The 72,089-nt window shown below is 40.4% G+C and overlaps 3 protein-coding genes across 9 annotated transcripts; 2 read left to right on the top strand and 1 right to left on the bottom strand.

The window, feature by feature from the left end:
- The first annotated feature begins 32,427 nt into the window (after positions 1–32,427).
- Positions 32,428–40,029, top strand: LOC110778492 (uncharacterized). 7 transcript variants are annotated; one of them, XR_002530858.2, is made up of 11 exons: positions 32,429–32,587; positions 32,688–32,948; positions 34,145–34,308; positions 34,895–34,993; positions 35,104–35,172; positions 35,257–35,397; positions 35,507–35,596; positions 38,376–38,543; positions 39,158–39,230; positions 39,389–39,515; positions 39,604–40,029. XR_002530858.2 is itself a non-coding variant. In XM_021983045.2 (10 exons), the coding sequence occupies exons 1-10, from the start codon at positions 32,518–32,520 to the stop codon at positions 39,460–39,462; spliced, it is 1,209 nt and encodes a 402-aa protein (XP_021838737.2). In that variant the 5' UTR covers positions 32,428–32,517; the 3' UTR covers positions 39,463–40,029. The 7 variants fall into 7 exon arrangements, 3 of the variants coding, with proteins under 3 accessions (XP_021838737.2, XP_021838738.2, XP_021838736.2); XR_002530857.2 differs by having other exon boundaries at positions 39,601–40,029; XR_002530856.2 differs by having other exon boundaries at positions 32,432–32,587; positions 39,315–39,515.
- Positions 40,030–40,717: 688 nt separating this feature from the next.
- Positions 40,718–42,229, bottom strand: LOC130464852 (uncharacterized). The gene is made up of 2 exons (XM_056834063.1): positions 41,684–42,229; positions 40,718–41,590 (listed from the first exon to the last, which is right to left on the bottom strand). The coding sequence occupies exons 1-2, from the start codon at positions 42,227–42,229 to the stop codon at positions 40,718–40,720; spliced, it is 1,419 nt and encodes a 472-aa protein (XP_056690041.1).
- A 4,210-nt stretch (positions 42,230–46,439) lies between these two features.
- LOC110778491 (uncharacterized) lies at positions 46,440–50,464 on the top strand. The gene is made up of 5 exons (XM_021983043.2): positions 46,440–46,799; positions 47,285–47,334; positions 48,431–48,554; positions 48,641–48,748; positions 49,648–50,464. The coding sequence occupies exons 1-5, from the start codon at positions 46,574–46,576 to the stop codon at positions 50,271–50,273; spliced, it is 1,134 nt and encodes a 377-aa protein (XP_021838735.1). The 5' UTR covers positions 46,440–46,573; the 3' UTR covers positions 50,274–50,464.
- The last annotated feature ends 21,625 nt before the right edge of the window (positions 50,465–72,089 follow it).

Raw genomic sequence — 72,089 nt, 5'->3', positions numbered from 1 at the left:
AAAGTAAAGAGTAAGTGTGAGGGGGTCGAAAAAGAACGAGGCTAATGCGTGACCTCGTCCCTCGTGGGTGTGACGATTCTTTTTATTCAATCAAGTGTAATTGGATTTCCTGTGAGTTTACACCCAATTGACTAGTAATATAGGAGTCGCCATTCAGTTTTTAACGACAATGAGAAAAACTGACAAAACCCGGTTATCCTGACATAAAGGGAGTGCAATTATGTTTGACCACGACGGCCGTAGGTTCCCTTGTGATCCCTGGTGTGGGGATCTCTCAACATACACCCGCAAGGTAGAGATTGAGGGTTCGGGGGACTGTAACTACCGAGAGGAGTACTTCGCTCGTCGATAACTCCAGAGGCAGGATATCCTTACTAGCTCAGCATAAAAAATTGAAGGGGCATGCGTTGACTATTAAACTAATCTGAGTTGATTTTAGCAATATGCAACATATAATACTAATTCGATCGTGTTTATCTGATTTAAATAGCATTAAGGGACCTAGAATGATAATCCGATTTCCCAAAAATATTATATTTTTTAGGCGTGATAGAACAATCAGATTAGGTTAGTTTAACAGTTCATAAAAAGGGCGAGGAAAGCAGTTAAATCATCGAAAAGGGACACATTACGACGCACCCTTGAGAGGTGCGTCACGGTTCTCAGAAAACTAACCACTTTGACTTTGCTATTTCTCCTTTTTATTTAACGAATCTCAATTATGGGACAGGATACGTTCTGTTCGATTTATGGATCGATTGCGACAGAACGCGTGAACAATTTCGCAGCGAGAGGCTTAGGCTAAGGGGTTTAGAGTCAATACTCAGAATATAATTATGTGTTGTTGTTGTTTTCACGTCGAATTTAGGGGCCTATTTATAGGGAAGAGTTCGTGGAAAGATAGAATTGCAGAGTTCTAATCCATAAAGAATTAGGAAAAAACACGTACCCAGGTATTTTCAGCGCCCAGGCCTGGGCGGCGAAGATTTCGGCGCCCAGAGCCAGGCGTTGAAAATAGGGTCTAGGCTGTAACATTTGATTTTCGGATTTCCTAACACGTTTCCGAATGGGATCAGGATGTCATCGGGTGCGTTCAGCTATATATAGGGGCTAGGTACGTCCCTATTTTCTACTACTCTCAAATTCTTTCTTTTCTTTTTGTTGTGCTTTAATTATTCATTGCTTTTGTCATGTCGATCCCTACTTTCTCACTCCAACGGACTGTTAGGCGTTGGTTACGGGCCCTTACTCCCACAGAAAAAGCTTTGTTAAAAGAATACCACTTAGAGGCACTTTTAGGCTTACAACAAATTAATATTGATTATAACTTTCTGCATGCTGCCCTAAGCTTTTGCAACGAAATATGTCCTTTGCCCGATGAATTTGCTGCGGTCCTTGGTTATCCTACTAATGCTACTCCTGTTACCCCTGGCACTATTAAAGAGGGTAAAACAACCATAAGGGCTTTCCTAGGGCTAGATGATAACATGTTTGCTGAAATTGTTGTAGATGATAAGGTTAACTTGGCAAAACTTGTAAAACATCACTTTAGGCCTAGCAAGAATATGACCGAACAGAAATTGAATATCCGAGCCCTTGTATTTTGCTTGTTGAATCATTATTTGCTGTCGAATAACAATGGTGAGTTCGGTGACATAAGGTTGATCCCCTTGATTAGCCAGATGGAAAGTTGCTATTCTATTATGCCGTTGGTTGTTGCCGAGACTTTGCTGAGTGCGGATGAGCTGAAGAAGGATGCCAAATCTGAACATTTTAAGGGAAGCCCCGTATTACTGCAGGTAATCGATTTTTCTTTGCGCGCATACACGTCCCTTTTGCATATATTTCTTTTTGCCTGGGGCTGAGTTTCAGCGCCCAGGGCTGGGCGCTGGAATTTCCGGCGCCTGGTCCTGGGCGTTGAAACTGCGCCCCAGGAACCGTTTTTTCTTTCTTTTCATTCTTTTGATTCGATCGTACCTGTTTTTGCAGATTTGGCTTGCGGAACGGCTTAGACTTTTGGAAGCTCCAGCCGATCCTAAACATTATCGCCCTATAGCTTTGGGTAACCGAAAATACTTTCACCAAGGCCAGGACGAGGCCGAATGGACCTCCTTTTTTACTTATGGCATTTGTTCTATTAAGTGGGTGGTACCATGGTGGGGTTTGACTACTATGACAGGGGGTTCTGATGTATCGGTTTATGTTTCTTTGTTGGGGCTATCTCGTCCCATTTATATTTTCCCTTACCGAGTCATGCGTCAATATGGTTTAAGGCAGACTGTCCCCTTTTCTGATACGGTACCACCTAAGGTAGCGGCCTTTTCACAAACACGGGTCTTAGCGTGGGCTAAGTATTATGATGGTCTCCCGCGTTGGGCCGTAGCTACAAATGGCTTTGTGGGTCTTTCTGAAAACTACAAGTTGTGGATGAGCTCCGATGACAAAGATGTGAGGACCGAGGCTCGTAATGGGGAGCCGGCTGAGCTTTTGATACCTCGTATTCGTGTTAAGTATGAGGGTCCTGATTCTGCCAAACCTTGTACCTATAGTGTTAAGACTTTGAAAGCTCGTCCTGATCGAAAGCGAAAGGAAGTTCCTCCCCGTTCCAGTTTCAGGCCTAAAAAGATGCCTAACATGAAGGGGCCTGCTGTTGTTAAAAGAAATGCAAGCTCTCGCGGAGATCGTCGCCGGAACAATGTATGGGTTAGGAAGGCTCAGCCGCCTGTAGAAACAGTGGCTAGTCTAATTGATGATAATAATCCTTCTCCCACCATTGCCTGTGCCCTCGAGGCTGAGCGGGCTATAACTGAGAACGTTTCTGAAGCCTTGGCATCTTTGGAAGTTAGTGTCCAGGAGCCGGTTCTCATGGAGATTGACATTGGGGCAGCGCAGAGGACTGTGGGAGTGGATCCTGCGAATATTGCCCTCTACAAGACTTTATTTGATGATCCAGAAGAACTAGAGTAGTGTAGTTCTTGCTAGGGTGTAGGTGCCCTCTATTTATTTCAGTCGTGTTTGTTTTTATTTTTAGCACTCTGCTTTCCTTCTTATTATATTTTAATAAAGGCGTATTTTTAGTTTTCATTTATTTTTGTTTCTCCTCTTTTTTATGTATTTTATATGTCTAACACTTTTTTGCACAAAGAATATATATATTTTTTTTATTATTATTTGGACCGAATCCTTGGTAAGGATTGCCTACGTATCTTGTCAGAATCAGGTCGCGCGTAGTTCTAGCTTTTGAATTACTTCTAGTATGCCGGATTTTGGTAGATATGCCCTGAGGTGGAAACATATTACTTAGTCGGTCAAATGAGTGAAGTTTTATCATTATTTTCATCTGCCATTTTTTTTGCCATAAGTCGTGAAAAATATGAAATTCGAAATTCGACTAATTTGTATGGCTATATTCTTGGTTGGTAAGCCTATTTGGATACGTACTGTACCCCCCAAGTGTTCGTTATTTTTCCGTTGTGTGCGGATAAAATGACGAGCACTTCTGAAAAGAAAACTTTTGGCAGGCAGAGAGTTTCAACGCCCAGGATGGGGCGTCAGAAATTCCGGCGCCCAGCCCAGGGCGCTGAAAATGACTTGGGCGGTCAATTTTTGACGCTTTGCTTCACATGTTCTTGCGTTTATTTCTATTTCTTTTTTTGTGCCTTGATATTTTGCTTCGTATTTAAAGTTAATTTTGAGGCTATTTTGGAGGCTTTTTTGACTGTTAGCGTGAAACGCATTTTTGTCCAGATTAATTTTTTCTATTGGTGACTCAAAACAGTTTTGAAAATGGAGTTAGGGTGCGGAATTTATGAAGATCTTTGTGTAGGCTTTGGAGGTGGGTTGTTTAGTGAAGGGTATGATGGAATCTATGTTTTATGAATCTGTTTTTTTTTGGTAACATTTGCATTGTTTTGGATTTTTGATTTCCTTTGATTTTGGGTTGCATGGATTGGCTCTTATGATGACACTGGTTGGCTTTTTAGGTTTTGGGGATATGAATGGGATAGTGTTGTTTATTTTGTGGGTTTCGGGAATTGGTTCCCATGGCACTATTTCAAAACCGAGTGGGCTTTGTTTGTTGGGCCTATAGTGGGCCGCCTCTTTATTTTTGTATTTTGCAAGTACATTTGGTGTTTATTTAGTGTTAGAATAAAAATTTTAGGATAAATATTACGCCTTTATTGATTCGGAAAGTAAGGAAAACACACTGAAATAAAACTGACCTATATTCTAAGCGGCCTTAGGACCCTCTAAAGTCTCTATTATTTTTTTCTATCAATCTAAAGAACTACTAGGCGCTTTTTACTAATGGTGCTCTATGTGGCTCAAGCCTGGGGTTTAGTCTCATAAAACTTCGGTCCTTCACCGGTACTCATCTTGAATTCCATTCCTTTTGCATTGACCCACTGATATGTCTTCACCTGTGAGGGGGTCGAAAAAGCGCGAGGCTAATGCGTGACCTCGTCCCTCGTGGGTGTGATGATTCTTTTTATTCAATCAAGTGTAATTGGATTTCCTGTGAGTTTACACCCAATTGACTAATAATATAGGAGTCGCCATTCAGTTTTTAACGACAATGAGAAAAACTGACAAAACCCGGTTATCGTGACATAAAGAGAGTGCAATTATGTTTGACCACGACGGCCGTAGGTTCCCTTGTGATCCCTGGTGTGGGGATCTCTCAACATATACCCGCAAGGTAGAGATTGAGGGTTCGGGGGACTGTAACTACCGAGAGGAGTACTTCGCTCGTCGATAACTCCAGAGGCAGGATATCCTTACTAGCTCAGCATAAATAATTGAAGGGACATGTGTTAACTATTAAACTAATCTGAATTGAGTTTAGCAATATGCAACATATAATACTAATTCGATCGTGATTATCTGATTTAAATAGCATTAAGGGACCTAACATGATAATCCTATTTCCCAAAAATATTATATTTGTTAGGCGTGATAGAACAATCAGATTAGGTTAGTTTAACAGTTCGTAAAAAGGGCGAGGAAAGCAGTTAAATCATCGAAAAGGGACACATTACGACGCACCCTTGAGAGGTGCGTCACGGTTCTCAGAAAACTAACCACTTTGACTTTGCTATTTCTCCTTTTTATTTAACGAATCTCAATTATGGGACAGGATACGTTCTGTTCGATTTATGGATCGATTGCGACAGAACGCGTGAACAATTTCGCAGCGAGAGGCTTAGGCTAAGGGGTTTAGAGTCAATACTCAGAATATAATTATGTGTTGTTGTTGTTTTCACGTCGAATTTAGGGGCCTATTTATAGGGAAGAGTTCGTGGAAAGATAGAATTGCAGAGTTCTAATCCACAAATAATTAGGAAAAAACACATACCCAGGTATTTTCAGCGCCCAGGGCTGGGCGTCAAAGATTTCGGCGCCCAGCTCTGGGCGTTGAAAATAGGATCCAGGCAATTTCAGCGCCCAGGGCTGGGCGTTGAAATTGCTGTTTGGGTCGTTTCTTTGTCAGATTCGGATTCCTAGAATCCGGAGTGTTTGAGACTTTAATCGAGTCTTTTAGTGCGTATCAATTTCATGACGGAATGCGTCTGGGCCCGTTACGAACTCTAGGCTCGTTAGGATTTTAATTAATACATAACTCTTATTTCCGAATCTTATTAGGAATAGGATTCTTGCAGTTTTCTATCTCATTTAGGATTTATGTTGAAGTGCAACACCTAATTCTGACAGGTTTCTATCTTTCATGACTTGCCACTTTTAGAAGCTACCTCTTACGGCAGTTACTATTTTTAGCAAGTTTCCATAAATAGCAGGTTTCGGGTGAAATGAAAAGGGGAATTGAGATTCGTTATTTTATAAGAGATGCGTTGTCAAGTGGAGATTTACGTTCTCATCATCGAACCTTTCCCTTTCGGGAATGGGGACAAAAGTCTTACGCCTCAAGGTATGTTCCTCGGGCCATATAGACTCGCCCAACTGTTGCAATAACTGTACGCCTTAAAGAGCAACAGTTCCTTAAAATAATCGCCCCAAAGCGACAAGCGCCCAACTGTATGCCTTTCGGGAATGGGCTCAAACATCTTACCCGTTCGATTGTTCAAACATTTGCTTTTTCGATTTTTTATTTTGCTATAGTCGTTTCGTAGCTTGGAGCCCCCAAGTATGCATGTTGGGATGCTTCCTTTTGGCGTACGATTTTTTTAGGTTCTTTTGAGAAAGATGCCTTGGGGTTCCACTCGTGTAGGTGCGAGCTATCCCTTCCGTGGTAGGTAATGTTTTGCTACTTTTAATCCTTAATATGGAAGTAGTGTGGCTTGCATTTTGAATTTGGGCGATAAGTAGTCTTTGCCTCTTTTACACATGCTCTTGGTCGTGCCTACATTAGTGCAATATGCCTTACTCTCTTTTTTAGACTTGTACCGTGGGATGGTTAAACTTTATGGTGCGACGTAGGCTTGTGTGGACTAACGGTGTGTCTTAGAACATTCCTCCAGGTGTTGGGATATCATTATTATTTTTTGCATGGGAGTACTTCATCACGCCCTGTTCAGGTGCTCAAACAAGTGTAGCACCTTCTGCGTGGGTTTGCACGGCTCATTACTTCGTTCGACGCGAGGATTCATTGGTGTTTCTTTCTTATTTTTATATCTGGGCAAAACTTGGCTAGCAGAAAGAATCAGCGCCCGGGCTGGGGCGTTGAAGATATCGGCGCCCAGCTCTGGGCGTTGAAAATGATTTCTGGGCAGAACTTTGACAGTTTTTTTTTGTTTTTTTTTCTTTCGCTTTTGCTTTGGAACGAGGTAGACTGTGTAACGGGCGCTTGTAGGGCGAGCGTTATGTGCAGTAGTTTGATCGGAGTTTTGGTGACTCGCGATTTTCAGTTACCCTTGTTAGTGGGGTAACTTTATATATTCTAAGTAGCGCTTAGAATCTGGGAGGGGTTGTAGCCATTCTAAGGTTCGTTTTAAACGATTAAAGCTTAGGATTGTGCCCCTATGACATATGTATAGCATTAGCGTCGAGAATTTTGCGATGAAATCGTCATTTCGAGCATTTTTAGAGTGTTTTTCTCAAGCCTCCAACTGTAGCTACGGGATTGACTTGGGGCTATAATGCCTTGCATACGTCTTTATGCATTCATGGTGACATGGATCATGAATAGTTTGAACCAGGCTCGTTTAGTGCGAGGTACGTTCGAGTAGTGACCTGCTACTTTTCTTGTAAATGTCGTATTATGCGACATCGCCATGGTCAAGGTAGTAACATGTGGAAGTGTGCCTTGACCAAAAGTTAGGTGCCTTTCTTTACCCATAATCATATTTAGAAATCTTTTTGACTCACTTGCAATATCGAGATAAACACATACTTAGCTTAAACCAACGACACCTTATTATGTTCGAAAAAAGTCCTTGAAAATTATTTGAAACTTTATTAAAAATCCGAGTCCTACTGTGTACAATCCGAGGTGTCCTAGGCAAGTTGACTTATAGAAGGGTTCGTACAGGATCACATGAGTGAATCAAAATACTGTTACGATTTTTGGAATGTTGTCTAAGGATTTGCTGGAAGCCAGGGTGCAAGCGTCAAGATATACTTGTGCCCGTTCGGCATATGCTTTAGGCTTTTAGGGCCGTCTTTTCCAGAATTGCGGGAATATAAACCGTTTTCAAATTAACTTAGATTTACTTGGTGTATGTCTGCGCAAAAGGTCAAGGTATACTTAGTTCTTTCCCTAGCTCTTTCATTTCAATTTTTAGCCCCCAGTTGCTATTATGTCTTCCCATTAATGATGCTTTTAGATTTCGAATTTAGATGCCCGTGTCATATGTCTGAGTAGGGTGAGCCTTGGTTAAGTGTCAAGTCCTATTGACAATGTCTATTTTTTTTCAAAAGGGGATTAGCAAGCATTTGAATTACCATGAATGGGTGCCCTGAGTTCGAAGAAACGATGGGGCGATGCCGTAGAACAATTCTCTTTATCGCAAGCTTACTGCCTTTACTACTTGTTGGCGATTATGACTGTGTCTAGTGGTGAAAGAAGGTCTTCAAGCGAACGACTATGTCTGGTGGTGAAAGAAAGTCTTTAAGTGAGTTAGTTCGCTTTAGGGAGGGTCAAGTCGAGTATTTTAGAGGTCATGGACGCTTGCGCTAGCCCCCATTCAATTGAGGCAAAGCGGTCTTTTGAGTCTTGGCTAAGTGCCTAGGAGTGTGAGTGCTCCTTCTAGCAAGGGTACGTGCCCTTATTATTTTTCGATGTGTGCTTATTTTGGCATATTGATGGCTTGGATTCTTGCTTTGACTTAAATTTTTCTTTCGACTTGGATTGCAAGTAATTAAATTTCAATAAGGGACTTTTATTCTTGTTATTCTATAGGCTTTAACATCTTTGCAAATTGGTTGGACCGAATCATGGATTTCCTACGTATCCGCTTTAAATAGATTTAATTTGGAATCAGGTCTTGCGTAGTTCTTAGCCTAGAAAATGGTTTCATGGAATGCCGATTTTAAACAAGTATGTTCTGAGGTGGAAACATATTATTTGAAACGGTAGAATAAGTGAAGTTTATTATTATTTTAATCTGCTGCTTTGCCGTAAGCCAAAATTTTGTTTTATTTTTTAAGTACATGTATTTTCTTTTCATGTGTTTTTTGGTACGTATACCTGAATACGTGTTGTACCCCTCCAAGTGTTCGTTATTTTTCCATGCATGTGCGGATAAAATGACGAGCACTTCTGGACAAAATTTGGCAAGCAGAGAGATTCGGCGCCCAGGCAGGGGCGCTAAAGATTTCGGCGCCCAGCTATGGGCGCTAAAAATGACTTCTGGGACGGATTCTTTTTTGGTGCGCTAAATGCTTCATTTTCTTTTTAAACTAACTTTAGAGGCGCTTTGCAAAGTTTCCTTTTTTATTATTCATATTTTTTTTTACGTTGAGCGTAGAATGTACTTTTCATTTGTCTCTTTTTTACTTGTGACTCAAGACGGCTTGAAAGATGGGTTAAATGAGATAGGATAGGTTGTATAGGTATTAGTCGAGCATGAGGATTACATCAACCAAGGCCAATGAATAGCATGGGGATGGCTTAAGGGTATATCAACAGGATGTATCCAAATAAGTTATATGGTCCTTGTGCTAATGGTGGTGTAAGAGCAGGTTTGGGCTTTGGAAATAATGGGTATGACGCACGTGTCAATGGCCGTGCGTGGTTTGCGGTTGACAACAAGTTCGAGAACAAGAGTCGAGGTAATGGTTTCTTGGGTTATGGTGATGAGAACATGGACGGGTTAAATGAGCTGAACAGGGGCCCCAGAGCGAAAGCGTCTAAGAACATAAAGATTGGAAAGGGTAGACATCGTAGAATTTTATGATTTGGATTGGTTGACTCAATTCTTTTCCTTCGTTTGCTTGGGTAAATTCCGCACTTTGGGAGGTACGGGCTAAGTATTTCATGGCTTGCTCTTTTCGCTCTCCCTTTTCTCTCTCTTTTTTAAGCATTTCGTGGCTTGCTCTTTTCGCTCTCCCTTTTCTCTTTCTATTTTTTCCTTTTTGCTTGGGATTTCTCCCCAACATAAATCCTTCAATCAATTTTTTGTTTGGGCTAAAAGGTAGATGGTTGTGGTCTTTGAGTCACGAGGTGAGACTGAGTGAGCCTCGTTTGGTAGGCCTATAGTGGACCTTTAACTTTAGTAGGCCTAGGGTGGACCTTTAGCTTTAGTGGGCCTAGGGTGGACCTTTTAAATTGTCTTACTTTGCAAGCGTATTTAGTCGTTTCTTAAAATGTGCAAATAGCGTTGATTCAAAATGTTTTTTTTACCTTATTGAAAATTAACGAAAGAATTACATCGAAAATAATTGTTTGCTTCTTTTCAGATTCCAGTTTCTGGGATTTAATTGGAAGTTGTGATTTAGACTCAAACTTTCATTAATCTTTCTGATTATAACCCGTGTATGAATACAAGGAGGTGGCCTAGACTCAAAATAATGACATGGCGTAAGCCTATAATACTTGACCAAGCGACTCTCAGACTTAGGCTAATTGGACCATAACTTTCGTTGGTTGACACTTTAGATTTTAACCCTTGGGTGTTCATTTGTCATGCGCCATTTTGCTTAATGTTGGCAAGGTAGTTAGTTGGGGAGATCGAATTTTTATTTTTGCAAGACTAGAATCATTAGTGCGGCTTCTCTCTTAGTGTGTATTGCTTTACCCCAATGGTAGCCCTATTGGTATGCCGATTTGGGTATTTTCATGGTTGGCCATGTTAGCATTCATGGAAAATCTTTTAGTCCGTACTTAATAGTATTTCAAGGAGTGAGTGACTCGAGAGGACTATGATAGTCGTGACCCAATGTGATTATAAGCCTTGAGGCCATTAATTTTTCTTGCCAATGGTATTGACACCTTAGGTTCACTTTGGGGTTGTGCGACTATGGGGGATGATTTCCAGAATGTGACTGTTTCCATTTTGCAAATACTATAGTTTATTCTTTTTGTTGGTGAGAGAGTATTGAGGCCGTGGATTCTTAGCAAGGGATGACAATTACATATGGGTGCTTATTGATTTAAATGTTAGGAGGGGAGACTCAATATGGTTTAACCTTTTAACTTGCAGAACGACACCAAGCATTGGGACCGATTCTATGGATAAGACAACTAAGACTTAGGATTTAGATTGTACTTTGGCATAGCCTAGTCTAGACTTGGATTTATTTTTTTATTCGAACATTATTTTTCTTGAAGACTCTATTTGAACATTATTTTTTGAATACTTTGCCCATGTGATATTCATAGTTATTAGCATGTTCGGTTTTGGTGCCGAGCATTGTCGTCGTAGGAGGCCTAACAACGACACAAAGAGTTATTTATTTTTATTTTTTAGTCGCTTTTAGAATCGAGTGCCTTTTCATACGCCCTCGCAGCAATTTTTTTCGAAAAGTTTTTTTGTTTTGCTACGTATATTTTTTATGCGCGGGCACCGAGGCTGCTGTGCCTGACCAAAAGGCCAGGCAGCAACTTCAGCGCCCAGCAGTGGGCGTGAGAAATTTCGGCGCCCAGCCAGGGGCGTTGAAAATGCGTCCCTGGCTGGTTCTCGTTTTCTGTTTGCGTATACTTTTGTTTTTGCGACTTTAATTTTGCGTGCTTGCCTTATAACGTCCTTTACGCGTCGTGCAGCGTTTGTGGGATTCGTTACAGGCCGTCCCGAGCGTCGCTTATTTTTGTGGCGGTCGTTCGGGTTTGCGAAACACGTATTTCGGTATAAATCTTTGGCAAATTAGTCTATGAATGTTTGGGAAATTTTTAAGGTCGTTGGTTTTCTAGGATAGTTTGTCTAGCATTATTCGTACGCACAATCATAACATAGTCACATAGTTCGCTACACATAACTACATTACAAACATGGATTTGAAAATTAAATATGTTACGTAGTTTATGATAGGCTTCTATGGGTAGTATTTGCGCCTGGCTTGGTACCGCTTCTATCGTAGATCCAACACATGCCCCGGTCGAGGTAGTGTCTTCAACAGACGAATTTCGCTCAAGAGGCCAACCCGCAAGTGCAAGCCAAGGGGGCATGCAGGCGAGAGGGACCTAATGAGCGAGCGATTGGGTTCGGGATGGGTGTACTACCTGCACAAGTACCGAGTGGGAAACATGCGCGGCGTATGCACCCCCTATTGGCGAAAAAGGTATCCTTAGTCCCAACTCCCGAGGGAGCCGAGATTCGTTATGCGGTTCTGCCCATTCACATTAATATGCTGATTTTTAGGTCGTCCCAACTTGATGGGGAAATAAACGCGGGGTAGGATCGTTTCACCCTTCGGCTATTTTGATTACCTACAAGCACGAGTATTTCCTTCACTATCCCCAGTGGAGTCGCCACTGTGAGGGGGTCGAAAAAGCGCGAGGCTAATGCGTGACCTCGTCCCTCGTGGGTGTGACGATTCTTTTTATTCAATCAAGTGTAATTGGATTTCCTGTGAGTTTACACCCAATTGACTAGTAATATAGGAGTCGTCATTCAGTTTTTAACGCCAATGAGAAAAACTGAAAAAACCCGGTTATCGTGACATAAAGGGAGTGCAATTATGTTTGACCACGACGGCCGTAGGTTCCCTTGTGATCCCTGGTGTGGGGATCTCTCAACATACACCCGCAAGGTAGAGATTGAGGGTTCGGGGGACTGTAACTACCGAGAGGAGTACTTCGCTCGTCGATAACTCCAGAGGCAGGATATCCTTACTAGCTCAGCATAAATAATTGAAGGGGCATGCGTTGACTATTAAACTAATCTGAGTTGATTTTAGCAATATGCAACATATAATACTAATTCGATCGTGTTTATCTGATTTAAATAGCATTAAGGGACCTAGCATGATAATCCGATTTCCCAAAAATATTATATTTGTTAGGCGTGATAGAACAATCAGATTAGGTTAGTTTAACAGTTCATAAAAAGGGCGAGGAAAGCAGTTAAATCATCAAAAAGGGACACATTACGACGCACCCTTGAGAGGTGCGTCACGGTTCTCAGAAAACTAACCACTTTGACTTTGCTATTTCTCCTTTTTATTTAACGAATCTCAATTATGGGACAGGATACGTTCTGTTTGATTTATGGATCGATTGCGACAGAACGCGTGAACAATTTCGCAGCGAGAGGCTTAGGCTAAGGGGTTTAGAGTCAATACTCAGAATATAATTATGTGTTGTTGTTGTTTTCACGTCGAATTTAGGGGCCTATTTATAGGGAAGAGTTCGTGGAAAGATAGAATTGCATAGTTCTAATCCACAAAGAATTAGGAAAAAACACGTACCCAGGTATTTTCAGCGCCCAGGGCTGGGCGTCAAAGATTTCGGCGCCCAGCTCTGGGCGTTGAAAATAGGATCCAGGCAATTTCAGCGCCCAGGGCTGGGCGTTGAAATTGCTGTTTGGGCCGTTTCTTTGTCAGATTCGGAATCCTAGAATCCGGAGTGTTTGAGACTTTAATCGAGTCTTTTAGTGCGTATCAATTTCATGACGGAATGCGTCTGGGCCCGTTACGAACTCTAGGCTCGTTAGGATTTTAATTAATACATAACTCTTATTTCCGAATCTTATTGGGAATAGGATTCTTGCAGTTTTCTATCTCATTTAGGATTTATGTTGGAGTGCAACACCTAATTCTGACAGTTTTCTATCTTTCATGACTTGCCACTTTTAGAAGCTACCTCTTACGGTAGTTACTATTTTTAGAAGGTTTCCATAAATAGCAGGTTTCGGGTGAAATGAAAAGGGGAATTGAGATTCGTTATTTTATAGGATATGCATTGTCAAGTGGAGATTTACGTTCTCATCATCGAACCTTTCCCTTTCGGGAATGGGGACAAAAGTAGGTGTCTACATCACCCATCCGTTCTCGACCTCTTCTAGCGTTGATGCAGGATAGATTAACCGGGTTGGATCGAAACCTTCATCTTGTAAAGCTAGGGTAGTCATCACAGTCTCATTCTCCATAGGCCTCGATTCGTTAAACAATGTCCATAGAGCCTGGTTGTCCAATATTTCAGTTGTTTTAGTCTGGGCGAGGTGGGGTGCCTCATCCAAGGTGTGGCAGTCATGGAAAATTTCAAATCCGGGTTTTAGCAAGCCATCCTGAACAAAGGGTTCAGGGAAATCACAGCATGGGTGTTCTTCTCCTTCCCGAACGAACATCCCGTTAAGGGTCCTTTGATATGGGGGAAGGAGGGTGGTTTGTTTGCCTTTGTTAAGGCGTAGCCTAGATAGGCGGTCAGCAATATCTTCCTCCGTTGGTTCATAACCTAAGCCAAAGGGAGTAGATTTGTTGGGAAAAGGATGGAATGTGTATGCCTTCTTCCTTATGCCCAATGGGGTTCCTGGGAAAAAACCTTGAGCTAACAGCATTCTAGGGATGACTCGGGATGCATGCGGGTCTAGGAATGCTGGATCATAATCTTCAATGAACTGGATTGTTTCTTCCATTTGAAACCCATAAAGGTCGTCTGCAGTTTCGGCCGTTCCAACCATAATACAACTGACGTCGAGAGGAGGGGCGCGGATTTCTAGTATTACCCCGTTATGGTTAAGTTTAACCATTTGGTGCAAGGTAGAAGCCACACCTCCTAAGTCATGGAGCCAAGGTCGCCCCAAGAGGAGGTTGAAAGTGGGCTTGATGTCGATTATTTGAAACTCCGTGGTGCGTGCCACAGGCCCGGTTTGTATGGCAAGGTTGATTTTTCCCAATACAGGCCTTCGGGAGTTATCATAAGCGCGTACCCCTTGTGTGGAGGTTTGGAAGTCATCGTTTCCTAGCCCCAAGCAATGGGCGGTTCGCAATGGGCAGACGTTAACCGCCGAACCATTATCTACGAGCGCTAGGGGGATGTTTTGTCCTTTGCATCCAACCACTAGGTAAAGGGCTTTATTGTGAGCACCCCCCTCTTTGGGTAAGTCTTTATCGGTGAAAACTATGGCCTTTTCTCCGGCATCTCTCGTGACATGGCTAACCAATGAGTCAGGTGTGATATCTGTAGGTACTGAGATGAGGTCAAGTGAGCGAATAAGCTTTTCGCGATGTTCCTTTGAAGTACACATAAGATCCCAGATGGTAATCTCGGCCTTGGTTCTTTGTAGTTGTTTCAGGAGAGGATTTTCAATGACTTCTGCGACGGTGGCGTGCCGTCCATTCTCAGGAGTTTGCCTAACCGGGATGTCGTCCATAGGAGGTGGGTGAATATCCGGTTGGTATATTCTTCCGGATCGGGTGAGGTTGTCGACCTCGAGCTCCTGAGGGGTGGTGTCAATGAGAGCATACCCGGGCCAAGTTTCAGTGAAGAAGTCCTGGCCCGAGACTTGAGATAGGTAAATATCTTCGGCATCATCGTTCCACACACCGCACACTTCCCTCTCGATTCGATCCATAGGGACCACAGCGAGTGGTGCACCTTGAGGTGTAATATACACCGTGGGGTCGAAATTCTCTGGTTGGTCGAGAGAGATGTGACAAGAGCCGAGTGGGCTCTTGTTTTTGTTGGGTTTGCCAACGTTAGGGAGAGGTATCACTTCATCCTCTATCATGTCCTGGATCGTATGTTTTAGATTCCAGCAGTTTTCAGTGTCATGCCCATTTCCTTGATGGAATTTGCAGTAAGTACCTTCGACCCAATATTTGCTTTTGACAGGAGGGTCACGGGTGGGGCCTATAGGTCTCAACTTTCCTTGATTGGTTAGTCTTTCAAAGGCTTGTACCAAAGTTGACCCGAGTGGGGCAACTTTCGGTCTCGGACCCATCTTGCAGGGTTTCTTCGGGCGGGAGTCTCTTCTACAACATGGACTTCTTGGGCTTGGGATGTGTTACCCCGATTATAGGTGTTGGTCTTATATGTGGGTTTGTTCTGTATGGTTTTGGCGAGGTCGTCCTCGATCTTTATTCCCACATCATAAACTCTTTTGAAAGTGTCGAGTCCCAGGTACCTAAGGTGTTGTCTGTAAGCCGGGTCCAGGTTGTCAATGAATTTTTGGACCAATTCTGTTTCGGGAGGCCTATTGATTAGCTGGGCCGCCTGGTCCCTCCATCTAGCAAAGTAGGTTGTGAAACCCTCATTTTTCTTTTGGAAGAGAACTTCCAGCTCGCGCATGGTGACTTGGAAATCCATGTTCGACGAGTATTGCTTGATGAAGACATTGACAAAGTCTTCCCAAGTGGGGAAGAGCTTAGGGTCCTGGTGATAGTACCATTTGAGCGGCACAGGTTCCAAGGACAAAGGAAAGGCAGGTAAGTACATGGACTTGTCCACGCCTTTCAAGTTCATGGTATTCACAAAGCTCAGTAGATGATCACGGGGGTTGTCCGTGGCCTTGAACTTTGGTAAGTCAGATGAACTGAACTTTTCTGGTAATTTGCCAGGAAAAGGTTCAGGATCGAGAGAGAAGTATTTGCTCCCCATGGTTTGCTGTAGGACCATATTTTCAATCCTCTTCTCGTTATCGAGGTCATTTTTGGCTTGCGCAGCCGCTAAAGCTTCATTTTCCATTTTCAGTTGGCCCATAAGTTGGGTCATTTGGACCATCTGGTCTCGCAAATCTTCGATGGACATGTTTGAAGGTGCGAATCGAGGTTGGGGAAGCGGAGATTCTTGAAATGAGGGACGACGGACGGAGCTTGGAGTCACTAAACCTGGTGTTGGCGATGTATCTTCGAGACGCACTAACCGTTGATTCCCTGATTGGCACCAAGTGGCAGGACCAGTCCTAGGCATAAGATAAGCTAAAGTTTAGGTTCCCAAAGTTTCAAGTATTACTTAGTCTAGACTTCGACTCTCTAAATTGGTTTTTCACTCTTTCTTTTGTCGGTACACTTTTTGGTTTTTTTTTATTTTGGTCATTCTTTGGATTTACGAATTACTTGCCCGTGTGACATTCATAGTTATTAGCACATTCGGTTTTGGTGCCGGGTATTGTCGTCGTAGGAGGCCTAACAACGACACAAAGAGTTATTAATTTTTTGCGAGTCGCTTTTGAAATCGAGTGCTTTTCTTATGCCCTCGTAGCAATTCTTTTTATGAACATTTTTTGCGCTACGTATTTCCCTTTCGCGCGGGCACCGAGGCTGTTGCGCCTGACCAGAAGGCCAAGCAGCAACTTCAGCGCCCAGCGAGGGGCGTGAGAAATTCTGGCGCCCAGCCAGGGGCGTTGAAAATTCGTCCCTGGCTGGTTCTCGTTTTCTGTATTCTGTTTATGCGACTTCGATTTGCGTGCTTGCCTAATAACGTCCTTTTCGCGTAACAGCGTTTGTGGGATTCGTTACAGGCCATCCCGAGCGTCGCTTATTTTGTGGCGATCATTCGGGTTTGCGGAACACGTGTTTCGGTATAACTCTTTGGCAAATTAGTCTATGAATGTTTGGGCAGTTTTTAAGGTCGTTGGTTTTCTAGGATAGTGTGTCACACACAATCACATATTTTGCTACACATAACTACATTACAAACATGGATTTGAAAATTAAATATGCCACGTAGTTTATGATAGGCTTCTCGGGTAGTTTATTTGCGCCTGGCTTGGTACCGCTTCTATCGTAGATCCAACACATGCCCCGGTCGAGGTAGTGTCTTCAACAGACGAATTTCGCCCAAGAGGCCAACCCGCAAGTGCAAGCCAAGGGGGCATGCAGGCGAGAGGGACCTAATGAGCGAGCGATTGGGTTCGGGATAGGTGTACTACCTGCACAAGTACCGAGTGGGAAACATGCGCGCGTATGCACCCCTCTATTGGCGAAAAAAGGTATCCTTAGTCCCAACTCCCGAGGGAGCCGAGATTCGTTATGCGGTTCTGCCCGTTCACATTAATATGCTGATTTTCAGGTCGTCCCAACTTGATGGGGAAATAAACGCGGGGTAGGATCGTTTCACCCTTCGGCTATTTTGATTACCAACAAGCACGAGTATTTCCTTCACTATCCCTAGTGGAGTCGCCACTGTGAGGGGGTCGAAAAAGCACGAGGCTAATGCGTGACCTCGTCCCTCGTGGGTGTGACGATTCTTTTTATTCAATCAAGTGTAATTGGATTTCCTGTGAGTTTACACCCAATTGACTAGTAATATAGGAGTCGCCATTTAGTTTTTAACGACAATGAGAAAAACTGACAAAACCCGGTTATCGTGACATAAAGGGAGTGCAATTATGTTTGACCACGACGGCCGTAGGTTCCCTTGTGATCCCTGGTGTGGGGATCTCTCAACATACACCCGCAAGGTAGAGATTGAGGGTTCGGGGGACTGTAACTACCGAGAGGAGTACTTCGCTCGTCGATAACTCCAGAGGCAAGATATCCTTACTAGCTCAGCATAAATAATTGAAGGGGCATGCGTTGACTATTAAACTAATCTGAGTTGATTTTAGCAATATGCAACATATAATACTAATTCGATCGTGTTTATCTGATTTAAATAGCATTAAGGGACCTAGCATGATAATCCGATTTCCCAAAAATATTATATTTGTTAGGCGTGATAGAACAATCAGATTAGGTTAGTTTAACAGTTCATAAAAAGGGCGAGGAAAGCAGTTAAATCATCGAAAAGGGACACATTACGACGCACCCTTGAGAGGTGCGTCACGGTTTTCAGAAAACTAACCACTTTGACTTTGCTATTTCTCCTTTTTATTTAAAGAATCTCAATTATGGGACAGGATACGTTCTGTTCGATTTATAGATCGATTGCGACAGAACGCGTGAACAATTTCGCAGCGAGAGGCTTAGGCTAAGGGGTTTAGAGTCAATACTCAGAATATAATTATGTGTTGTTGTTGTTTTCACGTCGAATTTAGGGGCCTATTTATAGGGAAGAGTTCGTGGAAAGATAGAATTGCAGAGTTCTAATCCATAAAGAATTAGGAAAAAACACGTACCCAGGTATTTTTAGCGCCCAGAGCCAGGCGTTGAAAATAGGGTCTGGGCTGTTTTCTTTAGTCAGATTCGGATTCCTGAAATCCGTAGAGTTTGAGACTTAACCGAGTCTTTTAGCGCGTATCAATTTTATGACGGAATGCGTCTGGGCCCGTTACGAACTCTAGGCTCGTTAGGATTTCAATTAATACGTAACTCTTATTTCCGAATCATATTAGGAATAGGATTCTCGCAGTTTTCTATCTCATTTAGGATTTATGTTGGAATGCAACACCTAATTCTGGCAAGTTTCTATCCTTTATGATTTGCCACTTTTAGAAGCTACCTTTTAGGGCAATTACTATTTTTAGCAGGTTTCCATAAATAGCAGGTTTGGGGTAAAATGAAAAGGGGGATTGAGATTCGTTTATTTCATAGGAGATGCGTTGTCAAGTGGAGATTTACGTTTTCATCATCGAACCTTTCCCTTTCGGGAATGGGGACAAAAGTAGGTGTCTACAGTAAGAAAATCAAGAAAAAGGTTCCGCGGAAGATCCAAAGCAAGGGTGCATCTCCATCTACTTCAGGAAGGCAAGTGGCGTCATCCAAGAAGAAGATGAAGAAGGATCGTTCTCCATCTACATCGGAATGCTTCAGTTGTAATGAAATTGGTCATTACAAGCGAGATTGCCCCAAACTAAAGGAAGAGAAGAAGGACGGAAACGTTGCTTCTCCTTCAGGTATGTATGTTATACATTGTAATCTAGCTAATTCTACTTCTTGGGTATTAGATACTGGTTGTGGCTCACACTTATTTTCCAATCCACAGGGACTAAGGAGAAGTAGAAAGCTGGATAAAGGCGAGATGGATCTACGCGTGGGAAATGGAGCACGGATTGCTGCATTAGCCGTAGGATCTTATTTTATTTCTTTGCCTAGTGGGTTTGTTTTGGAACTAGAAAACTGTTACTATGTTCCTAGTATCACCAGAAACATCATTTCCGTTTCCAGTTTGGATTCTAAAGGTTTTAGTTTTCAATTTAAAGACAATAGTTGTTCTTTTGCTTTGAACGGAATGTTTTATGGTTCAGCACAACAAGAAAACGGTCTTTACGTGCTAGATATGAGCAAACACATTTATAACATAAATACCAAAAAGGCTAAAACTGGTGATTCGAATCTCACATTTCTGTAGCATTGTCGATTAGGCCATATAAACATAAAGCGCATGGAATTACTTCAACGGAAAGGAATTCTAGAATCATTCGACTTAGAGAAGATTGATCAATGCGAATCTTGTTTACTTGGCAAAATGACAAAGCAACCTTTCTCAAAGGTGGGAGAAAGAGCAAGCGAACTACTAGGGCTAATACATACGGACGTATGTGGGCCTATGAGTACGAAAGCTAGAGGTGAGTTCAGCTATTTCATAACGTTTACGGACGACTTCAGTAGATATGGCTATATTTACTTAATGAAGCACAAGTCTGAATCGTTTGAGAAATTCTGAGAATTTCAAAATGAAGTAGAGAATCAACATGGCAAGAAAATCAAAACTCTAAGATCGGATCGAGGAGGTGAATATCTTAGCCACGAGTTTGATGACCATCTAAAAGAATGCGGTATTCTTTCTGAATTGACTGCTCCGGGGACACCTCAATGGAATGGAGTGTCGGAACGGAGAAACAGGACCTTACTCGATATGGTCAGGTCAATGATGGGTCAGGCCGAACTTCCTTTACAGTTCTGGGGACATGCGTTGCAAACTGCAGCACTTACACTGAATCGTGCTCCGTCAAAAGCTGATGAAAAGACTCCATACGAATTATGGACTGGGAAACTTCCAAAGTTGTCTTTTCTGAAGATTTGGGGTTGCGAAGAATATGTCAAGCGATTAATTTCGGACAAGCTACAACCTAAATCTGACAAATGGTTCTTCGTTGGGTATCCAAAAGAAACTATGGGGTATTACTTCTACAACAAGTCAGACAACAAGGTATTCGTTGCTCGTGACGGTGTCTTTTTGGAAAGAAATCATATTTCCAAATTGACAAGTGGGAGAATAATAGACCTCGGAGAGATTCGAGACGAACAACGAACTCAGAACTCTTTAGAAGCAGTTCAAGTTGATGAACCTCCAAGGTCTTTAGAAGAGCCAGTGGGAGTAGTTCCTCAAAACATTGTTGCCCCTCGTAGGTCAAATAGAACTATTTTTCAGCCGGACAGATGGAAAGGCGTCCTCTTGACTGAAAACTTAGACGTTCTCATATTGGATAGTGATGAACCTTTGACTTACAAGCAAGCTATGACGAGCCCAAGCTCCATTAAATGGTTAGAGGCCATGCAATCTGAAATAGACTCCATGTCTGAAAATCAAGTCTGGGATTTGGTTGATTTGCCGGATGGGTTCACACCTATCGGATGCAAATGGGTCTTCAAATTGAAGAAAGACAAAGATGGAATTGTATACATATACAAGGCTAGATTGGTAGCAAAAGGTTACAGGCAAGTTCACGGCGTTGACTACGATGAAACCTTTTCTCCAGTCGCGATGCTTAAGTCTATTCGGATAATCCTTGCGATTGCCGCTTTTCATGACTATGAAATATGGCAAATGGATGTCAAAACTGCCTTCTTGAACGGTGTTCTTGAAGAGACTGTGTTCATGACACAGCCGGAGGGTTTTGTCGATCAAAAGAACCAAGGAAAGGTATGCAAGCTTAAGAAGTCCATCTACGGACTAAAGCAGGCATCAAGGAGTTGGAATAAACGATTTGATGAAGCAGTCAATAAGTTTGGCTTCATCAAGAATCAGGACGAATCTTGTGTATACAAGAAGGTCAGTGGGAGTAAAATTGCATTCCTATTCTTGTATGTAGACGACATACTTCTTATTGGAAACGACATTCCTATGTTGGAGTCTGTAAAGACTTGGCTCGGGAAGTGTTTCTCAATGAAGGACTTAGGAGAGGCACAGTACATATTGGGCATCAAGATCTATAGGGATAGATCTAAGAGGATGATTGGACTAAGCCAAAGCACTTACATTGACAAAGTGTTAGCTAGGTTCAATATGATGGAAGCCAAGAGAGGCCATCTACCCATGTCACATGGCGTATATCTAAGCAAGAATCAGTGTCCCAAAACATCTGATGAGCGTAGAAAGATGAGTGGAATTCCATACGCTTCGGCTATTGGATCCATCGTGTATGATATGATTTGTACAAGGCCGGATGTTTCATTCGCACTTAGTGCAACGAGCAGGTACCGGTCAGAACCAGGTGAGGCGCATTGGACTGCTGCCAAGAACATCCTAAAGTACTTGAAAAGGACTAAGGATCAGTTTCTGGTTTATGGTGGTACAGATGAGTTGATTGTTAAGGGCTATACGGACGTAAGCTTTCAAACCGATAGAGATGATTTCAGATCACAGTCTGGGTTTGTGTTCTGCCTCAACGGCGGAGCAGTAAGCTGGAAAAGTGCTAAGCAAAGCACTATTGCGGATTCTACAACTGAAGCCGAGTACATTGCTGCCTCAGAAGCAGCAAAGGAAGCTGTTTGGATTCGGAAGTTCATCGAAGAACTTGGTGTTGTCCCCTCTATTAAAGGACCAGTGGCTTTGTATTGTGACAATAGCGGAGCCATTGCCCAGGCAAAGGAGCTTAGGAGCCACCAGAAGTCCAAGCACGTACTGCGGCGATTTCATATACTTTGAGAGATCGTTGAAAGAAAGGAAATCGAGATTTGCAAGGTTGGAACTGACGACAACGTCGCGGATCCATTGACTAAACCGTTGCCACAAGTGAAACACAACGCACATGTAGCAACCATGGGAATCAAGCATGTTGGAGAATGGCTTTGATTTTCTAAGTATTGTTTTAGAACATCTGTTAGATCTATGTTTAAAACAATTGGTTTAACCATTTCATATTTATGAAATTTATTATTTCATATTCATTTAATTGTGGTTTAGAATTAAATGATAAGTCCATGTGATTCAAATCATTCAAATGGGATGTCAAGATGGATTCTTTGGCAAAGAAACACCCATAAGTGAACTTGAATATTGAAGTCACAAAGGATCCCTAATCCAGGTCATTGAAAGGTGGACGACCAATGACTAATGAAGATTAGATTGCAAGTAGATTACTTAGTTCTGTTTCTTGAACTAGAGTGACTGGATGTCAGAATCTTTTGCATAGATACTTATTGGATCTTGTATCGGATTGACCATGAGAACGCTTTAAGAGATTAAAGTCATGTCATAGGTAGTTCTCATTAATGGTGATTAGAAACCGTTCCTCGGAACATGAGCGATTATGTCTGCTCATTTGAGAATTAGTTCGCTTTGATACTAGCTAAACGTCGCACCGTAAAAGGAGGCTATAAAAGCAGTTATTGGGCGTACTATGAATCAAAGTGAGTGTTCATAGATTGCAAGAATGGATTGTCCTCCTATCTTTGATAGGATATGGTGTTGTTGTGTAACAAGGCCTCTCGGAGAGTTAGATACTGTAAAATGCATGGCCGTGCTCAGAATGGTTAGGCTTAACCTTCTGCAAAAGTTTGACAGTTGAACTCTGTAATCCGAGAAACACTTCTGGACCTAATAAGGATGGCTTGGATCTTACCTTATGTTTAGTAAGTAACACTAAGCGACAAAGGAATGTGGATGCACACTTGTCTGAATGACAAGTGGGAGATTGAAGGAAATATGTCCTTCACCCAAGGTGCATTAAGTCTAATACCAAGGTTCAGATTAATTGCGAACAATTAATTCAGTGAGATCAAGTGATCGGAACAGCTAGCTCGAGCAATGCTTCCGATCAGTGAGTTCTAATGGATATTGAACTCACAACTTACTCTTGACTGAACCTACAAGGTCACACCAATGACACGTAACAGATCACCGGATTAAATGAATCGGAAATTCATTTAATAGCTTTTCGGGATTTAAGTTGGAAACGTATTATACGATACGACCTTGCATCGGAATCGTATATCGTATCGCGAATATTCGTAAGCTAGGCGAAACGAATAAATCGTATCGTACGACGGTGATTCGTCGTACGAAACGATAAATCATATATCGGAAATATATTAAACGCGGATACGAGGAGCGGCCCACGAGCCGAGTGCACGAAGCACTCAAGGCCCATGGGCGCGCGCTAGGCAAGCAAGCAAGGCGACACAACAGCGCTGGCCCATGGCCGGGCAGCAGTGTGCGCGCGCGGGCCAAGACCACGACACAGCAGCAGCAGCGCGGCCCACGGCCCAGCTCGCTGTGCGTGTCCGTGTGATGCTGCGCGGGCTTGCTAGCCGGCCTTGCCTTATGGCTTGGTCGGTTAGTAAGGTTATGTAAATAACCTTATGACCTAATTTCCAACTTACTGAAAACACAATTCAGATTAGACACAACCCTAGGAGAAAACAGAGAACCCTAATTCTCTCTGTGCCTCCATAGTGTGTTCATCCCAAAAAGCAAATCTCTTGATCAATTGTCTAAGCTACGATAATCAAGACGGATCTGATCGTGTCGGTGAACCAAGTAGAGGAACGACAAGTGGAGTTCTTTGTTCGTGTTCGTTGACGGATTATAGTGGAAAACACGCTTCGAATGTAAGTTTGCTTAATCTGTGCTTTATACATGTTTCCTGGCTTTGGGGATTGTTCCGCACATGTTATTATGTTTAACTGTATTCCCCTACATTAATATGTTTTAGTGGTAGGTCCAATAAATATTGTCCTACTAATCATATTTATTCTCTAGCAAGCAAATATGATTACTAAAATAATTAACTTATTATCTTCATAATTAATTCCTATTTATATTTAGTAATTGCCGGAAATGTCTAAGGACATAATTCCTTTAGAAACAACACGGTTTTTTGGGATATGATGAAAATTTAGGTACGGTTCTAACTCATTTCCATGTGGCAATGCAATATTTTTAAGTTTTCCTCAAACTTCTAGAATCCGACGTTGAGCTTCTTACATCGGCCAGAGGAGCATCCATGGTGTTCTTAAAGATTTTTATGAGTTAGTGTTGGTAAACAAATGAAAGGTGATACAAAGTTCTGTTTAAAGTAGATGGATCACAGAAGAAGGCTTGTCAAAGGGAAGGAATGGGGTGGGTGCTTTCATCTGCAACAAAGAATGTGGTGTACCATTCGGGAGGTGTTGTTGTCAGTATGGCACTTTCTGCCACACATGCACATGCTCTAGGTTAATGGTTTGTATGGAATGAATTAAGATTTTTCTTGTTCTACTACCTTCGTTTCCATCTTTACATACTCAGTCCTGGTTAACAACTTGCAACAAGGGGTTTTTTGTTTTGATATCTGTCATGCTGAGACGCTCTCCAAAATTCTTTGCTAGGGTAACGTTTTCGAAAAATGTGTCATCTGTAAAGTGGATCAATCTCAAGTCCCCAAATCGCTGGTGGAGAACATAACGGTTTCTGCATTGCATCCTTTAGAGCATGACTAATTTCTCTGTTCGTTTCATTATAATTTCTTTGTTTTTCTTTCTAGACTAAAAAACTTAACAGTATATGTAAATTTCTTAATTAATTAATCCTGAAGTTAAGTGGATTATATAATTTATGTAATGTAAACGATAAATCACTTATATGAAAGCCGCCTATCTCCCTCTCCTCTACTAAGGGTTTTCATTCTTGGTCTTTTTCTTCTTAGTTTATTCATTTATTATTTCTTAAATTCAATAAATCTTCATAATATAGGCAGAGTTTGGCTTTGTGCGTTCGTCTCTATGTAACGTAGTTAGTATTAGTATGTTTGGTTTCTTGTTCCTCGTAGTGGTTGGATTTCTGTGCGTGGAATTGGTTCAATTAGTGATTTTTTTTTTGCAAGATCGCAAGATACATCAATTTTTTAGTGCACTCGGAAGAATTACGTACCAACATTCGCACGACCACACATTTGGGCTACAAATCGTTAGACCTCTCTCTGGAAAAAAACTAAATATTCTAGTGTTATATTCGAGAGTTGTTCTACGGTGTAAGATCTATTCAAGGACTATAATTTTGACGAAGGAAACTTTTATTTTCTTCAATTTGTTATGTATTGGTTATATCTACTATTCTCTTGTAATACGAGTTAAATTCGTGGCAAGATGCTTAACTTGTCAAAACGTAAAGATTGAACACAGGAGACCTCAGGGAAAGGTCCAACCTTTAGAGATTCCGAGTTGGAAATGGGACTGTATCTCAATGGACTTTGTCACTTGCTTACCCAAGTCGAAAAGTGGAAATGATACCATTTAGGTAGTAGTAGATAGGTTGACTAAGTCAGCAGTGTTCATACCAATGAAAGAAACCTGGAAGATGGAACAACTTGCTAAAACCTACATCAAGAATGTAATGAGACTACATGGAGTTCCTAAGGATATCGTATCAGATAGGGAATCTAGGTTCCTTTCGAATTTTCGGAAGAGCGTACAAAAGAACTTTGGTACGACATTGAAAATGAGTACACTGTTCCATCCAGCCACAGATGGACAAATCGAAAGGACTATCCAAACCCTGGAAGATATGCTTAGAGCTTGTGTGATAGATTTCCAAGGTGGATGGGAAGATATCTTAGATCTGATTGAGTTTTCATACAATAACAGCTATCATGCCAGTATCGGAATGGCACCATTTGAGCAGAAGTCCCTTATGTTGGAGTGACATTAGTGAAACCGTTGTATTAGGTCCCCAAATGACAGAGGACACAATGAATCAGGTTAGGACTATTCAATCCAAAATTCAAGTCGCGCAAGATCGTCAAAAGATTTATGCAGACTTGAAACATAGGAATGAAGAGTTCAAAATAGGTGACAACGTGTTGCTTAAGGTTTCACCAATGAAGGGTGTAATGAGATTCGGGAAGAAAGGAAAGCTGAGCCCAAAGTATATAGGCCCATATGAAATCCTAGAACGGATAGGGAAGTTAGCATATAGACTTGCATTACCCATGGACTTGCATAGAGTGCACAATGTGTTCCATGTATCTCAATTGAGAAAATATATCCCGGATAAGTCGCATGTGTTCCAACCGGAGACCATAGAATTGGACCAAAACTTAACTTTTGAGGAAAGACCAGTCAAAATCTTAGACAGTAAAGTGTGTAGCACGCGAACTAAGGATGTTAAAATTGTCAAAGTGTTATGGTCTAACCAAGAATCTGAAGAAGCTACCTGGGAAGCCGAGGATGAAATGAGAAATAAATATCCCGAGCTTTTTCCCGAGGTTAGTTGAGTTACGGGACTGTAACTCGTTTTCTTTAAGGGGGGTAGAGTGCGGTAGAATTTCGCGCTTTTTACCTTATTTTCACTTATTTTATGCCTAATTTAGTGCTTTTCAGTGAAGTTTCACTTTATATTGTCACGTTGAATTACTTAAAGAGTACAACAACTAAAACTTTTGCAAGAAAACGCATTAAAGTCTCATAAAGTCTCATGTCTTGATTTTCAAACTGTGTTTTCCGTGCCCAAGTTTCGGGACGAAACTTCTTTTAAGGAGGGTAGACTGTAATACCTTGTATTTTTTTGAATTTATAAATATATTTTACTATATTTATAAAGTATTTTTGGGATTTTCAGAAATTAAATTGCATTTAATGCTAATTTAAATGTATTTTTATTTAAATAAAATAATTAATATTTTTTTTAAACCCGGAATTCTAAATAAATTCATCATTTACTACCGGGAATTTATTGGGCCATTTTCAGAAAATTTGAATTAATTCCAACCCAATTCCGTTGGCAAACGCAACTAAAACTATGAGCATTCAATTATAATCTAGCCCAAACTCCAAGCCCAATCTATACTAATATATTAAAAGGCGTTTTTAAGAACGTATACGTGTCACGTATGCCTCTCCTTATTACGCCACGTCACCACTAATCAACATTATGACATGTCATTTACAATCATAAAAACATGTAGCAAGGATCGAACACCAAACCTCATTTGTTAAAAGTTACACTTTCTACCATCTTAACCAACTACAAATTTATGTTGTGTTTTTCCATATAAACATATATATTCTTTTTTACAATAAATACTAAATTTAATATAAGTGAGTGAAAAAAAGGAAATGATTTATAAATGTACTATTATTACTTTCCTAACTTAGGCCTCACATTACAAAAAGTTTGGGGGTAATAGAGTGTAATAATGAGTAAGAGGAGAAACATTGACGGAGATTAAGTAATTCATCAACTAATGACGAAGAAAAGTATTCAGCTTTATTCTGATTTTCTGATGTGGAATTTCAGATTAGGATGGTTGTTGATCGGTCACTAATATTGTGTCATCATCGCCAATTTGATGAAGATACCATCTATATATATGGGCACATATTTACAAAATATAAACCCGAATAAATGTCAAAACCCGGGGCAAACCCCGGGCCACACACTAGTTAAGTTCCTAAAACCTGAGCCCACTAAGGACTAGATAACTATAAATACAAACCCTTGCATTGAAAATCCCACACATAATTTCATTAACTCTCTCTCCTCTCTTTTACTCCCTCTCCTCCGGCTCCCTTGCCCGCGCAACCGAGCCCCGTGCTCGTTGCTCGTGCCCTCGTCCCTCTCTTTGTCCCGCGCCTCACGCGCACCACTCATCCCTGGCTGCCCGTGCTCATGCCTCTTGCACAGCACGCGAGCCTCGCCCTCCCCTCGTGTCGCTGCTGCCTCCCCCGCACGGCCTTGCTCACACTCACACTCTTTTCGCTCGCCTCTCTCTCGCACTCGCTGCACACAACACACAGTGCTTGTGTTGTGTTGTGTTGTATTGTGTTGCATTGTTACGTTGACGAGCAAGCCCCATCCGAGGCCTTGCCTCGCCCCTCGCCCTCGCTGCACACACGCGAGCCTTGCCCCTCGCTCGTGCGTTGGTTACTGTTGTCCGCGCTCGTCCCTGCTCGCACGCACACACGACTTCGTGTGTGTCGTGTATTGTTCTTGTTCCGAATAATTCTTTTTGCGCCCAATCACATCCAATTCGTGATTGTACCGTGCTATAGGCCGGTTTGGTATATTTCTCTTCTTCCTTGCCTATTTTATTTCAATTCCATGTTTTAAATTATTGATTTTTAATTATTATATTGCTGGGAACGGTTATGAACATCGTATTGTGATGGTTTTCTTTTTCAATTCATAAGGATGACTTTAATTACATGAATTATTATTTTCAGATTTAATAATTATTTAAGTGTCGATTTTTATGACCAAAACATGATTTTTATGCTTAATTATTGTTAGGGTACTAATCCCAACCTAATAGGCAATCGATTTACATAATTTAATGTCAAATTAAATTATGGGAATCAACTTTAATTTTTAGATTTATTGAAAGGAATTAAAGTGTTGATTTTTAATGATTTTAAGGTCAAAAGTCAATGTTTTACTCTAGGGCCTGAGTTGACTATTTGAGACTATTAATTTAATAAATAACGATTATTTCCTAACTAGAACAAGAGTTTTAGAATCTATAAAAGTTGCTGGAAATTTAGTAAACATGGATAATAATTAAGTTTTCCTATTTTGATTTTAGGAGGTGATTTCTAGCTTTGAGTCGTGATTCGCAAAGTGGCCCCCGTACTTAGGTATTCAAGGTACGTACATGACTAGGGTGATCACCTATTCCATGAGGATTATATGATGTGTATAGATTGTGAATCATGTGAACTTAAGTGTTGAGAATTCATGTTTGATGTGTGAACAAGCATGTTGTGAATTACTATTGAATCTATGAATTCTATGTGAACAATTATGTTATGGACTTTTATAATCGTTGAATTATGTCAAGCATGTTGTTCAATTTGATATGCATGCATGAGTTGTTTCGCATGCAAGTAATGTTTATGCTATTGTACGGAATGTCTAGTATACTTTGAACCAAGTGTTTATGCCTCAGTGCATTATTTATTCTACCGCCGTGTAGAATATGTTAGGAAATCTATGTGAATTGAACTAAGGACTATTCGTGCTATGGGCACACCCCGCTTGTTAACAGGCAATGTCGGGTTATCTCAAACAGTGTTTTGAGAAGGAACAATGGGAAGAAATATCACTTGAGTCCTATGTTTGATCACAAGTCTTAAAGGATTAAAATGAAGTGTTAATGTCTGATTGTTTGTTTTGTTGTTGAGTCTTGAGTCGCCTTGTACATAAAATATTAATTAACGTAAAGTGCAACTCAGAATGAGCTTCAAAACTCTTGGAACATATATACCTCGAGTATGAACAATGGGGGTAGTCTTGCCGAAAAATTTGTACTCCTTGAATGATACAAGACGTTGTTTCATTCTTCTTTTTATGCTTTTATGCACTGGAATTCCGTCGGTATGGCCCGACTGTCGGTAGGAGTCCGACTTATTATTATTTGGTGTATGGTTGGCTCCCATCACCCTTTTCTTTCCATTTGAGGATACTTTATTTTACCCGTTCGAAGGTACTTCTTAATTAAACTGTGAGTCAAGAGTCGTGTCAAGTGTCGAGTCTTGTCTCCATGTTTACTTGCTTACTAAATGGCTTTTGCATGTGGATTATTAATTCGTTGAGTGAAGCATTTTAAGATAGAATGTTATTCTAGCTTGTTCTTACTCAGCTTTTGTTGACTTCGTGCTTTATGTCTTTCGGTCATGGCCTTCGCCTTAATGACCCTATGATGATCCATCATTACATTTGCGTTGTTGGGGAGTAGATTTAATAAACAGGTTTGTAGAGATAACTTGCGGGAGAAGTTATCATGGGGATTGTGTTTGAGAGTTCATTTCTTCTTCCGTACTTTATAAACTCTACTTTTGTTTTTAGTCATGACTACATTATTTCTTTGAACTATAGTTAATGGAATTCTAAACCATTTAATGTTTAGTTTTGGGCCTTAATGGTTCCAAGTTGTTTTATGACCATTAACTATTTATGGTGTTTAAAAGTTAGTTAAATTCCGCTGCGTAATTCTGGTAAATAGTCTTAGCCGTTATCACGGTGGCGGTAATATCTTGGTAATTCCTTTGTTTTAAGTTGGAAAATATTTTATAAAAAACAAGGAATTATTAGGGTGTTACAGTAGACGTCGGCGGCAAGGAGTGCAGGACGGGGGTGTCGTGGTGGTGGTTATTGGGGTTTTAAGTAAGAAGGTTTAGAGCCAGAGAGATAAGAAAAAGTTTAAGAGCGGGCTTAGTAAAGCTCTCAACTTTTGGTGTGAATAATAATGAATGAGAGAGGGGGTATTTATAGGTGTAGGATTAGAGTTAGGGTCAAAATGGAACCCTAAGAGATAGATTCGAACTTGGTGTTTTAGCTAGAATAGAATTTTGAATCTAATCATGATTGTAGTAATTTTCGGTTTGGAGTAAAAATGATTTAAAATATAAATACAAATGACAAAATCACGAAATTTTATAGAGACGCTTGGATAAGTATTTAGGAATTATCCTGAAAATTTCAGATTTATTTTGAAGTATTCGGCTTTTTATGGAATTTTGAATTGTTAAAACTCTTAAAATCCAATTTTGAGTAGAATTGCTTTATATTTGCAAAATAAATACGAAATATATTATCATAAATATATTATCATATAAAAATAATTTTTAAAATAATTAACTAATTTTCGGATTAGTAAAAGAATTTAAATTTAAGTAAAACTCTTTTCTTTAAAATCATTTCCTAATAGAATTAGGAATTTAATACCACTTTAAAATTAAATAAAATCTGAAATAATATAATAAATATAATTTCAAAAATAATAGTTCCTCCAAAATATTTGAATGTTTTCCCTCCAAAAAGTTTGAATATTTTTCCGTCAAAAATAATTTAATATGAAATATATATTGAAAAATGTATAAAATGATTAATAAATATACCTAAAAACATGGGGTATTACAATATGCTTAAGTCTTATCCCTTAAACTTTTTGTAAAAACTATCGTACCATGATAATGATAATGATCATGATAATAATAATGATAATAATAATAATAACAACAACAATAACATTAATTTTATGAATGACCATTAAATCTAAAGAGAAATAATCTAATCAAAACTCGAAACCCCAAAAATCCGATCCAACCCTAAAATCTCTATTTAACCCGAAAATCCGATATAACCCAAAAAACCCGATGATATAAACCGACCCGATACTAACATATATTGACCTGAAATCCTAGCCCAAACAAGACCCTACCCAATTATGAAAAAACCGAAGTAAGCCAAAATCCGAATAGACTCGAACCATACCCGAACTCAATCCGAAGTATGAATGACCCGAATTGATCCGAGTCCGATCCAAACGACAATTTGCTTGAGTTCCTTCTATGTTGTTAGTGTCATTATGAGTATGTTTGACAAACTAAGTTATAAATTTTAAATTTAATATTTTGTTATAAAAAGAAGACAAGAATACTAAATAAAATTTTGAAATTCAGTAGATTTTATGGAGATCGAACGAGTTTTAAACGAGTTACATTTGAACATGAATAAACTTAAATGAAATTTTCGTGTACGTTAACAATTTAAACTTCTGTTGTGGTATCCTTTGACTAAAGAACTTCATATTTCTTTGGAACTTGGCTTTTAACTAAGTAAAGTAAGCCGAGTTGGTCTATGCACAAATTCTTATTTATAATGGGTGTATAATAAATATTGTACACCGAAGTAAAGTTGACTTAAAATGCTTTAAAGTTACATTTATATATGTAAAAGTTATCTATTTTTTAATGATAAATTTTTCATTTGAATAAAAAATTATTTCTTCAAAATCACTAATAATGTATAAATTAATCATTTAACCCTTTAAAATGTTTATCTATCAACTTTTTAATTTTATAATATAAAAGTTACAGAAAAATAGGTTAAAGTTACGAAAAACTGCATAAAAGTTGTCTTGGTGTACAATAAATTTATTTATTGTACACCTTGTGCGCGCAAGACTTTTTGTTGTCTATGAGTAGTTCACGTACGTATCAATTCATTTGCACCCGTATTTAAGAGATAAAATGCGATAAAAAGAAACGACATCCATTTACGAACCGAGTCCAAATCCGAATAGAACTGGATTGAATACGGAATGACCCAATCTATCCCATTTTCAATCTAGTGTAGCGTAACCGTTCGACCATAATCGAAAAATGGTACTTTCGTTGTGTGCTTCGCCCATCCAAATTCTGAATCTTCTCCCGCTACCAACTTTCAGTTCAAGTAAGCTTCTTCCTCTGATCTTTACAAATTCAAATTTGTAATCTTTGTAGATTTTTTTCTTCAGGGATTTTAATTCCTGCATTTGGTAAATTAATCGTAGGGAAATGGGAAAATTGCAGATTACAAACTGGGAATTTCTACTCGATTTACAATAGTTCCAGAAATGGTAAGAAAATCAGTTTGCAATTGGATTGTTGTTTGAAAATGGGTTCGAATGTTCTGGCAAATAAGACAAGTAGAGAATCGAAGTTGGTTTGGATTTGGACAGAGAATAAGCATGTGATGACAACTGCAGTTGAGAGAGGATTGAGCACCTTCGTTTTTGATGTCAATTCTAAAGAGCTTGCCAAAGACTGGTCTTGTGAGTTTTGCTTAAAGCTTGGGGTCTTTCCACATTTGCTATTTTGTGTTGTGATTAGTCAAGTAGATGATTTTAGAGCTCGTTTGTAGGGGGTAAATGGTGGAACTGGTAATGTATTTATGGCCTAATTTTGTCAGGAGAGTCGCATACTAAACGGGCTCTTGGCGAAATTGTTGACTTGGAACTTGATACTTTGATCATAGTTCATTGTCTAGTTTCGATGAACCTGAAAGAATCAATAGTTGGTTATTGATCGATTGAATTACATATTAAGAAAAACTAAGTAGGGGATTTTGTGAAATTGGTAGGTTGCAACTTGAAATTTTGATCATAGTTTCGAATTATTACTAATATAAGCATAACCATTACCAATTTACCATTATCATCACCACTTTTTATTAGTGCCTGCCATGGTTTTAGTAATTTATTTATGTGGCTTGCAACTTGAAATTTTGAGCACAGATTGTTTTTGTTTTTGGGCTGATTTTTTAAAGTTGACTATAGATATCTGTTAACTTATCTGCTTAGGTATTTGGGATTTTCAGGACACCATTTTCTCAGATTCTGCGAATTTAATAAGTGTTGATTGGATTACCATGGATGTTGACTTGATAGTTGAGGCTTTCTGTACAAAATAACATTAAATTCATTACTCCGCGACTAATAATTTCCGCCTACCTAACAGACTTGTTAATGTTTCAAAATATGTTATGTTGTGACGGTGTCCCAAGACATGTTAAAGTAAATAAACTTTTATTCCTCTGATTGCACTTAATTTCTTGTTTGTTGTGAATTGAAAGAAACGTAAGTTTATAGTTTGGAGTATGTAGGAAACAACGTTATACATTTGCTAGATTAAGGTCTACTTTCCTTAAATTGAATCAAAGGAGAATCCTTACGCACATTATCTTGCGATCTACTCATTCATACATAATGAAAATCTGAAAATGTCATCCATCTTTGCGGACAGCCAAATTGGTCAACTATGGTCTGTGTATGCTTGCATTTTTTCTCTATCATTGGTGAAATACAGTGTAGTTTTACAAATTTGTTGATCTTGTTAAATTATAAGTTAGCATTTCCAGTAGCAACCTTCAAACTATGCTCCTCATCAAACTTTTCTACATGCTTCAATCCTGTGACAATACTTTAGAAAACAAATTCAATTTTCTAAGTCTTGTGTTTATATCATGCAGCAATTGCAATGATAAATCCTCTATATGTCAAAGACGGAGCACTGTTAGACACGGAAAATAGAAGTGTAGCCTCATTCTTTGAGATATCATCTCCTCAACAGTTAGACCAGATGCTTCTTATTGATGAGTCTGAGATCACTGTCATTCATTTTCTAGATTGGCAGGTATACGCTCTGCACAACGGCAGTAATTTTATCTCTGTAGAACTTAGGCTATAGGCAGTGCCAGAGGTTTTGTTTACTTCCCTGTTTTGAGAAGCCATGAAGTCTATAAGACTGATGTTATTAAGTGTATATATCACCAGTTATAAGTGTCTGGCGTTTGATAAGACAAACTTTGTGACAAGTAATAATATGATTGCACCTGTCTCTTAATTACATTTTCTCCCAATTCGCCTTGAAATTTTAATCATCACCAACATCATCAAACCTGTTAGCTACACCTTATATGATAATCCGAGCTTTTCCTCATTTGATTGTAAAAAAAATCAAATCCTTGCTATTTCATCCCCTCTTCACGAACAGATAAAATGGACAAGTAATAGATCTCTCATGTATATAACTATATATACGGACTATATGGTTGAAGGGTTTCTTACATAATAAATATTGCTTTTGGAATTTGTGCATCCTATTGTTAGAACTTTGCTACATTTGTTCCAGGATGCAAGCTTGAGTATCTCTGAAGTCCAGTTACTTGACTGGCTTAGGAAATACATCTGAAATTGACTTTTGCTAATTGCATCTGTAGGTGATACCTGCAGAGAACATCATTGCAGCTATCCAAGGAAATAAAAAGAGAGTTTTAGCTGTGGCTGAAACTTTTTCTGAGGCCCAAAATTTCCTAGAGGTATTCAGCCATTGTTCATGAAAGCTTAAATCTTGTCGTTAAATCATCATTGTTACCAAGAGAGTACGAGTAATTGATTATGTTTGCTGTTAATCAAAACATTTCAATAGGCACTGGAACATGGTCTCGGTGGCGTTGTTTTGAAAGTTCAAGATGTTGAAACAGTTCTCCAATTAAAGGTAAGTTTATTTGATGTAGTTGTAATGCTTCTAACTAGTTCTAAGTGAGTATTGTGAATGTCAAATCATGGTTGAATTTCTCAGGAATATCTTGACAGGAAAAGTGAGAGCGGAAATTGTTTGACACTAATAAAAGCGAAGGTAAATCAAGTACAAATGGCTGGAATGGGTGACCGTGTTTGTGTGGATCTCTGTAGCCTTATGAAACCGGGAGAAGGACTTCTGGTATCTCCTTTTTCTTGTTTTCTTTATAATTAGTTTTTTTCTGCTCTGTTTCATTTTGTTCTGCAATTTTTTGTTTGACGTTCATATCATAATCAGATTCTTGCCCTAGGTGGGCTCCTTTGCTCGAGGACTTTTTCTTGTTCATTCCGAGTGCCTGGAGACTGATTACATTGCTAGTCGGCCTTTTCGAGTTAATGCGGTGAGTCTTGCAAGTGATAATGTCTGCCAGTATTTGTAGTTTCAGTTCTTTGGTAATCAACATGTTATAAGCAAATGGTAAGATGCGTAAATTTAAGCTTGGAATTAGACGACCTTCAGTTACTTTTGAGTCACCGAACTTCATTTCTGCTCTCTGTTATCCTCTTTTCCAGTAGGTAGGTTAAGTGCTAAATGCTAAGCATGCTTTCTGTGAAATAAATTTTTATTCGTCTAAACAAATATAAAATTTGGTACAAGGGGGGATCTTGGATGATAATTTACCTAAACTGTGCCCGGAACATGATAATTCTAAATTGACACAACCCAAACCTATTTGTAAATTAATGTGGCTATTTGTTTTTCAAATTCAGAATGAAATCCTTTATAGATCTGATTATGATCTGGATATCGTGAATCGAACCAAATGTCTAATCACTTAAATATGACCCCATTGGGCGAGGCACTTCCAAGTTCTAACCTAATCCTCAAGCTATGACAGAAAAGACAAGCTAATGCTTCTGTTTTGTGGTTTTAAGATGGATTTGGTTGATTACTTAAGAAAACCAAATCCGTAGCTATAAATATAGATTGAAACTCTTAAATGTAATTTTAAGACTTAATAAAATAAAATAAGAAATAGATTATGAATAATTGATTGAAATGTTTTCACATTACTACTAATAAGCTATCTCAAGCCCAATTTAACTGAATTAACAAAGGGTTTGGACCTAATCGTCTAGGATGGGGCACTTGATTTGATTAGGTATTCTGAACATTTCACGCATGCATTCTTTCGAAGAATTCTTTTACATCCTAGAATAAATACGCTCAAAGATACCAGGTAATGGCACACACGCACACATAAGGTTTCTTTAGCCAAGCGATAATAAACCAGGATTAGAGTCAGTATCTCAATTCACATTCATTTTTATAAAACAAACCATCTTTTTAAAACTATTTATATTGTGTTGTTGTAAAGCTTTCGAACCTCCTCACAGTTCTACGCTGAGCAAATTAAGCAATGCTGAGAAAAACAAAAAAGTAACTTGACCAAATTAGCCAATAGGAAGTAAGCACAGTTCCTTTAGTTGCATCTTTGTCATCCAATGCTATGTTCTGATACTTAGCACTCTAATGCCACCCTTGAGGTGCTTGATAATCAAAGTTTCAATAACACCATGCATATGCTTTGCCAGAACGTCACATTGCACAAAATCTCCGAAATTGAACTGTTTAGGAGTAATCATTGTAATGTAGATTATTTAACACTCTAACTAAAGAGAATCATCTTTACATGTATCCAGATATCCTACATGTAGTGTGCCACGTTACCAAAATCTTGTTAAAAGTCCAGTATAGGATTTCTTCAGTTCTGTCTAATGGACAGGAAATTGTAGCTTGACTCCTATTCAAACAAATGTCTATAACTTTCTGACCAGAAATCTTCTTTGGGAGAGACTTATTCAATGTGAAGCTAACATTTTGGTATCCAATTTGAACACAAAAATCCTATTAATCAAATGTATGCATTAGTAAATGTCTGTAAAGTCAGAGTGTGTGCTCTGGAATTTCCAGAATAATCTTGCTGGAGTGTTTGTCTTCTGGCTTACATTTTTAAACTACAGTTCTTTAAATGAAGCCAAAACAAAAAACAAACTACTATTTTTTAAGCGTCCAGAAATGGCAGGATAGTTTTCCCTAAACAATAATAATTTGCAAGTCCTGCAACGATGTTTTTATTGTTATATCATATCATATTCTGGAACTTGGTGAAGAGGCCTTAATAAAGTGTTCCTAACATCAGGTCTGAAACAAAACTTAATGGGGTGTTTCAGGCTTAATTCTTCAACTTATCTGTTACAATGGTGCAGAATCTATTACTATATACTAAAAGAGACACCAGAAATGACACGTGTTCTTTCCTGGTGCAATTTTTTCCCGCCAAAATGTTTTTTTTATTTTTTTACTTTAAAATAAATAAATTACATTACGTTCTTTAGGAAACTAAGATAAAAATATATTTTAATTACCATAGATGTGTACTGCATAATATATATTGTAGGAAAGCTAAATCAATATTATTTTTTCCTTTATGATGTAATTTTATTTATGTATTATTATAACTTTTTAATATGATAAGAAATATAAAAATATTGATAAATGAACTTCTAATATGTTAGTCTACTATTAATAATATAATACATGGTAACTGGTAAGTAAGAATGTTAATTAAAATAATAATACATGGTAAGAAGACTAACTTATAAGTTTATTTATCAAGATTTACTCAATTCAAAATATGTTGTATTTGACTAACTCAGTTATGCTCGGGTCTTTTCGAAAATTAGTCTTGAGTCATTCGGGTTTGGTTAGTTGTTAGATCGTTATACATACAAGTAAACGACGATAATTTTTAACTTTGTATTGTAATATGCAAATTTAGTTCATTTGAATATTTTTTTTACACAACTTTGAATTTATACTTTTTCATATATCATTTTTCCTTTCATGTTTTTCTAATATCACAAGCCTTTTAGTTACTATTAAAATAATAAATTATATTAATAGTAGCCGTGCGTTGCACGGGCCCTAAACTAGTATTGGAATAATTATACCCCAATTACTGCAAGTCTGCAATTTCATTTCCCACCAGAATTTATGTAGCCATTGGACACCGGGTGCATCAAGGGGAATAACCCTAACTGTATCTTATTCGATTAAGCAATTTGACAGCTTTATTTAATATGATCAACTTACATTAGTTTGCGTGTGATATTCAGGGACCTGTGCATTCATATGTTTCTGTTCCCGGTGGAAAGACTTGCTACTTATCTGAGCTAAAAGCAGGGAAAGAGGTGCTTGTGGTTGACCAGAATGGACAGCAGAGAACTGCAATTGTTGGTCGTGTTAAAATAGAGACCAGACCGTTGGTCCTTGTAGAAGCAAAGGTAAGTGCTTGTCTACCATCTGCCATGACTTGATCCAAGTGTCTTTGTAAGTTGTCATAGTAAAACTTTCTTGTGTCTTCTTAATATTTTGTGTGGACCCTTGGGAAAGGGAAAAGAGAAGTTTACCTAGTAAAATCCTACTAAGCCTTTTATTTAACCAAAATGTTGATTAAACTGCTGCATTTGAAAATCTTACAAGTCTATGTTGAAGTTTGTGAAGCGGAATGCCTGAGAGGATAGATAGTAATTAATCCCTCCATTTAACATTCTGGCATAAATCCTTTGGGATGATGAGTTGCAAGGGCTTGGCGAAAATGTTAATGGCTGTTTTTGTATTCTGCATTGGAAAATATACTTGTATTCCATGAACATTCTGTGCATCAGTAAATGTTAAAAGAAATATCATAATGGTGTACTGTATCTGTATGGTTCTGAATCAGCTTGGATAAGTTCAACCCGTCATAAATCCGCTTGGAATTGTTTCCCTTTTAAAATTTACCCTGTAATCTTTACTTTAATTCCAGGCATGGCCTTAATCCAAGTATGGGCCATGGACTTGTAGAAACTCACTACTCAATGCATTTTATGCTGAAGTCTATTGCCCTCCATGGCAGGGTAGTGATCAAACTTCGTACAGTATACTCCTACAGAATGCTGAAACAGTTGGTTTTGTTTCCATTGATGGAGGTGATCTCTTGTCCTTTTGAACTTATTACTCCCAGTTTATTATTATTTCCATGGTGGGATCATTCATGTAATACTTTTCTGCAGGACATTGTTCTGAAAGAAGTGCAGTTTCCGTGACTTCTCTGAAAATTGGTGATGAAGTTTTGGTCAAAGTGCAGGGTGGAGCTCGGCACAATGGGATAGAGATTCAGGAATTTATTGTAGAAAAGTAAAGAGGTTGATGAAAATCTGAGGCAGTTGTCGTGATTTTGTCAGACTAGTAGTCTTTTATCCAGCAATCGTGAGGTATATTTTCTGATTTGGTCCAGTTAGTAATCTTGACGAGTATTCTATTGCAAAGGTTTTTCCCTGAGAAACATTTATATCGTAGCAGATAGCGCGTGGTGCACCCAGCACAAGAGTGTGCATGGCCACGTTGCATGTGTCACTCACGCCTTGACGTCCTGTAATCATGACTCCTGAAGAATATTTTCAGAGTTGTTAAACTCTTTTGTACTCATCACAAATATTCTAATTTCAGTATTTGGTGATCTCGCATGATAGGGCATGGTGCACCTAGCGGCTAGCACAGAGGTGTGCACCTCATGTTTGTGTCATTGTGTGTTGTGTTCACGTTGGAGTCCAATGATATATTTTGCGATTTGTTCAACTTTTGGTACTTGTAACGGCTAACAAAGTAGTCTATTTCTTACATTTAGTCCTTTTGTTACATTTATATCATGATCACACATGATAAGGCATGGTGCACCCAGCTCGGGGGTGTGCATTTGTCACGCGTTGATCGTGAGTTATAGATTTATTGCAATATTTATATTGAATCTCCCGCTTTTACGAAGCAGGATGGTGTATAATCGTTGATTAATTTGACAATAAAATCGTGTTTTTTCACTTGAAAACAACTAAACTTATCCTGGTGTACAATAAATTTATTGTACACCGTATTTATGCAATACCTTTTGAAGTTATTATGTAAGGACCACAAACAATACCGTTGACAATTGAATCATACAGGCGATACAGCTCTCGTGAAGTCGTCAATGTTGATCCAGTGTAGTAATACAGTCAAAATAAGTGGCTTAGTTTTGGATAATGACTGCATTTTCACTGTTTAGAGTTTACAGCACCACACTACCACACTCACTTTGTTTTTGCTTATATTAATTTTCAAGTCAGTGTTTGCGAAAGCTCCAAGAGCTCAGGGATCTGTGATGCCATGTTTTGAAGTGTTGTGTCCGCTACCTTCTATTTGGCACATACTATAAAAATTTCGGTTTTCGGTGCGGGTTTGGACCAATAAACTCTTCTATCTATGATATCTTGTTTTGACGTGTTGTGCGCGCTATCATCTACCGTATTCATGACATAGGGTAAATTTTTTTTTTTTTTTTTTTTTTTTTGGCAAGTAATAAGAATTTATTAATTACCAAGAGGGCAAAAACCCCACCACCAATACAACCAAACCACAACCACACCAGGCCAAGAAGCAACTAGCTATTACAAGCTACCCTAAACAGAATTCTGTTTACAATACTTAAACTACTATCTAACTGGTTAGAGAACACTTTAGAGTTCCTAGCTAGCCAGATAGAATACACAGTTTCACAAAACAAACTATTACACATTCTAGCATTACTTCTAGTACTTCTGCTTACTTTCTGCACCCACTGCACTTCATCATTCCAAGCTCCAACAGTTCTATGAATTCCACTTCTCTGCAGAACCTGATTCCAAATATCAGATGCAAAACTGCAGGCAAAGAAAAGGTGATCCCTACTTTCATCTGTGCTGTGACAAAGGCAACACACACTATCAGCTATAACATTCCATCTTCTCAGCCTTTCCTTAGTTGCAAGTCTGTCCTGCAGAGCCAACCACACAATAAAAATACTTTTAGGGCTAGCATGACTGTTGCAAACAATCCTCTTCCACCCCACAGACTCCCCTTGCTGTCTCAAATGATTATACATTCTCTGAATCTTAAATCTTCCTGCAGTTACAAACTGTTGCAAATCACCAGAGTTACTCAGAGTCTTCTTTTGCTGCCAAATCTTCTTCAAAGACCAAGACAGCCCATTAGGGATTGGCATGGTCCAAAAGTCATTATGCTTCACATAGTAGGTGTGAATCCATTTCACCCATAGCTTATCAGCTTTCAAAGATAAAGCCCAACAATGTTTAGCAACAGCTGATTTGTTCCACAAAGGTAAATCTTTAAGATTCCAACCCCCACAGATTTTGTGTAAACACAATTGATCCCAAGCAATAAGAGCTTTCCTGGAATTCCCTTCAGCTCCAGTCCATAGAAAACATCTACAAATTCTTTGAATTTCTTTCAACACCTTCTTAGGCATAATGAATATCTGGCACCAGTACAACTAGATGCCAAATAAAACCGATCTAATCAGTTGCAGCCTTCCAGCATAACTAAGCAACTTAGCAGACCAACTTTTTACCCTTGCTACAGTCTTCTCAATCAAAGGCTTGCAGTCTGTAAAGCTCAATTTCTTAGTTGAGAGAGGGACACCAAGGTATCTAAAAGGAAAAGAACCCCTAGGTATACCAATCTTAGCTAGAATACTGAGAGCTACAGAATCAGGTACACCAGCCAAATACAGTTCACTCTTCATCATGTTAGCTTCCAACCCAGAAGCAGCAGAAAACTTAGAAAAAGCATCAAAAAGGAGGGAAACAGAAGCATCATCTCCCCTAGCAAACATTAGTAAATCATCTGCAAACATCAAGTGAGTCAGATCAATTCTTTTACATCTTGGATGAAACTTGAACTCTTTGGATTGTCCAAGTAAGGATAAGCATCTAGACAGGTATTTTATTCCTATTGCAAACAGGAATGGTGACTTTGGATCACCCTGCCTCAACCCTTTCTTAGCAGGGATTGGCTTGGAAGGAAAACCATTCACCATAATAGAATAAGACACTGAACACAAGCAAGCCATAACCCATTTGACAAACTTATCAGGGAATCCCAGTTCTTGCAACATGCTTCTCAAAAAAGGTCATTCTAGGGAATCATAGGCCTTTTTAAGGTCAACTTTTATCATACATCTGGGGGACACATGTTTCCTTGAATAGCATTTTACCAGCTCAGTAGCCATGATGATATTATCAGAAATGACTCTCCCTGGTATGAAACCAGATTGTGCTGCACTTACAATTTCCCCAATGACTGGTTGCATTCTGTTTGTCATAATTTTTGAAATCAACTTGTAGATCATAGTACAGCAGGCAATAGGTCTGTAATCTTTAACTTGAGTTGCATTCTGAATCTTAGGGACCAAAGTAACCACTGTATTATTCACTTGCCTTAGCATATGACCTGTCTGAAAGAAATGAATAACAACAGCATATACATCCTCCTTTACTATAGTCCAAGCTTTCCTGAAGAATAAACCATTTAGGCCATCAATACCAGGAGCCTTGTTCACATCAATGCTTTTAAGAGCTTCATCTATCTCTGTGTGGGTAAAGGTTGAATCAGACTTTCTGCAGCAAGGGGAGAGAGTTGATTGCCCTTTCTAACAAGCTCTATATCAATACCAGTGAGGTTAGGGGCTGCAGTACCAATGAGATTCACATAGAAATCTTTAATTTCTGCTTTAATGTCTTCTGTAGTAACTAATTTGTCACCAGCAGCATTGTAAAGGACATCAATACTATTCCTTGAAATTCTCTCCTTCATGGCACTAAAGAAGAATTTAGTGTTTGCATCACCCTCTTTAATCCACTGAATTCTAGATTTTTGCCAGTATGCACTCTCCTGAATTTTCAAAAATTTCTTCAGTAATCTATTACAAGATGATTCTTTTTGCTGTAATTCATTGTCAGTAGTGTCAATAGCTAACTTGCTTTGCACCTCATCAAGATCTTGTCTTATCTGCTCAATTTTATCATCTAGTCTGGCAAACTCTTTGTGGTGAAGAGTTTTCAGCCCACCCTTGATCACCTTTAATTTCTGCCACACAGAAAACATAGGAGATCCAACACACCTCTGCTCCCAACCATCTTGCACAATTTTCAGAAAGTCCACATGGGTGGCCATATAGTTGAAAAATTTGAAAGGTCTTCCTCCAGTTGTGCCCTCCACTTTACAGTTCAACAACAAAGGATAGTGATCTGACAACCTAGGGTTCAGAAAATCAACCACTGCATCAACATATTTAGTATGCCAGTCAATATTACCAAAAGCTCTGTCAATTCTAGATGAAATTCTAGCATTCCCTTGCCCCTTATTACTCCAAGAAAAGAAGTGCCCACAACTCTTGATTTCAGCTAAATTAGCCACATCAATACACCCCTGAAAATCTCTGGTTTCAGCATCATGAACAGGATTGCCATTGATTCTATCCCCTGAATAAAGCACTGCATTGAAATCCCCCATTACTAGCCAAGGACCAACAGTACTACTACTCAACTGACTCAGATCAGCCCACAAAGGTCTTCTGGTGTCAACTGAGTGCAAACCATACACTACAGTAAAAGCAGTTTGGAACTTTCCAGATTTAGCTAAAACATCACCATGTAACAATTGCTCAGTGCATTTTGTGACATGAACTGTCACCACTTGGTGTTTCCACCCCACCCATATCTTTCCCCTTGGAGAAGCAATATAGTTCATTTCCCATCTCCATGTTGGCCCAAATTTCTTCTGAATTTTTAGATGGTTATTACTTTTCACCCTTGTTTCCAGTAAAGCAAAAACAACAATATTATTGGCACCAGCAAACTTTTTCACCTCCCCCACCTTTGAGGGGTCATTGAGACCCCTAATGTTCCAAGAACAGATATTCATGGAGGAAACTCCTCACCCTCCCCCTCACTTCCACCCTCCTCTTCTGAAATTCCTGCAACAGCTGCATGGACTTGGGCTAGGCCAAGAAAGGTGTTTGGGGTTTTAGCTTCCTTTCTCCTCCTTGAAACCACTCTCCAACCATCATCCAGAGCAACTGTGGTGTCTGTTTTTGGAGTGTAAACATCTCCAACAGGAACAACTTTGTCAATTACAGATGGTATAACCAATTCCTGTATTATCTCAGGTGTAGGAACTACAATTTCTTGCTCAACAACTTTCTTAGGTCTCCAAACTTTCTGAGTTTTCTGCTGTGTTGGTCCAGTTGTAGCAGTCTGTAATCTAACCCCCACATTCTTTTTTACTCTACAGTCATGGCCAACAGCATTACAATCTTTACAAAAAGGTGGGAGCCAATCATACTCCACCTTCTGCTTGATGGTAACACCTAAGTGATCTTGAATCAGGACTTCCTTAGGAAGCTCCTTAGTTACATCAACCTCAATCAAAAGTCTAGCAAATGATATCCTTAATTGTTTCGAAGTGCAATCATCAGCAAACAATGGAACTCCAATCAAGCTCCCAATTCTACTAAGAGAATCACTCCCCCAACAACATAAAGGGAGGTTAGGCAGCCTCACCCACACAGGAATGACACGAAGTATTTCATCTTGAAAACTAAATCCAGAGGACCATGGTTTTGTTATCATAGGTCTGCCATAAAAGGTATAAGGTCCAGCTTTCAGAACATCATCCCTCTCTTTTTTTGAACTAAATTTTATCACAAAATAGCCTTCATCATGTAAGAAGACACTGGGTTTAGCAACATGCTTCCACTCATTGGCAATGAATCGAATTACAGCCCCAATAGTTGGTTTATCCCCTACAACATACATGATTAAAGCAGCTTCCCATATTGCAGCCATTTTGTTCACATCAACAATGTCTAACATAGCAACAGGACATCCATCTGAAACTGTAGGAGCAATGAATGAGAGAGATGTACCTTTCCCCGTCATTTGGTTACCTTGGAAGAGATTCAGCCATGGAGTTTTTCGAGCCGCAGCATTCTCCCCCACCTGCATCTCTCCTTGCAAGTTTACTTGCTCTGTTTCAATCACATTCCCAGGGTTGGCTTTCTCCTTCCCATTCCGTCCAGATCTCATCATCTCCAAAACCCCATTGACACTCTGCATAATTTCAGACATTTTAGAGCTCAACAAGCTCTCATTTTGGATCACAACCTCCCTCTTTTCCACAAGGGTTTCCGTACTATTTTCCAGATCTAACACTGGATTCACATTTTCTATTATCCCTCTCCCTTCTTCCAGGCCAGAACCACCCATCCTCCCACTCTCCTGAGCTCCCTCCATACCTCCCACAATCTCGGAGATACTGCCCCTGTTTTCCGATTGGAAAGGGGAGTAATGAATAGCAGCATGATATGCTGCAATAGCTTCCTAAGTGTGCGGCGACGGTGGTCCAGCAGATGGATGCGACGGAAATGGTGATCGAATCACCGGCGGAACTCGAACTTCATCACCATTGCTGGGTATGGTGTTTCGCAATTGGTGTTGGTTCATCGGGCGCAAAGAGGCAACATGAAGAAGCGTTGAAGCCTCTTCATTAATCTCACGAACTTCCTGTTTCTGAGTCTTCTTCTTCCTCGCCATTTCAATGGTGGGTGAACGATAGCTGTTGTACCTTATCGTGCGCTACACCATGGAAAGAGAGAGAGAAAAACTAGCCGTTATTATTGGCAAGAATTTTTACTTTTTTAGCCGACATAGGGTAAAATTAATATTGAAGATTAACACAATGTGAAAAATGGTTCAACTTTTGAGAACATACCATTTATTTTCCTATTATACGGAGTACAAGTTAAAATTCATGTTGGGTGAATTTAGGCCAAATATATATTTTCTCAAATTATTTACAAGTACTTAGTAACACATAGGTTGTTGATCATGTTTCTAACATAAAGGTATTCTAACATTTTAACACTTTCATAAAATTTAATGTCATTTCTCAAAATTTTAGAAACTTTTTAGTTATGAAATTTTTGTTCTGAATATTCTGGCATTACAGATTTACAGGTCTCAAATAACTGAGATCAGTATCAATAAATACAATTTCCTCAAATCATACAACTTCACATAATCACATATGGCAAATAGCTGAGATTATTTCTAACCAACCAATTAGACCAACCGCTTTATCCATACTCTAATTCCAGTCTAATACTAATAATAATCCTTTTTGTGATTTGTTTTCTTTTATAAGTCAAAATTTACAACGAGGATAAGCTTGCCTTGACCGTTTGACGTATCCTTCTATCCAAAGTTCACTACCTCTATTTTTTACAGTTTTTACCTTTCAAAGGAAGAGCTAGAGCATAAATAAAGGGCATTATAAAAGGAGTAAAATTCCAGATAATTAAATTTTCCGAAAGTGGGATATTTTATTTCTATAAAATCTCCCACCAATTTCACTTCCCAAACAAAACCTTAACACCAAAACTAATTTCTTTGGCCCCAAAATGGTTAACATCATATTATGTTTAACTCTGTTTTCTCTAAGTTTAATCAATGCGAGTTTAGCAACTAATCCTGAAAATTCCCACAATTCTAACAACCAAAATCAAAAAAATAACCCAAAAAGAAAGACAGAGATTGGAGTTTATGAGCTAAAGAAGGGAAACATCACGATTAAGGTCACTAATTATGGTGCTACTGTCATCTCCGTCCTTCTACCCGACAAAAATGGTAAATTTCCTATTTATTTTTCCTTTTATTTCAATTGGTATTAATTTTAGGAATGGACGACAAAAGTAAGTGTCGATCGGAGTAATTTAAGTTTGATCTTGCATAATATTTCCACATAGATCATTAAATAATGGCTGCATATATTGTTATCATTTTCCTGTTTTATATATTTTTTTAATTATTTGATTTCATGTCCATTTAATTTTATTTTATTTTATTTTCTAAATCAGTGTTTCAGTGTGGGTTTACCAAATTCTGATTTATGAACACCCTAATTAAATCAGTTTAAATCCGGAAAGTAAGTTAAGGGTTTCAGAAACTGGTGTGAAGGAAACAAGGCCGGAAAAGAACTTTCACACTTTTCTCAATTTCTAATCAACATATATGTGTATCATTGTACAAGTGTAAAATAGAGATTATAGAAGTGCAAAATACCAAGTAGATATTTGGGTCTTTAACTTTTGAACAACTATTATTTATTACAGGAAAGCTGGGTGATGTGGTTCTCGGGTATGACTTGCCTAAGGATTATGTGGTACGCATTTTCCCCCGTAATTGTTTTACAAGTTTATGTAGGAAATCTCAAACTATAGTTTGGACTTGGGAGTTTCAACTTTGTTGACTTGTTCAAATGGTCTTTCAAATTATTTTAATATCTCATATTGACATATTGTAATTAAGGATTTTACAAAAATTTACGCGAATCTAAACATTAGTTTCAACTTTCGAGGCATGAATTTGTCCGATTTGCTTATCTGGCTGCAAAATTGAGCAAGTAGGTAATTTGAACTATTTCTATGGTTGATTTGACTGCAAATTGAGCAGTCAATGAGCCAACGTGAAGCTATATCCTTTGTTTATTCAACTTTCATCTTTCTGAAATCTGAAACCCTCTTCAAAATTTCGAAACTACCGAGTAATTTATTCGCTTAATCACTTTGTTTGTTCCTTTGGCTCTGCGCATGAATTATGCTTAAACATAAAACATGGTGACAAGGGTTAACTTTAGTATTTTTCTGTCAACTTCTGTTGGCTTGTGCATGGCAGCATGTGTACATCACATTAACTACATGCTCTTAGGTATTGCTCAAACAATCCAATGAGTCGTTCCTTATATCTTTCCCCGTATTCTTAATTGACTTGGTTAGTTCGTAATCAACTCAACTTCTGCCTTTCTAAGTTCTAACAACACTAGACCTCAGGTAACACTGATTACTATGTTAAAAACATCCCATCAAACCTTTACCCAAAAAAATAAGGAATGCTGTCTTATAGATATAGACTATAGAAAGTTGATCAAGTTAAATGATGAATTACATTCTTCTTTTCCCCCAAAATATATATGTCCAAGTTCTTAAACTTAAGATAACAGAACACAGTAACCTATGAACACAAATGTATTACCCTGACATTAAAAACTTCTTGTGTGACATCATTCAAATCTTGGGTCTGCCATCCTATTGTTGTCACAGAGGTTTATATTGCCGGGGGAAGAATAAGGGTTCAATTTTACAACTTTTTGCTTGCTTTTTATTTAGGAAATTGTCTAAGGAAGCTATGTGCAGAAATCTATAATTGAGAATCTCAAGAATGCGCTATAGTTTTTGTCTGATACATTTTTCTGAATACAGAATGATACAACATACTTCGGTGCTGTAGTTGGGCGAGTCGCTAACAGAATCGGTGGTGCCAAATATACTTACAAAGGGGTAAACTACAAACTCATTGCAAATGAGGGGAAAAACATTCTTCATGGTGAAACCACTTTTCCTGTTCAATTTTATATCATTTATATCAAATCCAAAAACTTTTCAGTGACATTTTCTTATATACTGTAACAGGTGGCCCAAAAGGATTCAGTCGCGTTATCTGGGAGGTAGACCAGTACTACCCGAATGCTCCTTCTCCCTCTATTAGGTTCAGTTACTCCAGTTTTGATGGAGAGGAAGGTTAGTCGCTATTCTTTACAAAGTAGCTTAGGAAAATTGTAGGTCATATATTTAAATAGGAAAAATTGATATTATCGGTCCCAACTATGGCCGATTTACTTTAAAAGGTCCCAACTTTTGATTATGTCAGGGTGGTCCCAACTATAGAGAGTGTTTTCCAAAAATGGTCCCTTAGTTAAAATTAAGTGCTAAATAACTTAATTAACACTCATATCTCTCGTGCAATAATCATATTTTTTAATTAAATGAAGTAAATGCAACAGTATGATATGCTTAAATCAACTTAATTAATAGTTTAATAAACCAAAGGACCATTCTTGGAAAACACACCTTAAAGTTGAGACCACTCTAGAATAATCAAAAGTTGGGACCTTTAAAAGTTAAACGGCCATAGTTGGAACTGTCAATATCATTTATGAATGCAACTATGAAAAATTGAGATAAGATATGTTGCTTAAGATGATTTATGGAAAGAAAACATAACAAAAGTAATTCATGGACACAGGAAAAGTAAACATAGAAATGGAGAAATGCAATTTTCATACAACTAGGGTATCTGGAAATGCAAACACTAGAGCAACAAATAATAGTATTTTCTTAGAAATCTATGATATTTTATTATTATAATTTGAAATAAGCATCTGAAGAAGGTATTGAAGTTAGCTTTGATCATTTTATGACTTTAAAGATATTGGGTAAAAAAATTCTTCCAAAGGTTTTTTTGACTTTCTGAGTTTGGAACTAGAAAATATGATCGTCATTCATCAGACTTTCTATGAACCAAAAGCTCAAGAGGAACTTTACTGACTTGGAAGTTGGAACAGCACTCCCCTAGATTATTGTAATTCAAGTACTTTGTTTACTTATTATAACACAAATAATAACATAACAAATTGCAGGTTTCCCTGGTAATCTCAAGGTAAAAGTGACATACAAGATAATACAAGGAAACCATCTGTCAGTCGCAATGACAGCAAAACCATCGAACAAGGCAACTCCAGTTAATCTAGCCCAACATACATACTGGAACCTTGGAGGTCACAACAGTGGAAATATTCTAGAACATGATGTTCAAATCTTTGCTTCCCAAATCACTCCTGTAGATGATCAACTCATCCCAACTGGCAAATTCGAGCAAGTTAAGGGAACGCCATTTGATTTCCTCAAATCCCATGCTGTTGGAAACAAGATTAATGATCTTCCAGCAGGGTATGATATAAACTACGTGCTTGACGTTGCTAAGAATCTTGGTCCTAAGACACGAGTTGCTATAGTAAAAGAGAAAAAATCAGGAAGGGTGATGGAATTGTGGGCAGACAAGCCTGGAGTACAGTTTTATACAGGCAACAAGCTGAGTAACGTGACAGGTAAAGGTGGATATGTGTACGGACCTCATGCTGCTTTGTGTTTAGAGACTCAGGGGTTCCCTGATTCAGTTAATCATCCTAATTTCCCTTCTGTGATGGTTTCCCCTGGTGAAAAGTACAAGCACCATATGTTGTTCAAGTTTTCAACCATGAAATGACAGGTTAACTGATAAATGGAGTATGGACCGAAGAATTCGCGTCTTATAGAGTTTAACCGTCTTTATTGACAAGTCTTGAGCTGATGGATTGCTAAGTGTTCATTTTCATAAGCAATGCAGTTTTCCATGTACTTTCTTGTTTGATACTTTGATAAACAGCATGCTTAAATAAAATTGGCCTGTCTAATAAATTTCGTCTGTGAATGTTCTAGTTTTTCTTGTTAGGAATCAAACATAACTTAATTAAACCGATAAGGGTTCGTAACGGAGTTAAACTGATGAGGATTCATAACGGAGTTTTGGCATCAAAGCTCGGTGAGTGAACATCCCAAAACATTAGACAAGCAAGCGACTAAGACCATGTTCTTTTGGACTTAATTTCAGTTCCATTCAATTCAGTTCAGTTCAAAAGAACGGCCTTGTGTTCATCTTTGTCTTTAATGATCTTATTTGATTATTTTGTTTATTATTATAATTTACTATTAATTACTACGTATATTGTGATGTTCATCTTTATTTTTATTATTTATTTATTTATTTTTATTATTATTATTATTATTTATTATTATTATTAATAATTATTATTATTATTATTATTATTATTATTATTATTATAAAAAGAAGCGATCTGGCGCCATTCACTCAGGTCAGAAAAAGTTTCTCGCGTCAAATCCTACGCTGTAAATAGAACCGTCGGCATTTTTCCCCTTCTCACAGCTGCTCTTTCCACACCTCCGGCTACCTCTTCCAGAAGAAGGAAATCCCGTTCAAGGACTATGTTCCCGAAAGAGGCGAATTGCCAGAAAGTTTCTCAAATCCGATGAAAGCAAGGAAGGCAGTTCCAAGAATGAGGTACACAAAGTTGGATGGGAGCCTAGCCACTAATTGGGCTCCAACACCCTTATTCAAAGCAAAACACAAACGATGAAAAAGGAAAGAACGAATGTTAGCAGCAGCCGTGTTACTCTGAGCAACCCGTGAGACCCTAGCCATGAACTCGAGGGCATCACGCCCTAGTTCTCCAAAGGTGGAGAAAGCAAAAGCGATAAATGCATATCCGTTGTCTATGCACTTCGCTTCATACTTCTTCTTCCTGGCAACAGCATTAGCGACAGCAACCCCAGGAGCAAAAGCATCAACTCCTGGCCCGGCGAATGGAGAGATACCTGTGACATCTAAGCATACATTTTTCCCTTTGTCCCAAGAGTAAACAAGAAGGTCTGCAGGACGAAGATCTCTCCCTTCCTCAAACAGAAAACCCAAAGGCACCTCCTTCTGCACCACAACCCCAGCCTGTGAACAGATATCCCCTAACACATCTCTAACCAAGTTATGGCGGAATTTCAGGCCAACATCATTACCACAATGCACTGCGTGATCCCCGAAACGATCTCTGACTTTCGAAGAGCAGCAAGGACAAGTAAAGTCAGGAGGGAACATAGGAATCGCAAGGCGATAACACAAAACACACCTGAATTGTCTTGGGTGCATCGTCTGCCCTAACCCCTCAATAGGGAGGGCTCTCAAGAAGTCTAAGGAGTGCGCCGCTCGGTTGCTAATGAGTATAGCCTTTTCTCTGGAACTCGGGTTGTGGTGTCCCATCATCTTCTTCTCCACCATGTCAAAGTACACTGTAGCCAACTTTTTCATAAACGGGGGGGCTGGTACCACACGGCAAAGATCGAGAGGATCGAAATGACACAAATCCCGAAAGCTATTTAAAGCTAAATCACAAGCGAGGCCCAAAACAGAGTCACCACCATGCCCAAGCAGTCTGTTCTGGAGACCAAGAGACTGGTGACGCGAGGACACAAAAGCATATGCGGTAGAATCCTGTGCAGTGTAGACCCCGAAACCACCCAACCGAGAAGGTAAAGTGACACACCGCCACTGCCAATCTCCAAATCCCGCACCACCATCCACAATAATATTCTGAAGAACCCTCCTTAAGGCGAGATCAAAGGAAATAGGAGCAGACCCGAGCATATGCGGCGGACAAGTCCGTAAAGAGAAGTACAAACGACTAAACCCCACACAACACCGCAGAAGAAGGAGCTCCGATTGAGGATCATTAAGCTCGGCCACGGCCTCCATCAAACCCACAGTCGTAGCGACCCTGTCCTCTATCAAGCGGCTGCAAAAGTCAGCCTTCAAGCTAACTGGCCCACCCAAAAGTGTGACTCCATCCCTGGGGCAGGCAATACTAGGAGGGAAAAGTGTGGAATCGTAGCTCCTCGGATCAGGAGTAGGCCAAAAGATTTCCGTTTTCTCAACATTTAAATGCAACCCCATTGCCGGACCCTCAGTGGTGATCACCTGCAAAGCCAAAGAAACCATAGCAGTGTCCCCAATAATGGTACCGTCGTCGAGGTACCAAGCCATGAAATCAAGATTGCACTTCTCGTTGATCAGGTGGACCAACGGATGCAAGGTAAGCGCAAACAACAAAGGCCCCAAGGGATCACCCTGCTGAACCCCCTGAGATGAAAGCAAGACAGAGCCCTCATAATACAACCTAGCCGGCCGGGCATAACAGAATTCAACCCAAGGAGTGAGCGAAGGACAACGACGCCGGACCTCTCTAAGCATAGTACTACGGTCTATCAAGTTATTATTATTATTATTATTATTATTATTATTATTATTATTATTATTATTATTATTATTATTATTATTATTATTATTATTATTATCAAATGCTAACAAAGTCAAACATTCTACAAATAATTAGTGGGCAGCCGAGATACAATCTGGGCCCCCACTCCTCTGGCTATAGCAAAACCTATCCTGGTGAAAATATGAGCAGCAGCACGAGCCCCAATGTCCTGTGTCCTAGAAAACTTCTGAATCCGCTTCAGCAACGCAACATCATCCTTATCCAGCTCCCCCAAAGAAGAGAAAGAGAACGAAAGAAAGCCATAACCAATGGCCCTGCAACGTGCTTCGTACTTGGCCCGCTTCCGAATAGCCGCATCAGCCACAAACCGACCCGGGGCAAAGCCAGACAATCCAGACTGCGTCAAAGGAGAAGATCCCGTCAAGTCAACACACACATCACAACCCCGATCCCAAGAGTAGAGCAACACGTCCGCTGGCTGGAGAGCTCCATCGTTCCCTCCAGATAGACCAATATCAAACTCTCTCCGCGCCGAGATCCCAGACCGATAACAAACATCAACAAGGGTATCCCGAACCACATTATGACGATGTTTAATACCCACGATGCCAGCAGATGACACCGCATGATCACCAAAGATGTCTCCCGCAAAGACCCTAGAGCAAGCAGAACATGGCACCGTAACAGAGAACAAAGGAACCCCCAACCAGTAACACAACACACATCGATAAGACTTAGCATTCATCGTCTGTCCCAAACCTGAGATGGGGACTGCACGAAGCCAAGCAGAGGTGTGATCTCCCTGCTGCGATTTCCACAACGCCGAATGCCGAGACGATCAAGAGAAGGTGGATTCTGCAGATGCAGTAACCTTTGTGAAATATATATCTGCCAATTTCTTCATAAGTTTTGGGGCAACGACCTCACTAGGGTTACGCATAATGTCATACTCCACCATTCCACTAAATAGACTCAACGCATCTTCAAATGCTCGACCAGGACCAACAATATCAGCATGCCGTAGAAGCTGTGCCTGCAAACCAAAAGACTGCAACCGAGAAGCAAGAAAAGCATAATGCCGAACATCACCCGAGAAGCAAGAAAAGCATAATGCCGAACATCACCCGCGAAATAAACACCAAGCCTGCCAAAAGAAAAAGGTAAGGTGGCAATTCGCCACTGCCAATCACCAAAGCCAGGTCCCGAAGCAGTAACAATACACTCCAAAGAAGATCGAAGAGTCTCATCGAAAGTGCACTGAGCAGCCTCAAAAATACCAGGAGGACAAGTACGCAAAGCAAAGTAGAGTTTAGAAACTCCGGTACATGCCCTAAGTAACAACAACTCACACTGAGGATCATCAAGCTGAGCAACCTTATCCATAAGCCTAATGGTCTTGATTACCCTCTGCATCACAAGCTCACCACTAAAAACTGGATTGCAACTAGCGGGACCACCAAGCAACTTAACACCGTGCAACGGACGAGCAATATCAGGGGGAAAGACTCCCACAAGCCTGCTACGAGGGTCCTCTATAGGCCAGAAAACCTCGGTCTTCTCCACATTAAGATGTAACCCAAGACAAGGCCCGTCCTCCATAATCAACTGCAGAACCTTCCCCACCACCAAGGTATCACCAATAATAGTGTCGTCATCCAAATACCATGCCTGTAGACATACATCAAACGCGTCCCTGATTTTACAAACCAGGGGTTGTAAAACTAAAGCAAAGAGTAGAGGACCAAGGGGATCACCCTGTTGCACACCCTGAGACGACCATAATGTATGCTCCCCATAATACAATCTGGCTGGAGAAGAGTAGCAGAATTCAACCCATCGCGAAATGCCCGGACAACGAAGACGACCTTCACGCAACATGGCCGCTCGATCAACTAAATTGAAGGCATTTTGAAAATCCACCAACAACATTGAAAGACCCACATCAGAACCCCGATCCTCAATCAACCTGTTCACAGCATGAACAATTGCCTCACCACCCGCAGATACCCCGACACCAAATTGAAGACCATAAAAATAACTTCCCAAAGACGGACCAACCATAACAGCACCAACCTTCGAAACCAGACGTCGCCAAACAGTACCAACAACAATAGGACGAATACCACCACCGGGCTTGACAAGAGGGGTGAGGGGAGCACTAGCAACATACTCACCCAAATCCATAGGGCATTTCCCAGCTAAAAAGAGATTAACTACCCTAGAAATGGAGTCAACCAACTCATCAGAAACAGCCACAGCAGCCCCAGTCAAGCAATCCATAAGGTTCTGAGCTCGTAAACCGTCCCTCCCACAAGCTGTGCCACGGGGAAAACTCCTAATCCGGTTCAAAACAATAGCAGAAGTAGCCATGAGATGATGGTCATCAACATGAATATCAGGCAAGGACGGAGCTGGAAACGTAGGGTGTTTCGACTGCAAATCCGCAAGAGTGGCCTCATTATAAGGCGCAACGCCAGAAGAAGAAAGAACACAGACTACATCAGTGTAATGGCCATCACCAATCTTCCTACGACACTGCTTGATATTACGCTCTGCTAAATCAAGACCCTCATCAACATCCAACAAAGTATGGGATCCAGTTGCCAAAGCTTCCCGCAAAAGAAGCATATCAGCACCCGGCTCACTCCAAGTACGAATAGCATTAACAATGCTCTCCTCCTGCCGCTGCCGCCTTATGACAGATGTGCACTCACGATTACTTCTTGGACTAAAGGTCCTAAGGATATATAGAGGTAAAACGAGAAGTTTAACCCAATAAGAGACGTCCTCAGGCCTGCAAATAACCCTATCAAGCGCGCCTCTCAAAATTCGAGAAAAACCCAAACGACATTTAGGAGGGATGGATTTCACTGTGCAAAGCCGTCTAGAAAACAATCTTTCAAGAAGAGTGATGGTAAAACCACAATCCCGTTCTTGCACCGCAGTATCCATTTGAACATCAGAAGAAAGAGACGATTTAGAAAAACCATAGAGCACAAACCGAACAACACCATCCTCAACAACAGGCGGGGCCACAAAATCAGAACCATGACGACATTTAGCACGAAGAGCATGCGTCTTAAAACAATCCCCACAAAGCCAAATCTCCATACGGCGGAAAGTCAACTCAGCCTCAGCATAAATAGCCAAGTCAGTGGTTAGAGAGTGTCGCGTGACCACTTGAGCATCACCCTTAAAATGACGATCACGAAGATGAGTGATCAAAGAGCTCTTAGTAAGCCCATTTCCACCGCCGTCTTGACACCCACTAAGACCCACAAACGGACAATGAAAACGCACCACACCAGTAGACATTAGAGTACCCCGCGGTAGCACAACCAGAGTAAACGGTCACAGAGCAACAATTATGCACCAACAACAAACTTATTGTTGCATGCAGTAGTAGAGAAAAATTGCCACTCAAAATATATAATCCCTTTATTCCAATGAACCAGGCAACCCACAATCACAAATCAACAACAAGCATAACACCTCAACATAATAGGACAAAACAGGGAAGAAGACAAAACAATATTCAACAACAACAACACTGTACCACAACAATGCCAGCAACGAACTCGCAACACCAACACGACAACACCACAATAACAATGCCACGAATACACACGGGCCCAGCCAGAAACGAACACAACGAACACCACACTGCCGGAAACAACCCCTGACGGAACTGACCACTGCCGGCAACAAACACACCAAACGCCAACAAACCCCACGTCGCCAGAACACGAGGAAGCTGCGCCAAAGGAAACCCGCAAAACACCTGGACCACGCTCGAAGTTGCACACCACAAAAAGACCCAAACTGGACACCGAAAACCACCCTTAAAGCCGCCTGAAACTCGCCTGAAAACCACCCTTATAGCCGCCTGATACTTGCCTGAAAACCACCCGATACCAACGTACCAAAACTGCTCAGTTAAAGAACCAAAACTGGACTTATGCACCGAATCAATAACGCCTAAAACTGCTCCATTAATGAAACCTTAAAACGCCTAAAACCACGCCGTAAATAACGCCTGAGATACCCTGCAACCCCACCTGCGACGTGAAGCCTTCGCCAGACCCACTGCCGTTGGAACGCTGCCGAAAAACGAGCCCTAATGAAACCCCGATCGAACCCTAATCGCCCCCATTTGAGAAAAAAACGGTTATTATTATTATTATTATTATTATTATTATTATTATTATTATTGTTATTGTTATTATTATTATTATTATTATTATTATTATTATTATTATTATTATTATTATTATTATTATTATTATTATTATAGTTGTTATTATTATTATTATTATAGTTGTTATTATTATTATAGTTATTATTATTATTATTATTATTATTATTATAGTTATTCTTATTGTTATTATTATTGTTATTATTATATTTATTATTGTTGTTATTATAATTGTTATTTATAATTATTCTTATTGTTATTCTTATTGTTATTATAATTATAATAATAATAATAATAATAATAATAATAATAATTATTATTATTATTATTATTATTATTATTATTATTGTTATTATTGTTATTATTATTATATCAAATGCTAACAAAGTCAAATATTTTACAAATAATTAGTGGGAAGCCGAGATACAATTTGGGCCTCCACTCCTCTTGCTATAGCAAAGTCTATCCTGGTGAAAATATGAGCAACATCACGAGCCCCAATATCCTGTGTCCTAGAAAACTTCTGAATCCGCTTCAGCAACGCAACAACATCCTTATCCAGCTCCCCTAATGAAGAGAAAGAGAACGGAAGAAAGCCATAACCAGTGGCCCTGCAACGTGCTTCGTACTTGACCCGCTTCTGAATAGCCGCATCAGTCACAACCCGACCAGGGACAAAGCCACACAACCCAGATTGTGTCAAAAGGAGATGATCCCGTCAAGCCAACACACACATCACAACCCCGATCCCAAGAGTAGAGCAACACGTATGCTGGTCGGAGAGCTCCATCGTTACCTCAGATATACCAATATCAACCTTTTTCCGCACCAAAATCCCAGACCGATAACAAACATCAACAAAGGGTATCCCGAACCACATTATGCCTGTGAGGGGGTCGAAAAAGCCCGAGGCTAATGCGTGACCTCGTCCCTCGTGGGTGTGATGATTCTTTTTATTCAATCAAGTGTAATTGGATTTCCTGTGAGTTTACACCCAATTGACTAGTAATATAGGAGTCGCCATTCAGTTTTTAACAACAATGCGAAAAACTGACAAAACCCGGTTATCGTGACATAAAGGGAGTGCAATTATGTTTGACCACGACGGCCGTAGGTTCCCTTGTGATCCCTGGTGTGGGGATCTCTCAACATACACCCGCAAGGTAGAGATTGAGGGTTCGGGGGACTGTAACTACCGAGAGGAGTACTTCGCTCGTCGATAACTCCAGAGGCAGGATATCCTTACTAGCTCAGCATAAATAATTGAAGGGACATGCGTTAACTACTAAACTAATCTGAGTTGATTTTAGCAATATGCAATATATAATACTAGAGCGATCGTGATTATCTGATTTAAATAGCATTAAGGGACCTAGCATGATAATCCAATTTCCCAAAAATATTATATATGTTAGGCGTGATAGGACAATCAGATTTAGTTAGTTTAACAGTTCATAAAAAGGGCGAGGAAAGCAATTAAATCATCGAAAAGGGACACATTACGACGCACCCTTGAGAGGTGCGTCACGGTTCTCAGAAAACTAACCACTTTGACTTTGCTATTTCTCCTTTTTATTTAATGAATCTCAAATTATGGGACAGGATACGTTCTGTTCGATTTATGGATCGATTGCGACAGAACGCGTGAACAGTTTCGCAGCGTGAGGCTTAGGCTAAGGGTTGGAGTCAATACTCAGAATATAATCGTGTGTGTGTTGTTTTAACGTCGAATTTGGGGCTGTATTTATAGGGAAGAGTTTGTGGAAAGATAGAATTGCAGAGTTCTAATCCACAAAGAATTAGGAAAAAACACGTACCCAGGTATTTTCGGCGCCCAGCTCTGGGCGTCGAAAATAGGACCCATGCAATTTCAGCGCCCAGGGCTGGACGTTGAAATTGCTGTTTGGGCTGTTTCTTTGTCAGATTCGGATTCTTAGAATCCAGAGTGTTTGATACTTAATCGAGTCTTTTAGTGCGTATCAATTTCATGACGGAATGCGTCTGGGCCCGTTACGAACTCTAGGCTCGTTAGGATTTTAATTAATACGTAACTCTTATTTCCGAATCATATTAGGAATAGGATTCTTGCAGTTTTCTATCTCATTTAGGATTTATGTGGGAGCGCAACACCTAATTCTGACAGGTTTCTATCTTTTATGACTTGCCACTTGTAGAAGCTACCTTTTACGGCAATTACTATTTTTAGCAGGTTTCCATAAATAGCAGGTTTCAGGTGAAATGAAAAGGGGAATTGAGATTCGTTTATTTTATAGGAGATGCGTTGTCAAGTGGAGATTTATGTTTTCATCATCGAACCTTTCCCTTTCGGGAATGGGGACAAAAGTAGGTGTCTACAGTTAGCCCCCACTTTGACTGAGTCTCGGGATGAGACGATGGTCAAAGTATTAGACGGAGTGCGTCACACAAGCCATGGTGTATGTGACCTGTTTTGCGAGGGTCTCACGAGCCCCCGAGTGATAACATTTGACTTAAGGGTCATCACTTGAAATGTCGACATATCCCTCACGTGTCATTGGGATTTGTCAACGGATAGTATAGAATACTCCCTCACTTTGTCATTGGAAGTATCTAAAGAGGCGTAGAAACTCCCTCACTTTGTCATTGGGAGTAGCTACAGATATTTTCGAAATCAAAGCTATAAAGTGTAATTGGGCCTGGCCAAGCCCAACCACGAGGTAAAAATGTTTTTAAAGATTCTCATTTTCAGGGCTAGCTAAACGAGAAAACCCCCTTGTTTTTATGGGACGTAAAACGAAGGAAAATCCAGCACATCGCTATTTTTTGGAAAAAACGGAAAACCAATCCTTTTAATTTTTGGAAAAGGAAAAACCAGAAAAAGTTATCGATGCAGCGACTAAGGACCTGCGCGGTTAGTGGCGCAGACCCCGCCGGCTAAAGATGGCGAGCCTGTCCGCTAAGGGTGGACACCCCGTCCGATAGAAGTGGACGAATCTGTTTTTGAAATTTGAAAATAAGGACCTACGGGGTTTGTGACGTAGACCCCGCCGGCTGAAGATGGCGAGCCTGTCTGCTAAGGGTGGACACCCCGTCCGATAGAAGTGGACGAATCTATTTTGAAATTTGTTTGTGCTTTTTTTGAAAATAAGGACCTACATGGTTTGTGACGTAGACCCCGCTGGCTTAAGATGGCGAGCCTATTTTAAATTTGAAGACTTTATTTTTCGAAAACTGAGGACCTGCGCGGCTAGTGACGCAGACCCCGCCCGCTGAAGGTGGGCGAGCCCTGTCCGCTAAGGGTGGACGCCGCGCTCGCTGGAGGTGAGCGGACCTGAATTCGTCTTTTCGATTTGGGATTCGTGTGCCGCTATCTTGCCCGATTGAGGTGGGCAAGTCCCTATTTCATTTTTCTTGTGATTTCTTTTGAGAATTTCTTTTATTCATTCTTATAGGAGCGAATTCTTCCGAGGGATGCTCGGATTTAGTTGCAACCTGAATGTGGGTTGACAATGTGTTTAGATGGACCATAGTCTCGTGGTCATCACCTTTTCATGGTTTTGAGCTAGTCTTTTTGGCTCAATTTTGCCACTACCTGGGTTCTTGATTAGGGGACTATGTATAAGTATCAACGGCGACCTTTGTTTCGAGGTCGTAATCCGGTTTTATTTTTTTAGACATCCAAACACGGGACTTCGTACAGCGTAGTCTGGGAATATTGTTTTAATTTTTCATACTCTCTTTTGAAATATATATTTTCTTTCGAGCCCCCAAGCATTCGTGCTTGACGGCCATTTCTTGTCAAAGGGGTTCCTTGGGGATATGCAATTTGTGATGTCGCTGATCGTGTTTGGGATCGTGCTTGTAAGTGCGAGCGATAGTGGTGTGCTACTCTTGACAAAGCCGTGAGGTGCGACTTCCAGTAAAGAAACCGGCAATTTTCGAGTCGAATGGATGCGGCAGGGCCCAATAGAAGTTAGGGCCTTTTTTGAGCCTGGGTTCATTTTCGGCGCCCAGGCCTGGGCGTTGAAATAATTCACGCCCAAGTGGGGCGTTGAAAGTGTTATTTGGGCTGGTCTTTTGATGACACAGTTGGCCTCTTATTCATTCGTTTATTTCACTTGGAAGTTCTATGTATTCTTTCTCTTTTGTTTTTTCCTTTATTTTTAGAACGTGAAGATTTTCTCGAGAAGCCGTAGCCGATTGGTGGACTACGGTGTTTATCTCTTCGGGGCGATTATTTAAAGGAACTGTTGCTCTTACAGTTATTGCAATAGTCGGGCGAGTCTATATGGCCCTGAGGAACATACCTTGAGGTGTAAGACTTTGATCGCTCTCATATTTTTTTGAAAGTGTTCGTGAATGATGATTTGTATGTGCGAACGAGCGTTCATAGAATGGCCGTTGTGTGCGGTCCATTAATCAGTTCGCTTGAATCATTTTTTTTTGAGCAATGACTGATTTTGAATAGTTTGCTTAGAAGCTTGATAGGGTCAGGCCCATTCATGAAGTGGGCTCAAGCATCGTGCCCTTTCGATTGTTCAAACATTTTCTTCGAGATTTTTTATTTTTCTATGGTCGTTTCGTAGCTTGGAGCCCCCAAGTATGCACGTTGGGATGCTTCCTTTTGGCGTACGATTTTTGTAGGCTCTTTTGAGAAAGATGCCTTGGGGTTCCGCTCGTGTAGGTGCGAGCTGTCCCTTCCGTGGTAGGTAATATTTTGCTACCTTTAATCCTTAATGTAGAAGTCGTGTGGCTTGCATTTTGAATTTGGGCGATAAGTAGTCTTTGCCTCTTTTACACATGCTCTATGGTCGTGCCTACATTAGTGCAATATGCCTTACTCTTCTTTTAGACTTGTACCGTGGGACGGTTGAACTTATGGTGCGACGTAGGCTTGTGTGGCCTAACGGCGTGTCTTAGAACATTCCTCCAGGTCTTGGGATATTATTATTTTTTGCATTGGAGTACTTCATCATGCCTCGTTCAGGTGTTCGAACAAGTGTAGCATCTTCTGCGTGGGTTTGCACGGCTTATTACTTCGTTCGATGCGAGGATTCATAGGTGTTTCTTCCCCCCCTTTTTTTTTATCTGGGCGAAACTTGGCTAGCAGGAAGACTCAGCGCCCAGGCTGGGGCGTTAAAGATATCGACGCCCAGCTCTGGGCGTTGTAAATGATTTCTTGGTATATTTTAACAGTTCTTATCCTTGATTTTTTTTCTTTCGCTTTTGCCTTGGAACGAGGTAGACTGTGTAACGGGCGCTTGTAGGGCGAGCGTTATGTGCAGTAGTTTGATCGGAGTTTTGGTGACTCGCGATTTTCAGTTACCCTTGTTAGTGGGGTGACTTTATATATTCTAAGTAGCGCTTAGAATTTGGGAGGGGTTGTAGCCATTCTAAGGTTCGTTTTACGCGATTAAAGCTTAGGATTGTGCCCCTATGACGTGTGTATAGCATTAGCGTCGAGAATTTGCGATAAAATCGTCATTTCGAGCATTTTTAGAGTGTTTTTCTTAAGCCCCCAATTGTAGCTACGGGATTGGCTTGGTGCTATAATGCTTTGCATACGTTTTTATGCATTCATGGTGACACGGATTAGTTTGAACCAGACTCGTTTAGTGCGAGGTATGTTCGAGTAGTGATTTGCTACTTCTCTTGTAAATGTCGTATTGTGCGACATTACCATGGTCAAGGTAGTCACATGTTGAAGTGTGCCATGACCAAAAGCTAGGTGCCTTTCTTTACCCATAATCGTATTTGGAAATCTTTTGACTCACTTGCAACATTGAGATAAACGCATACTTTGCTTAAACCAACGACACTTTATTATGTTCGAAAAAGTCTTTGAAAATTATTTGAAAATTATTTAAAATCCGAGTCCTACTGTGTACAATCCGAGGTGTCCTAAGTAAGTTGACTTATAGAAGGGTTTGTACAGGATTACATGAGTGAATCAAAATACTGTTACGATTTTTGGAATCCTGTCTAAGGATTTGCTGGAAGCCAGGGTGCAGGCGTCAAGATATTACTTGTGCCCGTTTGGCATATGCTTTAGGCTTTTAGGGCCATCTTTTCCAGAATTGCGGGAATATAAACCGTTGTCAAATTGACTTAGATTTACTTGGTGTATGTCCGTACAAAAGGTCAAGGTATACTTAGTTCTTTCCCTAGCTCTTTCACTTCAATTTTTTTTTAGCCCCCAGTTGCTATTATGTCTTGCCATTAATGATGCTTTTAGATTTCGATTTTAGATGCCTGTGTCATATGTCTGAGTAGGGTGAACCTTGGTTAAGTGCCAAGTCCTATTGACAATGTCTGATTTTTTTTCCAAAGGAGATTAGTAAGCATTCGAGTTACCATGAACGGGTGCGCTGAGATCGAGGGAACGATGGGGCGACGCCGTGGAACAATCCTCTTTATTGCAAGCTTACTGCCTTTACTACTTGTTGGCGATTATGACTGTGTCTAGTGGTAAAAGAAGGTCTTTAAGCGAACGACTATGTCTAGTGGTGAAAGAAAGTCTTTAAGTGAGTTAGTTCGCTTTAGGGAGGGTCAAGTCGAGTACTTTAGAGGTCATGGACACTTGCGCTAGCCCCCATTCAATTGAGGCAAAGCGATCTTTTTGAGTCTTGGCTAAGTGCCTAGGAGTGTGAGTGCTCCTTCTGGCAAGGGTACGTGCCCTTATTATTTTTCGATGTGTGCTCATTTTGGCATCTTGATGACTTGGATTCTTCTTCGTGCTTTCAATTTTTCTTTCGACTTGGATCGCAAGTAATTAAATTTCAATAAGGGACTTCTATTTTTATTCTTGTTTTTCTATAGGCTTTAATATTTTTGCAAATTGGTCGGACCGTATCATGGATTGCCTACGTATCCGCCTTAAATAGATTTAATTTGGAATCAGGTCTTGCGTAGTTCTTAGCCTAGAAAATGGTTTTTTAGAATGCCGATTTTAAACAAGTACGTTCTGAGGTGGAAACATATTATTTGAAACGGTAGAATAAGTGAAGTTTATTATTATTTTAATCTGCTGCCTTGTCGTAAGCCAAAAATTTATTTTATATTTTTTTGAGTACATGTATTTTTTGGTGGTACGTATATCTGAATACGTGTTGTACCCCTCCAAGTGTTCGTTATTTTTCCGTGCAGGTGCGGATAAAATGACGAGCACTTCTGAACAAAACTTGGCAAGCAGAGAGTTTCAACGCCCAGGCTGGGGCGTCAAAGTTTTCGGCGCCCAGGTGTGGGCGTTGTAAATGTTTTCTGGGCGGATCTTTTTTGGTGCGCTAAATGCTTCTTTTTCTTTTTAGACGAACTTTTAAACGCGCTTTGCAAAGTTTGCTTTTTTATTATTCATTATTGTTTTGTACTTTTCATTTGTCTTCTTTTTTTTTACTCGTGACTCAAGACGGTTTGAAAAATGGGTTGAATGAGATAGGATAAATTGTATAGGTATTGGTCAAGCATGAGGATTATATCTGCTAGGACTCACAATTTGCAGCCTCAAGCTAGTGTCACGAGTTTACATCAATCAATGCCAATGAGTAGCATGGGGACGGCTCAAGGGTATATCAACAGGATGTATCCACACAAGTTATATGGTCATTATGCTAATGATGATGCAAGAGCAGGTTTGACGCACGTGTCAATGGCCGTACGTGGTTTGCAGTTGATAACAAGTTCAACAACAGGAGTCGAGGTAATGGTTTCTTGGGTTATGACAATGAGAACATGGATGGGTTAAATGAGCTGAACAGGGACCCCAGAGCGAAGGCGTCTAAGAGCATAAGGATTGGTAAGGGTAGACATCGTAGAATTTTATGATTTTGGATTGGTTGACTCAATTCTTTTCCTTCGTTTACTTGGGTAAATTTTGTACTTTGGGAGGTACGGGTTAAGTATTTCATGGCTCTTTTCGCTCTCCCTTTTCTTTTTCTCTTTTTTTCTTTTTGCTTGGGATTTCTCCCCAACATAAATCCTTCAATCAATTTTTTGGTTTGGGCTAAAAGGTAGATGGTTGTGGTCTTTGAGTCACGAGGCGAGACTGAGTGAGCCTCGTTTGGTAGGCCTATAGTGGACCTTTAATTTTAGTAGGCCTAGGGTGGACCTTTAATTTTAGTTGGCCTAGGGTGGACCTTTAATTTTGTCTTACTTTGCAAGCGTATTTAGTCGTTTCTTAAAATGTGCAAATAGCGTAGATTCAAAATGTTGTTTTTACCTTATTGAAATTTAACGAAAGAATTACATCGAAAATAATTTTGTTTCTTTTCAGACTCCAGTTTCTGGGATTTAATTGGAAGTCGTGATTTAGACTCGAACTTTCATTAATCTTTCTGATTATAACCCGTGTATGAATACAAGGAGGTGGCCTAGACTCAAAATAATGACGTGGCGTAAGCCTATAATACTTGACCAAGCGACTCTCAGACTTAGGCTAATTGGACTCAGACTTTCGTTGGTTGACACTTTAGATTTTAACCCTTGGGTGTTCATTTGTCATGCGCCATTTTGCTTGATGTTGGCAAGGTAGTTAGTTGGGGAAATCGAATTTTCATCTTTGCAAGGCTAGAATCATTAGTGCGGCTTCTCTCTTAGTGTGTATTGCTTTACCCAATGGTAGCCTTATGGTATGCCGATTTGGGTATTTTCATGGTTGGTCATGTTGCATTCATGGAAAATCTTTTAGTCCGTACTTAGTAGTATTTCAAGGAGCGAGTGACTCGAGAGAACTATGATAGTCGTGACCCAATGTGATTATAAGCCTTGAGGCCATTAATTTTTTCTTTGCCAATGGTATTGACACCTGTGAGGGGGTCGAAAAAAGCACGAGGCTAATGCGTGACCTCGTCCCTCGTGGGTGTGACGATTCTTTTTTATTCAATCAAGTGTAATTGGATTTCCTGTGAGTTTACACCCAATTGACTAGTAATATAGGAGTCGCCATTCAGTTTTTAACGACAATGAGAAAAACTGACAAAACCCGGTTATCGTGACACAAAGGGAGTGCAATTATGTTTGACCACGACGGTCGTAGGTTCCATTGTGATCCCTGGTGTGGGGATCTCTCAACATACACCCGCAAGGTAGAGATTGAGGGTTCGGGGGACTGTAACTACTGAGAGGAGTACTTCGCTCGTCGATAACTCCAGAGGCAGGATATCCTTACTAGCTCAGCATAAATAATTGAAGGGACATGCGTTAACTATTAAACTAATCTGAGTTGATTTTAGCAATATGCAACATATAATACTAGATCGATCGTGATTATCTGATTTAAATAGTATTAAGGGACCTAGCATGATAATCCAATTTCCCGAAAATATTATATTTGTTAGGCGTGATAGAACAATCAGATTTAGTTAGTTTAACAGTTCATAAAAAGGGCGAGGAAAGCGGTTAAATCATCGAGAAGGGGCACATTACGACGCACCCTTGAGAAGTGCGTCACGGTTCTCAGAAAACTAACCACTTTGACTTTGCTATTTCTCCTTTTTATTTAACGAATCTCAATTATGGGACAGGATACGTTCTGTTCGATTTATGGATCGATTGCGACAGAACGCGTGAACAATTTCGCGGCGTGAGGCTTAGGCTAAGGGTTGGAGTCAATACTCAGAATATAATTGTGTGTTGTGTGTCTTTCACGTCGAATTTGGGGCTGTATTTATAGGGAAGAGTTCGTGGAAAGATAGAATTGCAGAGTTCTAATCCACAAAGAATTAGGAAAAAACACGTACCTAGGTATTTTCAGCGCCCAGGCCTGGGCGCCGAAGATTTCGGCGCCCAGAGCCAGGCGTTGAAAATAGGGTCTGGGCTGTTTTCTTAGTTAGATTCGGATTCCTGAAATCCGTAGCGTTTGAGACTTAATCGAGTCTTTTAGTGCGTATAAATTTCATGACGGAATGCGTCTGGGCCCGTTACGAACTCTAGGCTCGTTAGGATTTTAATTAATACGTAACTCTTATTTCCGAATCATATTAGGAATAGGATTCTCGCAGTTTTCTATCTCATTTAGGATTTACGTCGGAGTGCAACACCTAGTTCTGACAGGTTTCTATCTTTTATGTCTTGCCACTTTTAGAAGCTACCTTTTACGGCAGTTACTATTTTTAGCAGGTTTCCATGAATACCAGGTTTCGGGTGAAATGAAAAGGGGAATTGAGATTCGTTTATTTTATAGGAGATGCGTTGTCAAGTGGAGATTTATGCTTTCATCATCGAACCTTCCCTTTCTGGAATGGGGACAAAAGTAGGTGTCTACAGTTAGCCCCCACTTTGACTGAGTCTTGGAGTAAGACGATGGTCAAAGTATTAGACGGAGTGCGTCACACAAGCCATGGTGTATGTGACCTATTTTGCGAGGGTCTCACGAGCCCCCGAGTGATAACATTTGACTTAAGGGTCATCAATTGAAATGTCGACATATCCCTCACGTGTCATTGGGATTAGTCAACCGATAGTATAGAAACTTCCTCACTTTGTCATTGGAAGGATATAAAGGTGCATAGAAACCCCCTCACTTTATCATTGGAAGTAGCTACAGATGTTTTCAAAATCAAAGCTATAAAGTGTAATTGGGCCTGGCCAAGCCCAACCCCGAGGTAAAAATGTTTTTTTTAAAAGATTCTCATTTTCAGGGCTAGCTAAACGAGAAAAACCCCCTTGTTTTTATGGGACGTAAAACGAAGGAAAATCAAGCACATTTCTCTTTTTTTGGAAAAAACGGAAAACCATTCCTTTTAATTTTTGGAAAAGGGAAAACCAGAAAAATTTATCGCTACAGCGACTAAGGACCTGCGCGGTTAGTGATGCAGACCCCGCCGGCTAAAGATGGCGAGCCTGTCCGCTAAGGGTGGACACCCCGTCCAATAGAAGTGGACGAATCTATTTTGAAGTTTTTTTGCTTTTTTTTGAAAATAAGGACCTACGCGGCTTGTGACGTAGACCCCGCCGGCTAAAGATGGCGAACCTGTCCGCTAAGGGTGGACACCCCGTCCGATAGAAGTGGACGAATCTATTTTGAAATTTGTTTGTGCTTTTTGAAAATAAGGACCTACGTGGTTTGTGACGTAGACCCCGGCGGCTGAAGATGGCGAGCCTATTTTAAATTTGAAGACTTTATTTTTTCGAAAACTTAGGACCTGCGCGGCTAGTGACGCAGACCCCGCCCGCTGAGGGTGGGCGAGCCCATTTTGAATTTCTTATTTTGCCTATGTAGAAGGGCTTTTGTGATTACAACCTGTTGGTGGGTCGTAATATTTCCTGATCAGGTGTGTCCTATGAGTGGGTCCGCACTGTGTATATTTTTAACGATATCGCAAAATACCATTCTTGGGAAAGAAATATCAAGATAACAGATAATTTACACAAAATAGGGGAGTAAGCGTGCCCGACAGCGAATATTCGCTGTCTGGGAAGCATTTTCAGCGCCCAGCTCCGGGCGCGAGAATTTCTAACGCCCAGAGCTGGGCGTTGAAAATGCGAAGGGGAGACGGGTCTTTAAATTTGCGGACCGTCTCCTTCCTTTCCCATTTCCACCATTTTCGCTCAAGCTCCTCATCTCTTTCAACTGATTTATTGCTCGTTTCTTCACCTTTCTTTACGAATTCTACTCCAAATTACTTCCTAATCTTCCCAATGTAAGTAATCTTCAGTAATTTTGAGCTTTTTTGTCAATTTCAATATTTTTGTCAAGTATTTTTATGCATGAAATTGATTTGGGGGTTTTTGATTTTGTGCCCCTTTCCTTCAATTAGATAGTTGGAAATGTTCCACATAACATGTTAATTAGTTTGTGCATGCTAATTTTTGCAAGTATGTTGATGTTGATTTTTGTTGAATTTGGGCATTTTCATGCTAGCCCCCAAGTATACCTACGACTCTAGTGTTTTCTTACAATGTAGGTGTTCTTGGTATATTGCTTGCGTTCCTCATAATTCATGAATGACAAATTATGGAAGAATTTTCATTTTGTTGGAGTTAATTAAAAATTTTTCACTTAAGGAATTTTTTGCTCGATATGAACTTAGTATCATGTCTTAGGGAACAAAAATTGTATGACTCCATTTTATGAGCGGAATGCACTCCCTTAGTGATTGGTGCGACTGCCAGTTTTGTTAAAGGTATAATGCCTTATTGTATTATTGATCAGCATGGCTGACGAGTCGTCACCTCCTCCTGGTGGCCACGAGGAGCGTGGCATGACGCGTTAGTCCACTGGCGCGGGTCCCCTATGGGTGGGCCCTGAGCTCTACGACGGTCGTGATCTGCACTACGACCTAGAGGACCACGTGACTTCCCATCTTCACGCGAGGAGAGAGACCACGGTTCGCGGCTATGGCGCAGCGACGAGTGAGACCGTTTTTAGCTTCCTGAGCTCGGACGCCTAGGCCTTGGTGAGGGCGAGCTCACTGTTTCCGGTGGTCGAGACCTTCTGGGAGATACTGCGACTTAACATCTCCCTGTCCTTTCTGCGGTCGTTCATGAGGTGGTGGTGGGATACCACCAACACCTTCCATTTTCCTTGGGGCGAGATGACGATCACTCCTGAGGACTACACGGCTTTGACGGGCTTGACCTTTACAGGGAACCCCGTTCGTCTAAGGTCGGATGGCCCATCGCCGACTGTTGCTGAGGGTACCAGGCTCCTGGGCTCGTGGATGGGTGGGAGACTACCTTCGTACCAGCCCCGTGTGATACCTTTCGCTGACCTGATGTGGGCCTTAGAGCACGGGGTAGAGGAGTCGCCTTCGAGACAGGCTCGGCTGTTCTACCTCCATTTTATTACTTCCACTTTTCTATCGGGTCCGACTGACACCTTTGACCCGAGGTGGATAGGCCTGGTGGAGGACGTGTCTACACTAGGTGACTATCGCTGGGGCGATTTGGGCTATGCGACGCTCGTCGGCCAGATGAGTTTGGCGGTGCGCGACTCGGACCCGAGTAGACGTCACTTTGTGATTACATTAGCGGGAGTGCCGCGTTTGATCGAGGTATGTGCCTAGACTTTCTTTTGTTTTCTCGCTTTTACCGGGCCTCTTTTTTTTGATGTTTTATTGTCCTTTCTTTTTGCAGCTGTGGGCCTTTGAGCACTTACCTTGGCTGGCTCCCCGAAAGGGGCAGAGGCCTTTGGAGTTCCCTGCCGGTCGCCGTTGGGGTTGGAAGAAGAAGCTGACAGTGCGTCCACCGCCCGATACCGTGTGGGATCTTATTCGGGACAGGAACCCTGAGCATGTACAGAATCTTATCCTCTATCTCGTATTTCGTCACTCTCTTTATTTTCTATGTGCGAGATCTAACCGTGTTTGTACAAAAATAGGTGGTTTGGACCCCATGGCTCTCTTTTAGGGGTACTCATGCTTCGGTCAGGGATAGTTATGCCCTGAGCCAGATGCGGGTCTTGTTCGTTGGCCGCCGGGACCCTGTCTGGTACCTGGGAGAGCGGGTACGTATGCAGACGGTCGGGGCTTTTTCGGTGCCTAGGACTCCGCCAGCGACCATGCTGTCTACTCGCTCGATAGGCAAGTCGTGGAGGGTCCACTCGAGGACTGGCGTGCCGGCGACGGAGTTAGTGATAGAGGGAGCTAGCTATTACCAGTTTATCCAGGATCTCTTCGTCTCCCGGAGCCTGGCGCTGTAAGTTGCCCTCTCTTTTCGTATTGATGTTAGTGTTTTCATGCTCGTGCCCATGTGTTTATGTCTACTGTGTTTTGTGAAGGAGTGTCATGACCCTTCGTTGGGGGGATGGGTGCTTCCCGATGCTCGGATCTCGTATACCGGAGAGAGTGGATCCGAGATTGTGGAGACTTTCCCGGAAGACCGGGTTTTCCATGCTCCGCTCCCCGAGGGAGTACAGGCGGTATGCACCTTTTATTTGTGCACTCTTCTTATATTTTTTTTTCTCTTTTTTGTTACTAACATTCCTGTTTCAGGTTCCGGCCCGTACGGCCAACGCGATGGTGGGGGTCATCAACCGGTTGAAGTCCGCGTTGGTTCGATCCCGATCTGCACTTTCTTGCAGGAGCCCCCACTCTACTCGGGTAATGTGCCCTCTTTTTTTTTCTTTTGATCCGTACCTTTTGTTTGGCTTTCTGTTACTCACTCTCTTTTTTTTTTGTCTTTTCTTGTAGACGGGTGCTGGACGTGCCGGGGCCGACGACGCGGGTCCCTCGGGTGGGGGACACGGTCGTGAGAGAGAGAGAGCACGGCACTCGCCCCTACGGCATCGCCGTTCCAACGCGGGGGTGAGTTCTTCCGGGGAGAGGTCCGAGCCGGAGCGTAGGCGACGTTCCGTGTCGGTGGCCCGAGAGCCTAGCCCCGAGTTGCAGTCACAGCCTCATTTTTGGGGTGATTCTGGCTGGGGGCCCTCATACCACGGGGAGTGGAGTGGATGGACCGGCGAGGCTTGGAGACATGGAGCCGATGACGAGTCTTAGGCTTACCTCCTGTTTTGTACATATTCATTCTTGTATTCCGCATGTATATATATTTTTTGCGTTTTTTGGTGCAAGAATGTTTTGAGCCTTCCGTGGGCTTTGTTTTAACATATTATAGTAATATTAGCTTTCTAAACCCACGACGAATTTTGAAAAGGGAAAGACTTTTGTAAAAATAATGAGTTCATACAAGAGTGCACACATATTTTTAGACTAACCGACTACTTGGGGTATTACATATGCATGTTCACTATTTTTTTGTTTTTTGCCGACTCGTGCCATACTCCTTCGTTGGGCTTGTTCCTGAAAATTCTTGTGGCTTTGTTTTTCATTCTATTTGGTCTTGCCCGTGCATGGGTTAGGGTATAGTGCCCTTTGCAATATCTTTTCTTCTTGATGCGTTGCATGACTTTATTATTTTTTAATTTTTATTGGACCGAATCCTTGATAAGGATTGCCTACGTATCTTGTCAGAATCAGGTCGCGCGTAGTTCTAGCTTTTGAATTTTTTTTTGAAAGGGTGTTCATTACACGTCTGCTTCCCCCCCAAGTGTTCGTGGTTCTTTTGATGGTTCGAAAAAGGAGTACGAACA

This window comes from Spinacia oleracea, chromosome 1 (assembly GCF_020520425.1).
Source record: "Spinacia oleracea cultivar Varoflay chromosome 1, BTI_SOV_V1, whole genome shotgun sequence".
Taxonomy (NCBI): Eukaryota; Viridiplantae; Streptophyta; class Magnoliopsida; order Caryophyllales; family Amaranthaceae; genus Spinacia; species Spinacia oleracea.
This window is presented reverse-complemented; position numbering and strand designations above follow the sequence as displayed.

Coding starts and splice junctions, on each gene's coding strand:
- LOC110778492 (XM_021983044.2), top strand. CDS start 32,518: ATGGTACTTTCGTTGTGTGCTTCGCCCATCCAAATTCTGAATCTTCTC. Junction 34,309..34,894: donor TTCATTTTCTAGATTGGCAG/GTATACGCTCTG, acceptor TTGCATCTGTAG/GTGATACCTGCAGAGAACAT. Junction 39,231..39,314: donor TTTTGTTTCCATTGATGGAG/GTGATCTCTTGT, acceptor ACTTTTCTGCAG/GACATTGTTCTGAAAGAAGT.
- LOC130464852 (XM_056834063.1), bottom strand. CDS start 42,229: ATGTTGCAAGAACTGGGATTCCCTGATAAGTTTGTCAAATGGGTTATG. Junction 41,591..41,683: donor TTGAGAAGACTGTAGCAAGG/GTAAAAAGTTGG, acceptor TACTGGTGCCAG/ATATTCATTATGCCTAAGAA.
- LOC110778491 (XM_021983043.2), top strand. CDS start 46,574: ATGGTTAACATCATATTATGTTTAACTCTGTTTTCTCTAAGTTTAATC. Junction 46,800..47,284: donor CCTTCTACCCGACAAAAATG/GTAAATTTCCTA, acceptor TATTTATTACAG/GAAAGCTGGGTGATGTGGTT. Junction 47,335..48,430: donor ACTTGCCTAAGGATTATGTG/GTACGCATTTTC, acceptor TTCTGAATACAG/AATGATACAACATACTTCGG.